Below are 72,089 nucleotides of genomic sequence, written 5' to 3'. Positions count from 1 at the left end.
ATCAACCAGTCCGTCAGTTAAGATCGGCTGAACAGAATCAACTTGCTGTGCCACGGACTAGGACAAAGATGTTTGGAGATAGCTCTTTTGGAAAAGCAGGTCCAGTCCTCTGGAACAGACTACTTCATCACCTGAGATCTGAACAAATGTTTTCCACTTTCAAGTCCCAGCTAATGACTCACTTATACAGAGAAGCATTGAATCAGTAACTGTTGCTGGGGGTGTTTTCCTGGAACTGATGCTCTTTTTAGCAGTTTCTGCTGGATTCTAGCGCTCTATGAATGTTTCTGTATATATATAAACGAACAACCGTTTTTGTCTGTAAAATATTTTAATATACATGACTAGCCCGAAATTTTCCATCAGCCACTCTGGGAAATTTATTGCTGATTTCATCTGTATAACCAGGAAGTGTCCTTATAGATGGTAGATACAGAGTCTCTGTTCATGTTTATGAATTAACGTTTTACGCTCGACGAAACCGTTTTGTCATATTTTAACTAGTTTTGTTGTAACATGTGTATAAATTACCATTTCCCCTTATCCAAGTTAGTTTTCGTCTTCAAGGATTTGTTTTTATCTTGTTTTGACCCAACGTATATATTTTTAACCTTACAGTGACGCCAGGTGTTTTGTACTCATATTCTATATATTGTACTGTATTGTATTGTATTGTATTGCCACTTTATGCTGACGAGGATTATACCAGCCACTGCTGAGCTCAAACGTGATTCATTTCACATCACCTGATCACACCCGTCAGTCTATCTTGTCTGCAGTGAAATCGACAAGGGTGTCTTATGACAGTCTCGGATGAGCGATCAACGTTCACAAATCTGCCCCGGTTTCGCTATCTGTGGACAATAGTCGTTTTAATATGCAAGTAAATCTAGAAGCTTGTTTGTGTTGAAACACATAAAAACAGAGCCACAACGCGCCGAAACACATTATCGGAAACGTTTTCGTGGCAAAGTTATGGGAAGGCGGTGAAATCTGATAGCCATCGTTCACGGGGGCTTGACGGATGTTCATTTCAGAAGTTTGTACATTTCAAAGTAGTTAATAGCGTCATCACCGCCCTGAATGGGTTTATGTACAAAGGTACAAGAAGTACCTGCGTTAACATTTTGGAGCCATAACCGTATAAAGGACAATCGTCTTTAGCTGTTAAAGGACACTTTAACAAATAGTTTATCAACACACACCTTAGTCATTAGCTTTTGGCCCCAACGTATTCCATTTGCAGGGCTCGGGAGAATGTCTGCACCTGTTTTTGCATGTTGTCATTCACATATATTGCATGTGTACTTATCGTTGGGTGCTCATTTTAGTTGTATGTAGGTCCAGACTAATGGGTGAGTATTGGTTGTTTATTTTCGCGTATTCAACATGAATTCACTCTCTAGGGTCCATTTTACCGGATATTGGTGGTTTTCGTTGGGTATTGAACATATTCGCACACATTGGGGTCCGGTCTACTGGGTATTGACAGTTGTCTTTGGGTATTCAACATATTCGCACTCCCTGGGGTCCGGTCTACTGGGTATTGACAGTTGTATTTGGGTATTCAACATATTCGCACTCTCTTGGGTCCGGTCTACTGGGTATTGACAGTTGTATTTGGGTATTCAACATATTCGCACTCTCTTAGGTGCGGTCTACTGGGTATTGACAGTTGTCTTTGGGTATTCAACATATATTCGCACTCTCTCTGAGGTCCGGTCTACTGGGTATTGACAGTTGTCTTTGGGTATTGAACATATTCGCACTCTCTTGGGTCCGGTCTACTGGGTATTGACAGTTGTCTTTGGGTATTGAACATATTCGCACTCTCTTGGGTCCGGTCTACTGGGTATTGACAGTTGTATTTGGGGTATCAACATATTCGCACTCTCTTGGGTCCGGTCTACTGGTATTGACAGTTGTGTTTGGGTATTGAACATATTCGCACTCTCTTGGGTGCGGTCTACTGGGTATTGACAGTTGTCTTTGGGTATTGAACATATTCGCACTCTCTTGGGTCTACGGTCTACTGGGTATTGACAGTTGTCTTTGGGTATTCAACATATTCGCACTCTGAACCTTGGGTCCGGTCTACTGGGTATTGACAGTTGTATTTGGGTATTTTGGGTATTCTACTGGGTATTGACCATATTCAACATATTCGCTCTCTTGGGTCCGGTCTACTGGGTATTGACAGTTGTCTTTGGGTATTGAACATATTCGCACTCTCTTGGGTCCGGTCTACTGGGTATTGACAGTTGTATTTGGGTATTCAACATATTCGCACTCTCTTGGGTCCGGCACTCAGTTCTTTGGGTCGCACTCTCTTTGGGTCGGTCTACTGGGTATTGACAGTTGTCTTTGGGTATTGAACATATTCGCACTCTCTTGGGTCCGGTCTACTGGGTATTGACAGTTGTCTTTGGGTATTCACCATATTCGCACTCTCTTGGGTCCGGTCTACTGGGTATTGACAGTTGTCTTTGGGTATTGAACATATTCGCACTCTCTTGGGTCCGGTCTACTGGGTATTGACAGTTGTATTTGGGTATTCAACATATTCGCACTCTCTTGGGTGCGGTCTACTGGGTATTGACAGTTGTCTTTGGGTATTGAACATATTCGCACTCTCTGAGGTCCGGTCTACTGGGTATTGACAGTTGTCTTTGGGTATTCAACATATTCGCACTCTCTTGGGTCCGGTCTACTGGGTATTGACAGTTGTATTTGGGTATTCAACATATTAGCATTGTCTTGGGTCCTGTCTACTGGGTATTGACAGCTTTCATTTGGATATTCAATATATATGTACGCTCTTGGATCCAATCTTTTAGGTGTTGGCATGGCCATGGATAATGTTTGCACATGTTGTACATATATTGCATGTATACATTTTGGGTATTCAATATAACTATGTAGGTCCAGTCTGGGTATTGGTAGTTGTCTTTGAATATTCAACACATATGCACTCTCTAGGTCCTGTCCATTGAGCTTTGTAAGCGTACGATTACATACAATTCTTCTTACATATGGTCTCAGGTAACTTGCAATTACAATGTACCTTATATTCGCAGCCTCCAGTGAGTCACATATCGCATTATATACAGTGGTACATGCCCCAGTTACAGTAAGCAAGAGGTAGCACATCTGTTCATTATCCGCTGCAGCGGGGTCTTGTATACACGTGATGCATGCTGTTTGCCAGTAAAACAGATACGAAAGCTGTAACAGCTACGTTGGGTAAATACGCCAAATGGTGTTAAATTATCGAATTTCTTCGTGCGTATTTTCCGCTAGCAACACAAAATATATTCGTTTGTGTTTAATGGGGTAATTTAGTTTGGGTATTCCTTTTTGGAGACCGATGTATCTCGATGTAATGTGTGCTAAAACGAAAAAGTTTATTTCTAAAGGAACAAAATATATCTTATTGGATATTTAAAGCTAAGGAAACGATAAGGAACGGAACTAAAATTAACATGTGTGAGTGAGTGTGTAGTTTTACGTCTCCATCTTCCAGCAGCCATAGGGGCCGTGGGGTAGCGTGTGGTTAAAGCGTTGGCTCGTCACGCCGAAGACCCGGGTTCGATCCCCACATGGGCACAATGTGTTAAGCCCATTTCTGGTGTCCCCCGCCGTGATATTGCTGGAACATTGCTAAAAGCGGCGTAAAACTAAACTCAGTCAGTTAGTCAGTCAGTCCAGCAGCCGTAGCATATGTGAACACTGTGAATGGTTTGTCTTGTTCAAATAGATTTAGCTACAAAGCCTAAGGATCAAACGATTTGGGACTAGCCTTGGAAACAACGAATTTCTAAGGATGTTGTTGTATACGAACACAATTAAGGAGTGGGGCTAAAAGTTGTTTTGGATGTAGTTATTAAGGAAGAGTCATATTAATTACTTTCCTTACAGCATCCACGGAACATGGGCCATCAGGAAGACCCAGAATCATCGAATCTAGATGCATACATGCCCTCGAATGAACGTTTAGCTGATTGAAATGTTGGAAAACTACGAAAAGCGCTGTTTATAAACTTACATACCGACTAATTATAACATCATGCACTTATTTGAATGAAAGTCCAGAGTAAGGCTGCAGATATAAATTTTAGTTTATATCAATTCCTAGTTTACACAAATAATCATGCAAATTGCATCTTGGAATGGCTGACGTCCGTGTACAATTCACAAATCTGGATATGGAGTTGACTGTTACAAGGATAAACTTTTCATACATGATAGAGTTAACATTAAGTACAGGAAGGCTTGGCTAGGATGTACAGCCACTTTGACCATACTGACTGTGCACCATCGGTCACAGGGTTGGCGGTATATTTACAGATCCCCACCCTCCTCACTCCACTCCACTCCACCCCACCCCACCCCACCCTAACACACACTACCGTTTAACTGACTTGAGTCTTACGTAAGTCTCCAAGTTTACATCGCTATATAAATACAATAACATTAAATGCACTGATTATGTCAAGGTTGTTACACCATGTCCAAATTCCACCGTCAACTGTAGTTGACCATCCGATAATCATGAATTGGGGAGGATCTAACAAGCTATCAAGCTGACAATTTTTGTCTCGCAACATCACTTATATGTAATAAAATAGTTATTAAGATACCGTTATGGTATTATTCTTCATTGTATTGTAAGCGTGGTGAAGTAGCATCAGCTTTATAAAAAAAATCATTAATGTTTTCATTCAGATCATCTCCCCTTGTGTATAAATCCTTGAAACCAAACGCAGACTGAGTGTCGGGCATATTTTCGTTCATTATGATAAACTTATATAATGAAGAACGTCAATTTTTCAATCAAATATATGACCATGTTCAAGTCGACAACAGCATCGCTACAAAACAGGACCATTGTCATGGCAGAATTTACAAATTGTAAAATTAAATGCTGCTCACAAAGCCCTAATTTAGACGACATGATTGTAAAACTGAAATCGAGTAAGATTACGTTTCAGATAAATATTTCTTTCCAGCTCAGGGTATTGCTAGCACATTTCATCATCCGTCATGCGCAGCTTCAAGGCTCCTGTTACCACTCCACAGTGCTGAAATATAACCTCGTTGAGCGCCAAGGGAGCAAAAACCTCGAAAAATTCTGCAAAATTTAAAGCTTATCAATAATTCATCGTTGAATCACTCGCTCGGAACGCAAGCCTTTGTGTTTATTTTGTCCCAACGGCGAAAGACAACCTTCTCGGCAGCGATATTGGGCGTAGGAAGATACCCGATACACGCTCATGGCTCATGTGCCCAGTTTATAGTCACGAAACAAAACCTTAGGACTTTTAGGTGACTAGTTTATACACGAAAGGTTGGCTTGAGGTAGTTTTAACTCCAGTATTGGTAGACGAAGCACATTGTCTTGTAGCGCTCTCGGGAGGTATGTATGTCTTGGTGAACTGGCTCGTTGTATGGTTGAACTTGTTCCTTAATAGGTTCTTACTTGATCGTTACGTTGTTTTGCTTCGATTAAGACGGACTATGGAAATATTTCGTGTTCGGACAGGCTGTATCTGAATAAGCTATAATTACAATGTCTGTACCCCTTTTACTGATTATTTTGGAAAGACAAAATTGACCCATTTTAGCACAATGACGGACATCTAAAGTATTCAATTTGTTTTTATTGTCAGAGATAGTTTTATAGGTTAAGGTGTTTTAAATGTTTGAAATCTACGAAAAGCCCTGTTCATAAACTTTCAAATTGACTCATTATAACACCATGTACTTATTTGAGGTTTCTCATTCATTTTTCACTTATACAAGTACTGTACATGTGAAACCTCACTAACTTATTTTGTACATGTTTCGAGACTTTTTAAGATAACGAGGCTTAAATTCATTCAAGTTAACGAGGTTTCCCTGTATTCGACATAACGAGCCCATTATCTTGATAGAACTTTCTAGAAAATTACCTTTGACTCCCCGTAGAATAATTCATAAACTGTGGCTTTAACTCGACACTATCTTTGTCTCGAACTGCTGATTACTCGACATGCAGTTAACGCGTATCGTGCATGCATATATAATTGTATTGTCTCGATATTAATGGCGTCCTTGGGTTCTTAAGTATGCTGGCTTTTTGTATAATGCATACCAAATGATGATAGCAATTAATATTTTGGGCGTTGGACATGTTCAGACTTGTCAAGCTCTTCATATTATTTCCGTTTAGCGTTAATGGATCATGCCAAGAACCTCCTTTACGTCTTCTGAAGATATAGTGTACATATTTCCTTAATGATCTTGCTAAGTTCCTGTTTGTTTTAGTTCGCAATTGTATTATTATTGATTATTATGATTTCATGCAAATATCAGTTTGTATAATGGCGGATAACATTAGAGGATGCCCTCTGTGACATATGTCTCAACATTGGGAGGTGTTTTAATCTCTAAACCATGCATGTTGGGAAAATGCGTTCAAAGAGGTCCCATTGAGTACATTTCGATGTTTCTTATGTTCAAACGTTGAAACTCCGAGCACAAACGCCCGATAAATCATGTCCTCGTGTAAAGGTTTTATAGCTGTGTTGGCCTTTTTATAGATTTCGTCCCGAAAAACACGCGACATATTTACACGGGTTCCATGTCACAAACTTTTATAGCGTAGAATTCGTTCTCCTTTGGAACAAAACACGAACCCTACAACCCCTTATCGCGAATATCTCACGACCAACAGCCAGCTCGGTCCTACTGGCAATCCTAAAAGCCTTGAAGACGAATTAACTCGAAATGTCAAAACCGCCCATTCGAATTTCAAAAGCACCTTAATACTCGAATCTCACATCTAGTCCAAGAAATAAAGTCATGCCTTTGAGAAATACAATAAACTACGTTTATATCGAACACTCTTATATTAAACACGCTTATATCGAACACTGATAATACGAACTGTTTTTCCTACCACTTGTATATTTTAGACGAAGTGCGTGCAACGAAGTACGGTTAAATCGAACTAAAATTATGGACCTTTGAGTTCGTTACAACCGAAGTTTACTGTAAATGGTGACAAGGTTAATTGAACAATCCCCAAGAACTGACGCAATCTAGACTTGCCGATTCTCTCAAGACTTGATAAGTTGAATATATTCTCCAATGGGTGGGAGATAGACAAGGACGTGTGAACTCCAGACCACTCCTGTTGCAAATCATAGAATTGCAACCGAGAAGCCTCAATACCCGTTCTTCATGCACCAGCTTAAGTCGCACAGGTTGCCGTGCCAGTTTGTGTTGCTTCCGTGTGTCAGGTTTCAATGTCGTGATTTATTTGTGTCTGGCACAAAAACCAACCTCCCCTCCATTGTAACTCCCCGTCTGTGTTCTATAGGCCCGGATCAGCTAGCAGACTCAAGTCAAGCGCGGTATACCTAGAGTTACAAATGGCTAAAAGATAGCCTCTCGTTTGGAGCTTATCAGAGAGATTAGAGCTACGACCTCGCAGGGAGATATTTTCTCTGGCGTGTGTTTTTTTCCACGCGTGAGTCGAAATTAATTCAGTAGGGGAACGTATGAATAGGCCTGCCTTTCAGGCCACATTGCGAAGGGGTCAAACTGGAATCTGGAAATAAAGTTTAGGAGTGTACATATAAGCTTCGAGTAGCGATGGTTTATACAGCATTTATGACGCGCGGCCTGGATAAGTGGAAGCCAGTCTCAGTTTTATCAGCCGCGTCAAGTTATTATCGTTATAAATTATATAGCCTTCTCCCTGGCCGATGTTACTTGTCAGAGTATTCGTCCGAAGGCTGTCAGTTGGCCATTCTGCTCCGGACGTATATAAGGTAGGCCGCTTCCTGATTTTCTACGCTCTGTCAAATTTGCACTTGTTTCCGTCCCCTTCAACCAAATGGCTCACTGAATACGATGTTCAGACAAGGAACCTGTCCAATGACATTTCTAGGAATTTGTGGCCCTTACACAAATATCTTCCTCTGTGAATTACACGCGTTGGCAGTCATATGCTAATATACTGAATACTGTCTTGGGGCAGAACCTTTAACCTTTATTTCAGTAGCGGTGTCTCTAAAAATAGTTCGCGATTACTCTTGGTAGTGTAGTTTTAACCCTGACCTAGATGTGTATTCAAGTATTTGAACAAATACATGGACTTCAACGATTCTTGATTTGTGTTATAAACAGCTTCAAGAAGTAAAAGCAGTAATACAGGAATGTGTATGCCTACAGCATGTAGCGGGACTCCTCTCGTCCCAGCTGTCTAACGGGAACTTGGCATCTTTGATTTACGCAGTTTTCCTAATGGGTCCTGAATTATATGTCCTTAGCGTTGATGGCGGTTGATACGGGCCGTTGTGACAAACCGTATGTCACTAACATTCACATTTATATATCGGTCCATAATCTTTGCACTTATGCTATGTGCTTAAATAACTGCGGACAAAAGAATCGATGAGAAGTCGCCATGATACGGCAGCAGTGGTCGTGCTTTCTGCATCCGTATTTATTACATAGTCTGGACCGACGGCGAACAATTAGGCCGTGTAATTTTAGAAGGGTTCTAATATTTCAATATGCGCATCCCATGTATTGTTGGCGCTGCAGTTGCCCACAAAAGACTGTGACAGTCCGCTGTTACTTCCCGCCATTTGGGCAGGCAGACGACAATTTAGATGATGCCGCTTGTCGGAAATAGCTGCTCATGTAGACTAGAGTTGGAGGAGAATGCCAGTAGGTAAACATACACACTAACTCCGCTTCTCTACTTTGCAGAAGGAGCTGAAAATAGGCCTCAACACGTTGCAATATCGTTCATAACCAGCCCTGGCCGCCATTTTGCCGTAATGGCGGACAAGTGTTGCTGGGGCTATTGCTGGACGAAGGAAGTGTTAATTGATGAGGGAGTAGACTCGGTGAGCAGTTCACTTTGTTCACCTTTACACCTACCCTGTAGATCCGAATTTGTGTGATATTCGATTGACGAATTCGTACCTGCGGTGTACAGTGTATTGGCGGAACGCTCGGCGATGGAGCCATGGTTCGCGGGATGCACAGATACATTGGCTCGTTACATGGATGGCTGATCATTAACTTTGCATGACCGAGAAGAATTGTGACACATATTTTTGTGCATTTGAACGAGGCTTGCCGACTTATGTGTCCATCGATCTAGGCATGTCAAGACGTCTTGACAGGTTTATTGGCTGACTTTCTTTCCAACTTTCATTCGTTTCCACGCCATAACTTTCAGGTATTATGTGTGTATATATAACCTAACCAATTAATTCATTAATGACTATGTTCTTGGCTGTTTTCTGTCACTCATGTAATCTGTACCACCATATAACAGAATATTTATCCACACTATATCAAATAATTCGTTATTGACAAATTTATTTGTTGTCATTCTAACTTTGACAGTTTTCGTAAAGATAACTGGTGGTATGGAATCCTCACCCTAACCAGTTTATTCATTTGTGGAAAGACAATTTAGAGTCTAGTTTTCTTTCAAACGTAGATTGATTGGAACATCACCAAAACCAATTAATACATGAATAACACGTCTTTTTCCTGTTTTCTATCCAACTGTAATTGCTTTTCACGATGTATTTTTCTGATAGCAGGTATATCCTCATCCTAACGAAATCCCCTTTTTTACATTTTCGTCTCTATTTATTTGACACAAGTAGAGTGTAGTATCTACCACCTACATCTAACCCAAACTGCTCCACCAACTTTTTTCCATCTAATAGTTGTATTACAATTATATTCTTGTCTAGTCTTTGTTAACTGTGTAGACATGTGTCGATACTTATATTCCTAACGACTTCTAACTCAACCTGTTGCTCTCCGTGTTTTTTCGTACCAAAATAAACTAATCATTTCATTACGAACATTAAGTTGCTGCTTTGGCTGTACAGTGTTATACATGTATATGTACATATCATGCACGTGTAAATGCTATGTACACGTGTAAATACTATACATATATGTACTACTTTTTTAGACTGACGATTCTCTCTTCATAATGAGGCTAATCCGCCATGGAATGGCAGCATAACTATTGTAATTTGAAATAATCGTGTTGTCCTTATTTCTTTAAATAATATGCAAGACTCGTTACATGCAACACGCTGCATTCTATGACAATATTTCCCGACCATCGCAAACAAATTACATGGGTACCATTACATGTATTACAAACCTCCCTTGTAAAATATGCAATACCACGTTGAATTTAAGTAACTAATTAAACCGTTATGACGTTTAGTGTTTAAAATGTGAAATTATTATTTTTATGCATCACATCACATGTGTACATGATTTTCCTCCTAATGTCATAATAAGATAATAATAAAGTCACAAATGTTGCGTGGAGTTAGTGCAAACAAAATAACCAGAATAGAAAACAACATTTGACAGATATTACAGTCATTGGGAGCATAGACATAAAGATTTGTACCGTAATAATTCAGGACATGTGTTTTGATGTGTGTTTTTTCATATTCATGACTTGAAAGGGAAGTTGGGGTATTTAAGAGAGGGATGTTATTTTTGTTTTACTGAGCGTGGATGATATTGCCCAGACCACATTAAAGCATGTAAGACGAATGTTGGTGATCGTTTAAATATATATGATGCTGCACATGTAACTCATTTTCGTCACTGTGAAGTTTGCGGCCAATAAACCCAGTGTAATGCTTATCACGATAGTAACATAACTGAGGTAGACTCCGAGATAACTGATTATATTCCTGGAAATAGCTCAAGAAAATTATTAAGGACGCGACTGAAGACAGCAGACAGATCATGCACCGAATCAGCATCAAGTGAAATTCACAGTCTCTGATACAGACAATTATATAGGAACGCTTGAAAACAAAACTTCAAAACTTGACAATTATACCCACAAATGATTAAAATGTTGCTATTTCAGCGTCTAAGTGTCACGGTATCTTTCGAGGCATGTCTTCTTTTTAGGAACACAAGCACCAGAAATAGGATAGTGATTACCTCCCTTGCAGTCACTTTATTCATTGATATTTTTAAGCTGGCCACTCTCGTTTGCATGGAAACACACCGTGAGTAAAAGATCTCGGATTTGCTGAGGCTAGGAGCACGAAAATCGCCAATTTAACTCAGCGTGTGTGTGTGTGCGTGTGTGTGTGAGTGTGAGTGCGCGCGTTGGCGAAGTGGTGTTGTTGGTGTTGGGGAGATGGGTGGGACGTCCATGCATGTATATGGTTACCTTAGAAACGATGGACAGGTGAGGCAATGTGCGAAATAGTTTCCAGTCGGGCTAGCTCTGCCTGAAAGTTACTAGCCCACAGAATAATTCGATAGTCCGAAATTTTAATGTAGACACGGGTTTCGTCATTAAGCTGCTAATATGATGTCATTTTTATCAGGCCGTAATCATGCACGAAAGTGAAAGTGTATTATAACTTGACAAGTCGGAGAGAGTGCTATATATTCACTAGCCACTCGGGCCAGTGACTGTGGAAATGTACTGGCCCGACTGGATTTTTACTAGCCACGGGCTATTTCGCACTCTGAGGTGAGGTGTTTCTTAGACCATACCCCCAAACCCTGACGAAGTTCTTCCGTGAGCGTGAGTTTAAAAAAACGCAGAACATCCGGTTTGTACGTATATAAGCACACGCAGATATCAACTAATCTAAATCCAGCATGACTTATGAACCAGATTCGAAAATCCTATTTCTGCTGCGCCATTGACGACAACGTCCAGGAGGACACGTTTCAAACCCTCATGACGCTCAGTTACCTCCCTTGTGGCGTTTAATAGGGCCGATCTCCTGTTCAAGGTCATTGCTTGGGAGCCTTGGCAAGTCTAGACCCACAGTGCTGATCATCCGTGTATGGGTGGCTGCACATATACAATGCCTGTTGTGCTGGAAACACTAGGATTTCCACCTGTCGTGCCTCTTTTATTTCGCTTGGACATACAATCAGGCTTAGAAATCTATACGCTCCAGAACAGGGAAAAGATAGCACGGCGGTGATATTCCAGGTCATCTTAAAAGGCTTTGTCATACTGATCCACTACATGTATTCAGTATTGAAAGTTTTATCCATGAAATTATATTTCAAATTTTGCTATGTGTATATTTAACAGAACCAAAACATCCCAGACTGTTTTAGAAGGTTTAGATTGAAGTATATGCAGGTATTTAAGCCATGGTTCTAGGTTAAGTTTAGTGCTGAGATTATTCAGATTTACAGGCATTTGGAATAGTGTTATCGACTATTTAACGCTTCGCATTCAATTTTGTGAATCTTGAAGCATTCTCGAAGTTACAGGCGTTATCGAGTTATGTATGGTTTGAAACAAACGAATTACCGACATTTAAATCTTTTTTCAATAAGGATTGTGACTGGACGCCATCGTTAACCATATATCGAAATTAAAAACAACGTCTCGTTTTGTTGTATATTGACTAAACATTTTCATTATATGAGTGTATTGTATATGATATTTTGTGCTGTCATAAGTGCCAAAATATACCCCTGAACATATCCATGACCGGCAGGGGTGGAAATAACTTTACAATTGCTAGTGTACTCCAGTACAGTGGCACATGTAAAATCACTTGCCCTGATAAGTTTTCCACTATACTGGCCGTTTTCTTGTTGATTTTTAAAATAAACAACATGATTAATATTGAAAAGTCAATTGGACACCGGTACAGCATGATATACAAATTTGCTTGCCCGACAGAAAAAAACACTGGACTCGGACGTCGGGCAATGGGTTATTTCCACCCCTGATATTGACCCCCAATATATTTTTAACTGTATGGTCACCGTAAATATGGATGAGCTGATTTCGAATTCTCGGTTTGAAGAAATTGATTTTAATGTAACAGCTACCATAGACTTGCACAAGTCTATTAGGTAATAATTAATAGTTTAAATGATAATTCTAAAAATTATAAAATATACCTCTAAACGTATTCTGCCCTTATCTACACTTGCATCTTTAAAGAATAGAACTACTATACATGTACATCCATGGGCTTAGCATTCAGTACAGCCTTGGAACAAGGCTATAACTACCACTATTTTCTGTGATATTCAAAGATGTTATACTATTTGAAAAGCGTTTTGTTGGACAAACTCCGTATCCCACTCTTTGTTATCTATCTGACGTGATGGCGTTGCTGTAACCAGTATCTCCATGGACGTTGCAACATCCCGCCTGTGTAAGTTGAAATGTTGCAGATGGGGAGGAAATGACATAGAGCAGTTCCTTGTCCCATGGCTAACTTCTCCACCGCCAAGTTTGAGACAGGCAGAAAACACGATTTGACTGCATAGCAATGTGCATTCTGCGATTTATCATAATCAACATCATCCAATGAAGATAGATAGCACTTTGAGCCTCACCCCGTCCCTACCTTTTGTGAGTGCAAATCAAATTTTTTAACCATTTGTCATGCTGTAACCGGTAATCACAAACGGGATGGAGTCATTTCCAAACAAAACCTGTGATAAAACCATTAATATCTGACAAAATGATGTGATACTATTAACTTCGGCTTGCTGCACAAGGCGGTCGGGGTTCATGCGGGCAGTGTTAGAATTTGACTGGTTACGATTGAAACAGTGTAGTACCGGCGATTTTACTGTCTAAAATCAAAGTCCCGTGCTGGATCATTGTTAAGTTGATGGACTCAGTACGCCTGCTTTCTAACCAAGAAATTATTCTCTTAAAAATAACAGCCCCCTTCTAAAGCCAGACTTACATTTGACAGGAGTTGATGATAAACGAGGCGCATGCGTGCGTGGTCACGTGGCTGGCCTTCACGTGCAAGCCGTGCAAGGTTGGAGGTCAGGCTTTTGACGAAAGTAATTAAAACGACTTCAGTTCCCTATAATTAGCTAGGCAGATTTGGTGTTCTTTCACCTTAGGAGGCGACCTTCTCTTTAAACAAGCATCTTTACATGAGTGCTTGGAAATGAGGCGGAAAGAGTTCATATCTTGGGAAGAGGGTGACGTCAGAAGGTTTTTCCAGATCTCGCGGGGGTTCTCGAGACTTGCTCCGAAAGCAACCGCAGGCTCGTTCAGAACGTACTGCCTTCTGCAACCCTGACCTTTGAGTTTTGGATAAATGTGTTGATAGCAGATAACTGTAGCTTTCATATATCCTTTTGAAACATCCCTAGTCTAGCTTGTCTGAGAGTGTTTATCAAGCAGACTTTTAGCAGCTTAACACGCAATAAACAAGTGATATTATGCGTGTTTACTGTGGAGGAAATTAAAACAACGATTAATTTCTTATCCATGACAGATGTGATCAGAAAATGATTATTTGTTATGATTGATTGTTATTTGTGATATCGATGCTTGGGGTTGATTTATCACTGTAATGATGAAACTGTTTCTATCAAACCTATGTATCAGTTCTTTTTTAACTTACATTTTCAACACTCGTATCAGAATATCAATTTGAATATACAGGGCTTTATCAACATGTTTGCTGAAAAGGAAAGAACAAAATACGCTGGGCATGAAATGAGATGTCACAAAGTCAGATGGTGTCCCTCGATATTGCTGGAATATTGCTAAAAGCGGCGTAAAACTAAACTCACTCATTCACGTCAGACGCATGTGGTGAAGCCCAGTCTATTTGCACATATCTGATTCAGATGCGCTCGATGAGGCCTACATTTGTCAAAATGATATGTTATTGTTGATTAGATGCACCAATCTCATTATCATGTTATTATTGCACGGCTATCATATTGCTTTTCCAATGTATATAAACTTCAAACGTTCATGCATTAACAATGCATTCGCAGGCAATATGGACCATCTATATGCAGGTAATTACAAAATCCTGAATGCCAAAGGGGTTAAAAACATATCACGTATTGCTTTAAAAATATCATCGGTCCCAGATGGTTAACTGAACGCTGTCAAGCGATCCCTCGGGGCATTGTAGGCTCAACAGTGGATAATTCGTCGCAGGTATGAGTGTGTTTGTGTCATCAACACCCGGTGTCATTTTCAGCTATCCGGTCACATGACTTTAACAGCTATTTTGTCTTACACTTCAGTTGAATTTGTTTTGGCGACAGTCGAAACTAGTTATTCCAACCGCGTGAATTTTATATACTGGACAAAAATAGTTAGGGATATATGTAAATTTTGAAATTATGAGTAATGATCTATTTATTCATTGACACACTGATAAAATATAAATCATAAAAATACCAATATCCCTAACTTATTTTGTCCAGTATATTTACGCTACTTTTAGCGATACTCTTTCCAAAATTTGTCCTCATACTTAAAATAAATAATAAGCATTTACTCATAGGAGTAGACTAACAACCAGTCTCTGAAATGAACCTATTTTACAGAAAAAAAGCTCATACTGAAAAAAGTAAAATATAATGGAAAGGAGCCCTGGGATTTTTCTTCATTTCCTGAAGCTGTGGAAATCTAGACTTGCCACGTTTTCTAGACTTGTGTGGGCTTTCTTGGATATATTTGCTTCAGGGTCTGTATGACAGGCTATCATATGAGAATCGAACCCGCTTTTTGTCCTGATGATAGAACCCGTTAACCCTTCGACTAAGAATCAACTCGATGTTTGGAAGGAACAGGCTTAAGCACGTTTCATACAAAAAATTGTGTTATTGTGTTACCTGATGTATTACATACTCAACTAATAACAGACACTTTGGATTGTTAATTTACAGATTGTTTCGTGATGTTCTGGGTTGTTTACTCAAGCAATGCAACAATCAGTAAAATTATACACAGGCACATGATATTGACATGCACGTGATATTTTAAACGAAATTGAATACAACACGCCACAATGTGTTACACGCAGAAACATGCATCAGCTGTTAAGAGTTCCGGAATAGAATTCCTACAAGGGAATTGAACATTATCCCAACTGAAGGTAACACGATGACAGTTAGGCGGGAATTGGAAGTACACTTAATCTTGTATTATTCAAAACTGCTCCGGATATAACGAAATTGGATTCCACGAAATATCGGTTTTAACGAACACAATTGGATTCAATCATGAGATATTTAAATGACGTAAATATGGAAATAAGAGTTATGATATTACGAAACGTTGGTTATAACGAAATTGATAATAATCCTTGGATTGTTCATGAGCGTTATTAGGCATGTGAATATATCGAGCCATCGAATACATTCCAATATTTTATTCACAATTTGATTAAGATATATTGTTCACATTATTAAGAAAATTCCGTTGTTTAAAAGGGATATGGGGCAATCACCTGAATGTATATAATTATATTGTTTGCGTTTTAATAACTCATTTCGCTACACATATTTAGGACTGTTCTAGCTTATTTTAATTTAGAATTATTTACTTTATATGATCATTTATATTCTTTCAAAATTTTGGCTAAAAAGACAAACTTCCAATTACAATGTACACTTCTGACAGTAAGATTGAACAATGATAGCTGAAATAGATAGATACCGAATGTCGTCGTCACGTGACAGTAAGAGGGATCCAGTTTAAACCAAAGTGTTTCGGGAGATGTGACATTGGAGAAGGCTACTTTGACAGGACATTAGAGCAGAGGAAATGACATAAGAACCCTTCCTTATTCAGTTGTCAACGTGATCTAGACGACTCACATGCGTGATACAATTACACAATGTACCACACCCTTATGCGGTGGGCCTATTGATGTAAAAACACAATTGTGTGTTGCCTTCGCTTGTAACTGTGCATGCGTGCGTGCGTGCGTGCACGTACGTGCGTGCATATGTGCATTTGTATTTCACTTGATTTTCTAAAACCGTATGTTGGCAGTTGGGTTTGTTACAGGTGTTACAAAAAATAAATTCTCACAAAATGAGAGATAACTTGAATTTGAAGAATGTAAATACAAGTACGTGTTCTGTTAAATATTCTACAATTTATCTGAATATTCCCACACCTTATCCCTCGTCTCACTCCTGACCAACACATCCACATCCCCCAAGAACTTATATTTCCCCCCGACAAGTGTTTTAAACATAAGTTGAATTAAGTGTATTCGCTATTTCCTTGAACAGAGCAGTTCCAATGCAAATATTGCTCAAAGTCATGCAAACGTTTATTACAGTCAAAAGTGGTAAACTACCGTACATATTAATAAGTTGTTATCAGGCCATGTTAATTCAGCCATTTTAAAATCTTGGAAATGCAAAAATAAAGTTGTTTTGATGAATACACCCGAATTTTCTCAAAAGCTTTGGTCGGATGTAAAATAAAATCATATTCTATATCGTTGTTGTGTCGTACTTTTTATAGCGTTTAGAAATAATAACGTTTAATCTTATCTTAAAGTTGGCATTTCAGTGAAGTGCCGATGTCATATTAATGCAAACAATCCTGTGCCCTTCTCGTGGGGGGAGAGAGATATACAGTGTGGAGTGCCGGTGAAGCTAGGAATGGAGTTAGAACCACGTTCACGTTGCCTCGGCGGGCAGGGAAGGTATTTGCGATTGTTAATTAGCTGTGGTGATTGTCAGGAAATAAAGGAACGTTTTGAACTTTAATGTTTTCTCTATTCCTGATTTCGGGGTCGGTTATTAAGTCCTGAAATATAAGACCTAATTAGATTCGAACATGGGTAAAACGTATGTAAACTGTTCCTTAATCGTTCGAATATCCATCCGTCTAATTTATACCACTCACAAGAAGTGACGGACACCCAATTCTGTCCAAATATTTTCCGATTAACACCATTTCTGCTGATATTATTGGAATATTGCTTAAAGCGGTGGAAACCCATACTCACGCCCTCACTCACTCACTCACTCACTCACTCACCCACCCACTCACTCACTCACTCACCCACTCACGAACCACAGTAATAGGGATGTTCTTTAACGTATTCTGAGTAGTATATCCAAGGACATGTAATCAGAACATGTGAATCTGTCAATATTATCTTCGTGTCAAACGGAGCGGTGGGGTAGCGTAGTGGTTAAAGCGTTGGCTCGTCACGCCGAAGACCCGGGTTCGATTCCCCACATGGGTACAATATGTGAAGCCCATTTCTGGTGTCCCCCGCCGTGATATAGCTGGAATATTGCTAAAAGCGGCGTAAAACTAAACTCACTCACTCACTCGTGTCAAACAGTCAAACGGGACAGCCAGCAGCACGTTCCCCTACACACAACACATGTGATTTTGATGAATATTGAACGCAACAGAAAGGGATTGCGTTTAACAGTAAATAAGGAGATTTATGTTTTGAGACTCCGCAAAGAATGTGGGAATCGAATCATGTCGCTGGTGTCCCGGGCTGGAGCCATAACCGCCCAGTCAAGACTAACGCTTAGTCTTTGAATACATATCATTTTCACAGGAACAAATACACACATTTAAACTGAAAAGGAGCCCCAGTGAGATGGGATACCCTGAACCTAAGGGAATCTAGACTTGCTTCATTTAGGGCTTCAGCACTGCAGGGAGGGTTAGGCAGTAGGGAAAATAATGTGGTTCAGGGACTGTGAGACTAAGTCAAACCGTGATCGTGAGTTATAGGCGTGAGTACCGCTGTGTGATCTTTGACATCAAACTAACAGTAAATTTTTAACAAATTATTTCAGTGGGTGATATATTCACGTGCACCATTTTAGCGAACACCTGGTGTCATCATTTTAATTTGCAGTTATGTAGTCAAATACTTTTCCTAACTATTTTGCATTTTAAGCACAATGGAATCTGTTCCAGCAGATTAACGGGACAGCTGTTTCTGGCGTTGAGTTACCGGTAGAATCGGAACGTTTAAACCACAGGGGTTTGTAACGCTAAAACCTGCCACCAAGGCATACACTAGACTAACAACTAGCTGAGGAAATCTAGACTTGCCACATTTTCTAGACTTGCGTGGGCTTTCTTGGATATATTTGCTTCAGGGTCTGTACGAGAGACTAGGCATACACTAGCACTTTATCTAAGACCCCATTAGTGACAGTATATACCCAGATGGCAGTTTGTAGCGTTACAAGCCCTTGTGGTTTAATCGTCATGCATGACCAGACCAGATAATCTAGTGATTGATACTGTAAACATCACGGTATGGCGTCACGCATTCAAGGCATGGACATAGTCCTCCTCCAAGACTGGACACGGTCAGTTCAGTCACCTCGTACGACCAGCACAACTTACAGAGGAAGACGTTTTACCCCGAGTCCCCCCGGGCTTGTTTGGAAATGGAAATGATATTTATCCTGAAGTTCCTGATCCTATAAAGGCATGACAGACTGGTTTCGAAAATGATCTGGGTTTATTTCAGACTACAGACACAAATACATTACAGATACATCTACCCAGACTAACGCTTAGTCTCTGAATATATATCATTTTGATAGTAACAAATAATCCCGTGTTGATTGGAAAGGGGCCCAAATGAGATCATTCTCTTCCCGCAGAGGTTGCTTGTCATATCTTCCTACGAACCTCTGTTGGGAGATTCATAGTCTGTCTCACAGTCCCTGAACCACATTATTTTCCCTACAGCCTAGCCTTCCCTGTAGTGCTAAAGCCCTAAACGAAGCAAGTCTAGATTTCCCCAGGTTCTCTGGTCTCCCTAGGGCTCCTTTTCAATTTAAATGGGCTTGTTTGTTACTATCAAAATTATATATATTCAGAGACTAAGCCTTAGTCTAGGTGATTCAGAACCTGAGGAAATATAGACTAAATTCATTTAAGCTTTAGCATTGGGAGGGCCGGCCAGGCAGTAGGGAAAATATGTGGATCAGGGACTGGGAGACAGATTAACAACATCTCTCCCCCGCTGCTTCAAGCAAATGCGTTAACAACATAATCAGCAGAGGCATTAGCGCTTAAGCACCGAATGTGCAAATGTGCATGGATATTTATATGCAGTACAGGATGCACACATGCACCTGCACATATGAATTGTCAACAGGTATTTCCTCCGTACCAAAAACAAGGGGCAGTGAGTATCTGCTTGTAGGTTAAGCGGCTATTAAGGAGCAGTGATGGAATATCAAGAGACGCTGATGGGGATGTTGTTTTGAGAAGGGCATGTGCCATCGACGAGGCGTGCTGTTAATTGGCATGCATCATCGCTGCTGTGATCTTGAGTGCAATGTCTTAATTATAACCATCATAAAAGTCCTCGTAAACGTTTCATTGAGACTTTATGTTGACGGAAATAGAGGTAGTTGTCTGCACAAATCTTTTATATGTTGAAGATTGGTGATGTCGAATGAAGGAATTGTATCATCAGCACTTCTTACTCTGTGAATGTGGTTGTGTTTGATATTAGTCATCGTCGTCGTCATCGTCATCATCATCATCATCACCATCATCATCATCACCATCACCATCATCGTCATCGTCGTCGTCGTCGTCATAACAGCACGGTTATCAACACCACCGTCAGAAAGGACAAATATATAAACTAGAATGTCATCAGAAGTTACAGCCTGCAGATTATCAGAAAAATACGAAATGTCATTATTGGCTCAAATATTAATTTTGGATGCACAGGGGTTCGAATCCCTGTTTGGACAATAAGTTTTAAAAATATAAATCGAGACTTTTGCAATCGTTTATTGTTTTCATATTTTATCCATATATTTCAAATTTGAAATCGAATGAATATTTTACGAAATTATACCGCAACACTCGTTACAATAAAATACACAAGGGGTGACATTCGCGAAGCTGAAAACCTGATCGAAAATCGGACAGCCCGAATATTTAACGTGCGGTTCAATCAAACCTTACGTTTTTAACATAAAATTGTGTTGAGCTTGTAGGTTCTTTTACCTTTCTGCTCATCGTATTCAATTTGTCTAACTGCATGTCATATTTGACCACTGGCCCTCGCATTAGCACTACCCTCTGCTTTGAACAAACGCCTGGCTTCTCTTCGGTAAACATCGGCAGTTTTCGTAAATCTTTCAGTGTACGTAAACGTTATTTATGCAGTTTCTAGACACGAAAATCGTTATACATGGGCGTAATATAAACAATAACACAGACCCCATATTCAACACCGACATATGCGTTGATATTTCGTGTCAGCTCGCTATTGTCTCGAAATCGTACACATAAAACATGGATCTGAACGACCAAACTGATTGAATACAGAACATCTTTATTTTAGCAAAAGTGATGACGTATAATTCGATGATTTGGTCCCATTTTCTCCTGTTGTATGCTGGAAATGAACTGAACGCCCAGTAATAGTAACTAGAAAATGGTTGTTTACAATATTATATAATTAATAATAAATAGATCTAATACATTTGAAACATAACTGATGAATTCAACCATGTACTTTCAACAATGTATGTGTTTTCAAAAAAGTAATAATGATAGAGAAGAATATTTATTATTTTTATTAATTTGGCATATATCATTTCAATATAACATCCATATTTTTTCTTCCATTTTGCATGGGGTTGATCATGGTGATGCAATATAGGCATTGAGCTAAAACGTGTAACAATAGTCATGGTATGGCAACACCTGTGTGATGCTACCGAGAAATTGATTACACATCGGACCTCTGGCGTGTTATCTACTGGATATGGACAATAACATGACTATGATATATGTAAAACTAAATGTACTCCATTCCCCACCCCCTCCCCACCCACTCCAACCCCAGATACAGCTACAGTTTTTTATGTAACAGGAAAACGGACACATTATGAAATATTAATAGAAGGAATCCGATAAACTGTTGTCAGAACTACACCATGATTGTTGTAGGTTGTCAGATAATCATGGTTTAAAAAGGTGAATAAATATCTTCACATTTCCCACATCTTGTGTTAACGACACGTATTCAAATCCAAGTCTAAACAGAATATTTTTAATATGCGTAGCCCATGTGGTACAGCCAGAGTCATCCATTAGGTAGTATTGGCAGTCTGTGTTCATCCAAATACAGTAGCCTGCACCAATACTTAATAATCCTTGTGTTGACAAGTTGGAAAGGTGCTCTGGCACATTCTCCCCAAGCCTTCAGCATTAGTTGATGCTTTACACTTTGAAAAAACATGTATACAGTTTATGCAGTACATCTTCAATAATGATACACTATGAGGTCCCATATACTTCTGCACCATAACACACTATAGGAACAATCATAGCATCAAATATTTTAAATAAATATTGACATGGTCTATTTCCAACTTTCTTTTAATACCTGTACAATGTCATAATAGCCTTGGTGTAGTGGTTTTTTACTCTGTTCACCAAGAGTAGTTAGTGCTTTAGTCCAAATAAGTTTAGTTGTTAACACAATACCCAGATATCTATAAAAAGGCACAATGTCGAGATACACACAGTGACTATACAATTTTAATTCAATAGTGAACTGGTCAACAAATTCAGAGCACATTCTCAAAATTCAAAGCAAAATCACTGATTGTGTGTAGAACTATGTATGTATGCACTGCTGTAAAGTGTAATAAAGTAAAGCAAAAAGAGTCCATTGGAGCATTTAATCAAACTTGTTTACTGCTATCTGTCTGAATAATTGCTGATATCAAATTATATGATTACTGACATGCATCAGATCTATTCTAATATCACCAGGGTTATCATGCTCAAAATGATCAATATATAGCAAATGTATACTCTGATACTGGCTTCAAGCCATAAAAACTATAGTTTTCAGGACAGGTTTTATAAGTAAATATCACAAATAGTAGAATGCACATCAGTCTAAAATGTTCATCATCAAATATATGTACTTTTATGGCAATATGTGTATTTAACTGAGAGTTGACAATTTTACAAGCGCACCCACAGTTAATAAATAATGGATTGAACTTTATCATCGTGCATTAGAAACAAATAGATAAAACATGGCATTTCATATTAATAACGAAAATACAGAGGCGACATATGTTGACATATTAACATCATTCATATGGATCTAAACGCTTTCCCTAGCTATTTCACCAGGCGATCGAAACATATATTGGCTAAACCTACCCTGTAACGATGGAAGGAAGATACGGGACATTAACGGCGATATTTTCGTCATCAAATTTGCTAAAATGAAGATGCGAGCGCGAACTATATTCAATCAGTGAGGTCTTTCAGATCGAACCGTTAGCGCAGCAGACCCCGGGAACCAGGCTGAGCCGTTTTTTGTTTCCAAGTCACTAAAATATCTGCGGAAACTGTCGCTGTTTACCGAAGAGAGGCCAGAGGCCAGAGGCCAGGGTAGTGTTAATGCGAGGGTCAGTGGTCAACTATGAAATGCATTTAGACAAATTGAATACGATCAGCAGAAAGGTAAAAGAATGACCTACAAGCTCAACACAATTTTCTGTGAAAAACGTAAGGTTTGATTGAATCGCACGTTCAAATATTCGGGCTGTCCGGTTTTCGATCAGGTTTTCAGCATCGCGAGTGTCACCCCTTGTGTATTTTATGTAACAGTGTAGTGGTATAATTTCTTAAAATATTAATTTCTTCACCGATTTCGTTCCAATTTGAAATATATGGATAACATATAAAACAATATACGATTACAAAATTCTTATTTTTATTTAAATTTTTTTATTGTCCAAACAGGGAATCGAACCCCTGTGGTTGAATGCATATTAGTCCACAACTCTCATGATCAATCCATGTTAACCCCTGCTGTACCGACCCGTGAAGATCCGGGTTAGATTTGGTCTTCAGCAACACATACTTGTCGTAAGAGACGACTAACGGGATCGGGTAGTCAGGCTCGCTAACTTGGTTGACACACGTCATCGTATCCCAATTCGATGGTCAAGCTGTTGATCACTGGATTGTCGGACACAGACTCGATTATTTACCGCCGCCGCCATATAGCTGGAATATTGCTGAGTGCGGCGTTAAACAACAACCAACAAACCAACCCTGTTGTACCTGTAGTATGTGGGATGCTTTTCACCCCAAGCATGCGGCGCGGGACGCATAAACAAAGGGAGACAATTGCATTAACCAGAGGAGGTACTATCAAGGAGAATAAGTAAATTCCGTTGAACATCGTTGTTTAAGTGAACATAGTGTTATGAACAAAGTAAATGATCATTATAAGTCATTTATTCTTTTAAAATTGTTTTTTATACAAAACGTAAGAAAAACTGTACCTCCATCCCCAACATGCATTAAAATTTAGTACTGCAAGGATTTTACACACCGGCACTCAAAAGGAATTATTTTAAATTTCAATAAACTGAAATTGCATTACAAGTATATTACATATTGAAATCTGTGATCATTTGGGGTATGCTATCACAGGTAACCCTCCATATACGGTACAACTCGTTAATCCGAATCCTGCGTATCTGGATATCAGTCCTCCCAGACGTGCTGTGCACTTAGTTCTGAAATGAAGGGGCCATTCCCACATAGGCTTTGGTCAATTTCACTACGAACGGTAATGCTAGGATTTGCAGGGTTTCACAAATAGTGCTACGATCTGTTCACTGTTTAACGCTGCACTTAATAATATGCCTGCTTTTTGACAGCGCTCCCTTGAGTATGGGTCAGATAAGTGACCAGCTGACCACCTGATCCAGCACGGATTGCTGAAGACCAGTGCTGACCAGTATCTTCAACTTTGATTGCGGTGTGAAATAAATAAAATACTCTCAGACGTATTTCTATTTGAAATTTTAAGATGTTTCGGAATGAGTGAGTGAGTATGGTTTTACGCCGCTTTTAGCAATATTCCAGCAATATATATCACGGCGGGGGACACCAGAAATGGGCTTCACATTGTACCCATGTGTGGAATCGAACCCGGGTCTTCGGCGTGACGAGCGAACGCTTTAACCGCTAGGCTACCCCACCGCCCCGTTTCGGAATGAAAAGCAATCAGATGATAAAACAAGTTGAAACTGAGAATTAAAGCTGTCGATCTATTCACTTCTATTATAAAATGTCTGAATACATCTTGAGACAAAATACATAAATAATGTTTTAAACAGCTTGTGGAATTACAAATATTTAAAAAAGGTTGATTGGAAAAGGGATTGAAGTTGGTTACTATTATCTAGCTTTTTAGACATACATATACGCATCACGACCATCCCACGAGAAAAACATTCCTTGGCTTGTTGACATTTTTCTGAATCACCGGTCAAAGATGAAGATGCTATTGTTTTTGGCACGAGGTGTGAACCCGTCAACAAGTTCCTACGTCACATTACGTCGCAATCAACCACAGAAGTCAATTCCATTGTTGTTTCTATTAATCATAATCAGATTTCCCCATCCCCCGGGATTCCGCACGGGGGATAAAGGTCATGTGACACACGACCCCAAACAAGAGTCAAGTGTACACATTACGTCATTCATTGTCCTCCCTGACCGAGTCGTATATCATAAGTTACGGATTAGCGAACCAGATTTGTTGATCGAAGAACAATTCGTCCTTAAGACAAGCTTAAGTCAGAAAGATCAAATCATATTCTGTTTGAACCTTTTCAAGATTTGAACTCATCTCGAGAGAGAGTTGCCCCAAGGCGAGACTTATCCCCAGCTATGTTATGACGTCACAAAGGTCAGCCATGGACAGTGTTGTCCGCCAAGAGCACGTTTGCTTGACGTGTGACGAGGTTTAATGCGACACCCGAGACGTCATGTCTGCGTTCTACTGGCGGATGTACCAATAAAAATAGAATCGTTTTGATACACTTTAAGATGCGTGAACTGACCTTTCATGTTTTTTGTTTCATGCAATTGTTTTTTAAAACAGCTGTGTACCATTTCATGAATTATATTTCAGAACAATGTTTTTAAACACATTTGGACGCTGAGAAACTTTCCTCGCTGTATTGATAAGTTATTGTATTTCAAGAGATGATCTTGTTTCAAAATACAAATATATACTTACATGTTACCCCACAACTCCCCAAAACACACAAATGTTTTAAATGGATCAAATTTTCTGAGTATCAGCTTTTCAACATAAAAATAAATATATGCTAGTGTTAGGTATTAGTGCAACAAATGTACCGACATGAGAAACTAACATTTTGAGATTTATTTTTTTTTAAATTACACACATTTTCGATTAGTACTTGGTAAATTGTGAAAGTGAAGGTATCTCGTTTTGTATTGTTCTAATTACGGGATTGAAGCAAATTAGTGACATACAAGAACTACTTGATGTCAACTGTGTTAATCTTTGTCATACTGTATCTCACACCGTATCGTCCCTTAATCACAAATTTATCATTTTATAAAATGAACTAAAGATGGATTTTTAGGTAAATATACTCATGCCAATAATGGTTGTCACCCCCCTCCCCAACCCAACCCCACGCACACCTCACACCCCTACCCCACACCCCCTCTCCAATTAAAAAATTGAAGGGGGTGACAACCATTATTGGCATGAGTATATTAAATTGTGAAGAGGCTAAAAGTATAAAAAGTTTAAACTTAATACCCTCCACAGTAAATGTACGATTCAAAACAAAAAATAGGCTCAATTTGCTTTTTGTTTCAAGTTCATTCATTTAATATTTGCGAAGGAAACATCAGTTTTAATTTAAGTTTTATACACACTAACCAACATAATATATGGAAACCGAAATCGTCATGACAAGTGATGTGATCTTTACACAGAGGATAGACAAAAGCAAAGGCCATGTTACCATGTTTGGTTCAAGTTATATTCTACATGCATATTCAATTGTCCATCCAATTATTTAAGCGAAATTCCATTTTATACTTGTATAGCTGACACAAACCATATCACCATTCTTCTAATACCAATAGGCACTTAGGGGAATGTCTCTGTTTGTTGCTTGTAGAAATGGTTTCTATTTATGAAAGGTCAGGAGGCATGTTGAAAATAGGCCCACATACATATCCGTTTGCGTAATTAACGTATCGCGTTACGAGTAGTATGTTAATGAAATTCTCCTTAAATGTCAAATGTCCTGAATCTTGAACACTGAAAATGAACAGATACACTGATGCAAATGCTTGCGTCTTGTAAACAAGGCTTACCATGAACACTAATTCAACGTGAACAGTGTTATGATAATAACGATAATAGTAATAATGATAATAGTATTAATAATAAAAGATGTGTTTTTTAGTCTGTAGCATTAAACTTAGTCTTGAACGTTGTCAGTGTTGTTATGATTGTTATATTATTATCTTTGTTATCGTTATTATTATTATAATTACTTTAGTGGATTGGGTGGTCAGATTTAGTGATTTTGTCAGTACACAACCTGGAGATGCATCACTATATAGTGGATGTTTATGATTCAATCACTGTATTGTCTGGTCCAGGCTCGCCTGTTTACAGCTCGCAATAGTGAGTGAGTGAGTGAGTTTAGTTTTACGCCGCTTTTAGCAATATTCCAGCAATATCACGGCGGGGCACCAGATATGGGCTTCATACATTGTGCCCATGTGGGGAGTCGAACCCGGGTCTTCAGCGTGACGAGCGAACGCTTGACCACTTGGCCGCCCCAGCTCGCAATAGAGTTGCATAGTGTGACGTCAGGCAACAGACAAACACTTAATGTTTACATGAAAATTTGAGTGGCAAGGTGCTACCAATACAGAGGACATGCTTTCCAGTTTCAATAACACCTGGTGTCAGACCTTATTTTCAGTGATCCGTTCATAAAATGTTATCATTAATTACCTTTAACGCAGTGAGTGAGTGAGTTGGGTGTTATGCCGCTTTTAGCAATTTTCCAGCATTATCACGGTAGGGGAAACTAGAAATGAACACATTGTACCCATGTGGGGAATAGAACCCGGGCCTTCGGCATGACGAGCGAACGCTTTAACCACAAGGCTACCCCACCGCCCCTCTTTATCGCAATGGAATGTGTTTCGGAGACATTCGAGAAACGCTTTTGGATTAACGTTATAATTTAAAAACAGTCACCATTATCACTATCATTAAAATTATCGTCACAATAATCACTATTGGCAGCTTATCAAATTCCGATAAAATTTGAATAATTATTATGAAGTACATAAAATGGCGATTGTAGCTGAATTCGTTACACCCACCAATAACATTATAGCCTGTAAAACCGTTTTCATGACATTGTTTAACAGGTTACTTTCGCGATGATCTTGGCTGTAACCAATGAAAACCAAGACATCTCTGCCACGCGCTGACCAAATCCATCCTCTCGGATCTGTCTCAAGTTGTCTAACACGCAATTAATATAAGTATCGTTCCCAGAAGCCCACACATTAATCAAACTGGATAATACATATTCATATACGCCTAATCCCGGCTAAGGCGATGCCACACGCCCGCCGCACGCTGGAACTATAATAGACATAACAATTATCGCACGGTACAAGGGAAGTAATTATGTAGCACTTACCGTGTCAATACGAGGGAGGTGGGACTTTGGCCGATCAACAAGGAAGAATTTACAATACCGCATGTAGTAGCCGTATTGAAAACAATCCTTACTTGATGTATGTATTGTGAATAGCGTATTCGTGTCAGCGTATTCGTAGTTGAAGATACAAATCTAAAGTTGTTTACTTTTACGTTTAATGGATTACAAAAACGTGGTGCATACATGCTTGATCTCTTTACAGCAAAAAATAAATTAATATTTTAACATTATTCCTGCTTGAACAAAACAATTGTAAATTGTTTAGCCTTTAATGATCTTAATGACGAATAATCTGATTGTGGTTATAGGATATTACTGTTCATTAAACACATCCTATACTTTTGACTTAGAAATTAAAGTTGTATCAAAATTATTTTAAAACTGAAGTATTTTTTTAAAAATTGTCTGGTGTTCTGAATAGTTTTGAAATCTGACTATAAATAACACTTTTATTGATACATCTTAGCTACAATGATTAAAGTCTGAAAATAAGAAAAAAATGTACCATGCAAAGATTTACGACATGGACTGGATACAAAGTGCATGTTTTATGTTTACCATAAATGTCTTCCACAACAAAACGTGAAATGAAACAGGATTATAACAGCTATGTGAAATACGAAACAAAATACTCTTTTAAACGGTTGTGGGTTTTTACAAAGGCTTGGCGCAGTAAGTATCGTTTTGACACATAGCCAAAAGAAAACACAACAGTCGAAATGCTACTCCGGTGTTGATTTGTATAAGGATATTCAATTTATTATTTTTGTAATTGAGCATATTCCAGAGCTGGCAGGGGTAAGGGATCCAGTTCTTGGAATGACTGACGGAACAGGCGCCAGTGTAGGAATATAACTTCCTCTTTTTTCTTTGTCCGTTTTTGACATAACCCGAGCAAGCGCCAATCTTATCCTAGAGTTCTGGCAGTTGTCAAACAGCGAGATAGGCCAATTTGTACATTTCATTCTGATGTCCAAAACAAATGTATTTCCGACTAACGCGATTCCACCACATCTTGCAAATTTGACTTTCCCATTTAAATCATTTGACGCGTGTCCCCACGAGAGTTATGGCAACTGGTAGTCGCCTCTTCCTATCTAAGATAAACTCGTAAATTCATTAATAATAACGACAGCCTTCCGATCGGATTCTCGATTCAACAGTTTCAGAAGGACGGTGTCTCCTTTTACGTAACAGTTTGTCTGTTGGGTCTGAAATCCATTTCGCTTGACCTGTGGTCATCGTTGAGTTGACAACGCGAGTGCGCGTTCAATAAATCACTTGGACGTAAATCTGTTTAACAAAACTAAATCCTGTCCGTGTGGGAGTGATTCTCAACACCTGCTTTGATTGAGGAAAATTTATTGCACTGTGAAAGAGACGGCCGCTGCCCTAACTATCGAAAAGAAATTTAGGGCCCCCCCGAACTGTTTGGCGATGAATCCCGGCGAAAGTGTCCCACAATGCCAGGCAATCGCCAATCATTCAAGTTTACAAACAATAGAAATATCGTTTTCCAATTTGATGTGTTTATCAGCCTCAGTAGCCGCATGGCAATTATCCCGTGAACGATTTCAATTGCTAAAGGGATACAGTAAATTTCGTGCTCTTTGGCTGTCAACAGTGATTCATAACTCGACGGCGCTGCAAATTGATTGGTCGCTGCTATCACGTGACCTGCCGTGGTAGAGTAGGGGAGGGACTTTATGACTCGAATACAAGAGAAACTCGCTGGGCGAATTATTTACTGCCGATTCGGCCAAAATTAATGGCCATGAGTTCGTTTTTGATGAACCCTAGCTCGTACACAGAGCCGAAATTTCCCCCAACCGAAGAATATACACAATCAAGTTATATACCTACACACGGAGCAGACTTTTACCGTGCCAGTTTCTCGAATTTCGGATACAGTACAAACGGTGAGTCCCATCGGCGTTACGATGAAGGGAAATCACCTAACGGCTCTCCGTTCGCTTGTAACAGCGTACCCCAGGGACCTGCCAACGTCGGGTCGTGTGTTAACGGCTACAGCCAGCCCTCCATGTCCCCCAGCCCTCCGTCCGTTGCCACACACTGCCACCCCCCACCCTCCTCGATATCGACCGGGGGGTCAGGCTCTAGTCCGCCGAATACTTGTGCGCAGGAGAAGAACGGAGGACAGCCTATCATTTACCCATGGATGAGGAAATCACAAACAACCGCAGGTGAGAAATATGTTGCATATTGAAAAAAGTGTCCCAAACAGTTTGGGGAGTCTTATAACTTTCACAAAATGCCATGCTGAGTTGTAACCATAACTTAAAAAGTCCCAGTCTGTTTTGGGAATCAAATACCGTTTATGAATCCCAATGTTTCATTAAACCCCTCACCTGGAAATACCAAAAACATTTCAGATCGATTATGTGTTACAATGTAAAAGTTAAATTGCCTCTCTGTGTCATAAATATTTTTTTTTAAAAAACCCAAATTCTGTAGGCCCTGCGTGAAAAAAAAGCCATAACTAAAATGTCCCAAACATATTAGCGAGTTCAACACCTGATTTAAGATCCTCTGCTTGATGTTATCCCATATGTGAAGAAAGTTTCAAACAGTTTGGTAAATCCAATACCTATTTTGAGACCCAACTCTCAGTCTCACATATCTGAAAATGTCCCAAGATGAGACTGAGATCCCCTGCACAGTGTTGTCCCATACCTGGGAATCTGATATTTCAGTCCCATGTCAGACACAGCATATATCCAAACACAAAAAATCAAATAGTTATAAATATCCTATATGAATACCACTAACATTACTCCATACTCGTGAAGACTAGTACCCATTCACTGTTTAATCTCTATGTTAGACCAATTATTTTTATCAAACAAAGTTAGCTTGTACAAATGCCAAAGAGACCGGTGTGTCTATTCGAGATGTGGTCATTTTGACACGATATCAGTGCAAAAACTATACCTGTCACATATATCTCTAATGATATATAGACGATCATATATCTTCTCATGTTATGAATGCACTGTATATAATTCATGACTCTGTGAGGGACTCACAAACAACATAAGATTGTGTTTCACATTTCATATTTCGTAACTAACTCGCAATACAAAATTACCATAACTGTACAGTACTCCCTGAAGATTCAATGACCAAGTGATCTGCAGTTCCCCCAGACATCCTTCAGTCATATTTTTATATTTCATATTGTAATATATATAATCCATAGTGAACAGTCATTTAATTTAATATTTGAGACAACTGTGAAAACATATATGCTTACTTCAGTTAAAACAGTCAAGGTATTCACTACCGATCTCTAAATATCGATCTCCAGATGTCGATCCATCATAGTGTATAAACTAGCCAGGGCCTCCTTTCACAAAACACTAAGGTGATCGTAAGTCACTAAGGTAACCCTAGTGCAGTGTTAAAGAATGGGAGTTAAGGTTAACCTTAGTAAAGATTGCTTCGTGAAAGGAGACCCAGGAGTGTAGATGACCACCAACACGACCAGGTATGATTGTAAAAACCATGTAGGTAGAATATATATGTCATCAACAGATCATTCCGTCGACACGACCAGGAAAAAACACAACTTTCCTCTCATACCTCTCCAATTTCATTCAAAATCACCCAAATAGGAATGTTTGAAAGGAAAAGCTCAACCACCCTTGAGGTTATACAGAAAGGAAGGCAATTGAAGCCTAGTGTTAAATTTCATTTGTTATCAATGAGAGCACAAGCTCTTTTGTGTCATGTACGCTCTAATGATTATTACTATTGTCTTGTAACAATTAAAACTATTTTCCTAACACATCCCCTCTCACGTGAAACCGATAACCGGATTCCACGTTGTCAGGGATAGACGTGTCCTTGTTATGAAATGTACATCAGCTGATAGAAATTCATGACCATCCCTCAGCCCATCTGTTGTCAGTACACCGTGTTCATTCGTTCTACAATATCACATCCTGTTGCAACGTCAGGTGAGGAATACTTAACGGCTCGATGTCGTCGCGATTACCGACGTTTCCTTGTTTTAGGTAGTTCCGGCATCGTCACCACACCTTGTTCACCTGGCATGTAGTAGCAGTGAATCTACATTACATGCGATATAACATCCTCGTGTGAATGGATGATGATAAATCACTGTGCCTATACACTGTAAACCATAAATGTCAAATCTAATGCTCATTATTATAAACAGGTGACGATGTGTAGTTAAAGCAGACAAATGTGTAACTGTAACTTTTCCATTGTAACATATTATTTGTAAATACAGAATAGAGCATTTGATACCTAAGTAATTATTGTATGTCATCTTTAAAAAAATGTAATTTGATATTATGCAAAATATGTAAAGTAATACACATATTTGACGAAGTTATGATAAAACAAAACGTAATAGCTTAGATCAACATGTGAAATAAACATTGGTTATCTAAATACAGCGATACGTCCTGAGTAAACGTGACTTTGTGTACATTTCACCCTGTTGTTCAACAATAGATTTCCGTAAACAATCGACCTCGTTATATGGAACAGCGATTTGTTTTTCAGCAATAATTGAAAGTGTACATATATGATAACACATTTTATTCTAACCATATAAATATGCACAATATTTGTGAATCAAGTTGAATATGTAGAAGTTAGTAATTTATTATGCAAAATGCTTGTGTGTACAGTAATGTTGATGCAAGATAGGTTTAAAAACGGTTGACAAATCACAAAATGATTATGTTTCCTTCTTTGAAAATAGTGATAATATCGACACGAAGGATTATATTTACATGTACACAGGTTCATCAGTGGTACACAATCATTTAAGTATCAAACCTGTGTCTATGCCCAACCTATTCGTAGTCCAACCTATTCGTAAGCCAAACTACCATAAGTCCAACAACCTATCCTAAGTCTAACCAGTTCACTGTTCTCCCAACCAAATCCCAAACATATACCACAAACCATAAACACAGCAAAAGCGAACGTACTCCCTACACGACAAACAGCTAAGCACTTTGGCACGCGTCGTGGTCTAGCTGCCGTCTTATTATCGCCGCTAACGGTGTATTCACGGATATAGTGCCGAGGAATCTATTCATGAGCGTTATAGAAGCCTTAGCGTATCCAACTCAATATAAACATACACACCCAAGCGTAACACATCACGGTTTCATAGCACAGATTAACCGATCTGATAATTAACTGACATCGGACCCGAAAGACGTAGCTACACTTGTTCCTCAAGCTTTATATAGAGCCTCCCAATGCAGGGTCTTATGCCATCTTGTTTTTTTTTTCTTGCCCTACTTAATTTGCAGTCACAATAACGAGCTGTTTCTAACAGGTTACACTGTCTGGGCGATTAGACGTCGCTAATTCCTCATCTCAGGCTGTTTCAACGGATAAACGAGAACTGCTTGATGGATAGTTCCAATCGCTGGCATTACGGCTCTCGCTGTTATTGCGAGTCGATAGTTAGGCGAGGTTATGAATTAGTAATAAAATCAATACACAAGGAGTTAGTAATGAAAAAAGGATTGATGGAATCTGCACGACTGTTTTTTTAAGTGTTGCATCTGCCACCTGGAGAATGGGAATGTGCTAATTTGATAGGATTGTCAACGAGAGCCGCGACAACGGTAAATATTAATGACACGTCGGTTTATTTTATAAGTTATTGCTTTCGTTAGCGAACTACTTCTCCATTACTCAACAGGTGAAAAACACGTGACATAAATCACACAATGCTATATTCATCATGTTGATTTTTAAGTTTCCTATTTTCGATTAACATTTACATTCATTGTTATTTTACTTCTATTTAAATTACGGGGATATTCTTGAGGCACGGATTAGGAATAATCAAGAGCTACGGCTGAAGAGCGAGCAGTTTTAGCCTTAGGCTAATCACACACTATAAAGCGAGACATATATCATGTAGCTGTTCCCGTCTAAGGCTTCATTTCCAGACTATTTAATGGTTTTTGCGGTCTCGTTTCCGACCGAGAAACATGCGAGAGTTTAATTTAAATCAACAGTTGAATTGTAAGCATCGTAAAACTAACTCTGTTATCTCTTAACCAGGAATCGCTGATAAATACATGGTCCAAAATTAATTTTGTTCCAAGGTTTAAACAATAGCCAATTCAAGCGCGATATCTAAACCCACATTTTACTGATATTGGATTTTGTTTGGAAAATGGAATCGGCATCAAAGTTCACCCAAAGTTCACGTAAATTCAAGTATGGCGCTGTTGCAAACTATGAATAAAATATTTCAATACAATTGTCAATAGTTTTCAGGTTATGTTCATTTGAAATGTACAAGCGTATATTGTGAAATGTCACACTCTCCCCGCCGTGAAATCAACACTGTGTTTCCGCTGTGGACGTTTAAATGTATTCGACAGATACACATTTTGAAATGTGTTACACGTTATTACTCCCACCGTGAAGCAGCTCAATCAAACGTAAGTTGTAAAATTAATCTCTTTATTTGATTAATGGCTTTATATTTTGTAACCGGGGATGACAACACGCTGCCTGTTGTTTGAAATAAACATTCATGAGCTAGAGCACGCTTATATTCATATTAGGCCTAAATATTTCAGATTTATGACATCTGATGAAAAATGACTTCATCCAATAAAACCTGCGAATGTTAATAGTGTGTAAAGTAGGGGATACGAAAAGTATAATCATGAAAAGAATAGAAATGAATCGGTCGAAATGATTTATTGTGGGCTGAAGTCGAGACAATGAATTTGTCATTTTGGGGTGAGAAATGTTCATTGTTAAATGTGTATGATGTACTAAGATCGGCTTGTATTCTACAAATGAAACAGTTAATGGTCATGTGCTATTAGTAGACATACTTTTTCAGACCTCTCTGCTTGTTAATATTCCTTTGTCCCTTCTCCAAACGTATCGATATCTTATTGAAATCATCTGCTTCTCTCCTCAGATATATCCGATATATCCTCTCTCTTATAGGACACATGTGCTTTTCTTTTCCTTCTTTCTAAGAATACATCCTCTTTCCTCTCACACAATACATCACCTTCTCCTTTTCCTTTGTCACAGGATACATCCTGGCATCTCTTTCCTCTCTCAAAGAATACATCCCCGTCTATCTTTCCTCTCACACAATACACCACCTTCTCCTTTCCTTTGTCACAGGATACATCCTGACATCTCTTTCCTCTCTCAAAGAATACATCCCCGTCTATCTTTCCTCTCACACAATACATACATCACCTTCTCCTTTCCTTTGTCACAGGATACATCCTGGCATCTCTTTCCTCTCTCAAAGAATACATCCCCGTCTATCTTTCCTCTCACACAATACACACAATACACCACCTTCTCCTTTTACTTTGTCACGGGATACATCCTGGCATCTCTTTCCTCTCTCAAAGAATACATCCCCGTCTATCTTTCCTCTCACACAATACACACAATACACCACCTTCTCCTTTTCCTTTGTCACAGGATACATCCTGGCATCTCTTTTCCTCTCTCAAAGAATACATCCCCGTCTATCTTTCCTCTCACACAATACACCACCTTCTCCTTTCCTTTGTCACAGGATACATCCTGGCATCTCTTTCCTCTCTCAAAGAATACATCCCCGTCTATCTTTCCTCTCACACAATACATCACCTTCTCCTTTTCCTTTGTCACAAGATACATCCTGACATCTCTTTCCTCTCTCAAAGAATACATCCTCGTCTGTCTTTCCTCTCACACAATACACACAATACATCACCTTCTCCTTTTCCTTTGTCACAGAATACATCCTGGCATCCCTTTCCTCTCTCAAAGAAAAAATCCCCGTCTATCTTTCCTCTTACACAATACACCACCTTCTCCCTATCCTTTGTCACAGAATACATCCTGGCATCTCTTTCAACGCTTACAGAATACACTCCTGTCTCATAGACTACATCACCGTCCCTCTACACTCTCTCACAGAATACATCCCCCGTCTACCTTTCCTCTCTCACAGAATACATCCCCTCTGTACACTGTATCTGCCACAGTACATCCATTCCCGTAGCTTTTCTCTATCACAGAATACATCACTGTATCTCTACACTCTCTCCCATAATGCATTCCCGTCACTTTTCCCTCTCTCACAGAAGACATCACCGTCTATCTTTCTTCACTCACAAAATATAGCGCTGTCTCTTTTTCATCTCTGAGCCATCATATTTGACCATACATGCATCTTCCCCTATAATATAGTACCTCCCCGTCTCTCTTCCATGACTTCTTACCCGTGAAGGTCCGGGTTAGAATATTGATCTTCAGTAACCCATGCTTGTCGTAAGTGCGACTAACGGGATCGGGTGGTCAGTCTCGCTGACGACTTGGTTGACACATGTCATCGGTTCCCAACTGCGCAGATCAATGCTCATGCTGTTGATCACTGAATTGTCTGGTCCAGACTCAGTTATTTACAGACCGCCGCCATATAGATGGAATTTTGCTGAGTGCGCTGTAAAACTACACTCACTCACTCCATGACTTCTACATAAATACCCTTCTTCATCTTACATGTTCATATCTCTTACCATGGACGACACCGTAGTTGTATCTTCCTGTTACATCAACAACACCTCCGTCTGTCTAGTCTGTTGTCCAGGGGACACAGTTGCCTTTACGTCTAGTCATCTAACGCCCAGTTACAAGTTCAAAAGAGTCGTATCACATTAGTTGACTAAATGAGAACTGGAACTAGTTTGGACTGAAGCTTGCACGTGTTGAGAATGATGCAATGTGAAGATAACGGATCTTTTGACTGTTACTCTGTGTTATATGTAGATGGGAGCCTGCTACATCTACTGGTGGGGTGGTGGGGTAGCCAAGTGGTTAAAGCGTTCGTTCGTCACGCCGAAGACCCGGATTCGATTCCCCACATGGGGATGTGTGAAGCCCATTTCCGGTGTCCTCTGTCGTAATATTGCTGGAATATTGCTAAAAGTTGCGTAAACCTAAACTCACCCACAGGTATTGGTCAAGACGGGTCAAGTGCATTTTTGCATCATTTACAGGAATTCCGGTGTTGTACCATTATGGTCCCATTATTTCTCAGGCCACCCCGCCTCCCTTGGTCTTATTCACATGCCTCCTCTTTCAGACCGGGCAAGCTGTCCTTTGAAAGGAAGGATTATATCTCTCAACTTCCATGGAAACATATCTCTTCCTTTCATCTTCCTCTTCCTAAGATGCCTTCTCTTCATCTATCATTTATACACAGCCTTCGCTCATGACCTTCATCTTCCCTACCATACTCCCTCATTCACGGGCATCCATACGCCATACGCTACAACTAAAAACACACTATAAGTGTTCTGTCAATCCTGGTAAAAGTTACCTGACCATGCATCTACGAATGACACATATCATCACCATAAACGTAAGTACCACAAAGAAACATACCCATCCTCCTCCCTGACCACCAATCAGCTGAGACCATTGACACTCAACCTTAATGCACAAGCCATGAAATATGACACTGAAACTGACAACGCCAATCAAGATGTATATATCACCAATCAGTCCGGCCGTCAACGTCACCTGACTCTATTTAACATGTCACCTGAAATGTACAAGGTAAAAAGCACAGCATTCACAGATAACCATCCGCATCTAATGGGCAATCAACATTGTTGTCCTAAGGCCAGGATCATCTTACAAGAAGGTATGGTTATATTTGTGGCATGTACCTCCGACACACATAGCATACACATAGCATACACACGCATAACAATCGCACTCTCCTCACATTACCGTTATGGCGATTGCAAAGTAGATAGGCATTCTCATGGGCAGAAGGAAGGCTCGAGTGAGTGAGTGAGTTTAGTTTTACGCCGCACTCAGCAATATTCCAGCTATCTGTAAATAATCGAGTCTGGACCAGACAATCCAGTGATCAACAGCATGAGCATCGATCTACGCAATTGGGAACCGATGACATGTGACAACCAAGCCAGCGAGCCTGACCACCCGTTAATCGCCTCTTACGACAAGCATGGGTTACTGAAGGTTCATTCTAACCCGGACCTTCACGGGTCAGGAAGGCTCGAAGTTGTGGTCCAATTTCATTCGAAATTACCTTCGACCTAAGTAAACGTGTCATCATTTACCGTTATGACAATGTGCGCTGTTCGCTGAATGGCAAGAAACTGTCTGTTGGGAACATTGTCTGGAGGGTTGAGGATATATTTGATCGTAGTGTTGTGGTACTGATTATTATCGCTATAGGTATAGTTTGTTTGTTTGTTTGTTTGTTTGTTAACGTCACATCCAGCAATATTCCACTTAAGCGACGGTGGTATAGAAATTCGAGTTGATAATCCAGTGATCATCATATTTCTAACCTAGACGCGAGCACGATCGAGCAATCCTGTAAGTCTCCTCATATGACAAGCATTATTTACTGATCATTGCATACTAGGATCTGAATGGGGGGATAACATTTTGTAATCTGATCTATAACAAAATCGATGCAAACACAAATCCTCTTCGAACAGGAGTCGCATTGGAATCCGAACCCCAAAATTCGTTGAGACGAGCTAACCTTTATCTGCTGTGCTACGAAACAGGCTTAATGGTCAATATAATGTCAGGGTGGAGTCTGAGCTCTTAAGATGACATATTCATACAGATAGAAAAATATACTCATAATAGAAGACAGTCGGGACCAGAGAGAAAAAAATGGGAAAAAACAGGTTTGACCACTTGGAAAGTTTCTACTTGGTGAGACATCGCTGTACATACAAAGTTCGAACGAAAACGAAAACTGTATGACTTCAACATTTACTCCGTTGAAATTGACCACAGTAACTGCAATGTACAACTGGTTGTCACTGACATCTGTCGATCATATTAGTGTTGAAACTGGCAATCAAATGAGTACATGTTAATGTCAGATATACCTAATATGCCTAACCGGACATAACACATGCTTGGCAGTTTACCTAACGACAAGGAAGTAGAATCATTGTCATCATCATAATAATACCTTACTGGTGACATGTGCGTATTGATGATGGTCGTATTCACGTAATGAGCCAACCAGGAAATAACAACACACGCAACAATTACCTAGAAAAAAACCCGGTTTACTTACGCAAGATGAATTGGAGGACAACAACGACCAACTCCGTGCAGCGATTCAGTGCAGCCTGAACTATTTGCGAGCTGAACTATTAGCATTGTCAGGGGTTATTGTCTGGCCTCACGGTTACTCTTCGCCATAGAAAGACAATGAAAGGTGGTACTTGTTTGTACCCTGCCTGGATCTCAGTATTGCTGGGGTAGAGCAGAGACTGCCTCGGTGTCTGTGTTAAACTGTGGTATGTCAGTGGGTCGGGACTATCAAAGTGCCCTTAGTCATGAAAAGTAGTAACACAAACAGATACACGCACTCACGCACGTTGAGTATAGATGCAATAATCCTTAATGCGATGTTCAACCCCACCTCACCTCAGCTCTTAAGCAATATATAACCATTTGTATTTCTTTTAAAACAAAATGTCAGCGTTGTTGATTAATAACTACTTATTTTTTTACATTTTGGACATAACTGCTATGAATTGACGCGTTTTTGTTTAAGTGTGAAATAGGTTTTCATTTCTGGCGTAAAAGCTAAGATTGTTCTTTCCCCTTTTGTCAATGAATGTCAGGAAGTTAGGAAAAATGTGTTAGTTGTTGAATTCCTGAAGAAAAGAAATAGTCGACAGCAACATTCTCTATTCTCTCCATATTCCGTTTGAAGGAATTTGAACTTAGATCTTGAACAGTAGATGTGGCAGGTTTATTACTTACACTAGTCATGTGATAGATAACCGTACAGCAACTGGTTGAGGCATTGGCGTGGCATTTACATAGCATTTGAGTCTCTGCTACCTATTTCTCTATTAGTCGAGTTCTTGCAAATTGATATATATATCTTCAAGAATACCTAAAATGATGTGTACTTCGAGACGAACGATCTCAGAACTAACTGACTGACTGAGTTTGGTTTTACGCCGCTTTTAGCAATATTCCAGCAACATCACGGCGGGGGACACCAGAAATGGGCTTCACACATTGTACCCATGTGGGGATTCGAACCCGGGTCTTCGGCGTCACGAGCGAACGCTTTAACCACTAGGCTACCCCACCGCCCCCAGAACTAACAATAATCCAAAGGAATCTTACAGTTACATAATGTAAAACATAATGTAAAGTTCGAGTTAACCAGGTGATCCGACAGGAAAAAGGTTTTAAAGTGTATATATGAAATTGTAGCCATTATGAAGTGATGTTTGCCTGATACCGCCGCCATATAGCAGGAATATTGCTGAGTGCGGCGTAAAACTCAACTCACTCACTGTTTGCCTGATATTACCATTGATGACGAGTATGTAGGTTTGGTGAAGGGGAATGAATGAATATTGCTTTGCGCCGTTACAGCAATTTTCCAGCTATTCGCGACAGGTTTCATGTAAGGTTGCTTTGAACGGTTTTCCAGATACATCACGGCGTGTCTGTCTTATGTGGGAGGGAAACCCGAAGTAATGCAGGTCTAGTTTCAAAATGCCAATAATATAAGAACGCACACAACTAGTACCCGTAGTTCGATGTCGTCTTTAGATGCCGATTGCTTCTCAAATAATCTGTCAGATGTCTACGATCTGTAATCAGCAATCAGTATTTATTACATGTGCTCATTTTGATAGCATTTACAATATATTGACAAGCAACTAACATTTGAAGTCTTCTTGCTACAAACTGTTACTCCCTCTTATCAATGAACATATTCACAAAACCCAACGGTTGAAATAACGACCAGCTGATAAATATTCACGCCGTGTATATAAACACCTCTCCTTTGGAATGATCCGCTTAAGATAGCTTTAATAATATCCGACATTTAAAAACAATATTTTAATTCACAAATATATTGTTAATAACATGATTAATCCTGCTTAATTATCCTACGTCCCCAACGAAAACCCCCTGGTGTATTACACATGAAATTGATACGACTTCATAAAAGAATAATATGATATTCACCATGAGATTAAATTGTGATGCCAAGCGTGATACACGCCGGGGTGTTGTAATAATAAATACCCCTGCAGGCTTGTCGGAACTGATAAAAGCCTTGGCGGCCATGTAATGAATTAGCAATACCATCTCCAGCACTCGCTGATGGTGACACTAACATGTTGAAAAAAGTCTTTGTTTCGAGATGGCGTTTCAGATAATCAACGAATATTGTCGTGTATAGATAAAGTCGGTCACAATAACTCATGAATATATTTCAACATTTTATAAAGCATGTGTTATGGTTTGTTTTTTTATTTAAAGTCAGAGGTTGATCTTTATAAAAGTTGATATTTTGATTCCGAACGAAATATGAGTAACCTGTTACCCGACTTGTAAAAGGGTAGTAGGTATCAGTATGCAACTTAATTTTGACTCAAGGTTGTGAGGCAGACTTTGAGGATGTTTCTGAAAATATGACTTTATATTTATAGGTATATATCGTCTGTCCCTCTATAAGCCAAACACAACGTATCGAACGATCAACAGGCGGTTTTATGATATCCCCAAATATCGATACTTAAGTGTGCGATTGCAACGCTGATATCAGTGACAGATTACTGTAGCGACACGTTTATTTAAAACAAACATTAAATAGATATTTTATACACATTCTGTAACAAAAAACACATCCGAAAAATCCTCAGCAAATCGAAAATACCGCAAGGCTGTGAAAAATAGACAGATTCTCTGAAAAGATGATCTATTAAATATTTTTGTTTTAAATTATTCATTTCATTGACTAAATGTCTCTTTTGAACGTTCATTAATACACGATTGTCTAGTATAATCAAATTTCATAAAATGCACAGTTCATATAGCGATTGAACTCAACCAGATAAATCGTCCAGACGGTTGGTGTGTCAATGTGTGTGGGGCTGCGTAGTCAGCAATATTACAGCCATATCACGATGTCCTGTAAATAATCACAAGACATTTCAATTGTTGATGTCATGAGCAACGACTAACAATCCACTGATCAACATAATGAGCATCGATCTAAGCAATGTGTTGACAAAAACATGCATTAACCAAGTCAGCGAGCCTGACCAAAGGGTCTCCTTTGTCGCCTCTTACGACAAGCATGGGTTGCTGAAGACCAATTCTAACCCGAATCTTCACGGGTCAGACTTGTAAGGAGTGAGTGAGTGAGTTGGGTTTTACACCGCTTTTAGCAATATTCCAGCAATATCACGGCGGGGGACACCATAAATGGGCTTCACACATTGTACCCATGACTTGTAAGGAGATCATATATATATTTGTTCTTATGGAGTAGAAACCTATGTTCTAAACAATACCTCCATGGTTTGCTGAAGACAAATTCTAACCCCGCTTTTTGTCTGTGCTTGCTTGTACAATAGAAGGGCCCTGGTAGTTACCCCAACTATTCATTGGTATCCCTTTTTGAAATATGTTTGAACTTTCTTCCCTTGAAGCACTATTAGACACAACATGAATAATTCAACAAACCCAACAAAATTAAATCTAAACCTTATTTTAAAGCTGATATGCCTTAATTGCATTTACTTTTCTTTTTTATCAATAGACCGTAAGACAGCACCGTAGAACAGGTCATCATGTTTCGTTAAGTGGGGGAATATTATGCGACGCGGCTGACTGGAAATTATTGACTCCAACGGTTAAATCATGTTCGAAAGTAATTTTTCCTAATGGTGAACGCCATTCTGGAGGTCCTATAATTCTATAGTGTTTGGAAGTGGATATACGTCCGGTGTTTGGCAACATGTGCATAAAGTAGATTGATTTCACATAAAACACAATGCAGCTTTTTATCTACAACGTAAGTTAATAACTTTGACATTGATTCAATGCACTTGATCGCAAGTACACATAGCATCAAATGTCTCGTATGCATGAGAAATATCAATGATATATACCACACAACATGCCAGCTCAAATATACACGGGTGCTCAATTACAAACAGGGTTTGAAATCTATTGATGTTTATTTCAATACGCCGCTAAGATTACACCCTCCAGTGTTTAACTAAACATGTTTAAACGCCATCAGCTGTGACGTGTCAATATCACAAGGACTATATCCGAACCAGGATATCAAACACATTTATCAAAGTTTCCCCAGCTTATTGCGATGTAGATATTGTCTAAACCGACAGTGAGGTTGAAATCCAAACTCGCTGTCAATGATGACAATGATGTCAATATGAAATCGACAACAGATCTTAGCTTACAAGAGCATGAATCTTTTATTGGTTGAGTTTCGCGTCTGTGAAATTCTATTAGATTCAATTCTCCCCCGTGGAGATCTAAAAGTGCTGGGTGTTCACGAGAAACAAAAATCATCAGTTAGCGTTGTCTGTGAACTCATGCGTATTATTTAGGGAATTAAGGGCATATCAAATTTGGATAATTGATTTCAGATGTCCAGGGGGTGTTACTTCAAAAGAATATGATCATAAATATACAGTTTTGGTAAAAGGAAATTTTTCATCCGTTTTTAATATCGTTTAAAGCTTTATAAAATGAAGTAATATTTTTATATGATTCGGCATTCATTACACAATTGGGTGTGCGAAATAACGAATATCGTGAAACGACTCGACATTTCTATCATCATGTTTTGAAATATATCTGTCAAGTACAACAGCGACAGGCTCATTTTGATAATACGGTAATAATTACGAATTCTTTTTCAAATTGATATCATGTTATTTAAGAAATTTTGCAACAATAAATCACCTCCAGGACGCCGGTAAAGGAATATTCAATTAATGTTAAGCATAACTAAATATGTCGTTTTGTCATAATTATAAGGATGTAAGGAAATATGGCCACTGGTCACTTTAGGGGTGACTGATGGCGGATAGCAGTTATATAATTAAAGAAGTATTCTACTCAAGAGTTAAAGAACTACATATTTCTTCTTGCGACTACAGTTAATCTGTCGTGTCATAAATAGCAGTCGTGTTCTTTAACTTCTAATGAGGAGTATAGTTCTTTCCTTCATGACGCGCTGTCTACATCGGATGCTTTCTCAACCATGTGATATGAACCATAGGCCCAAGTTACAAAACCATCATCATCATCCTCATCATCATAATCATCCTCATCATCCTCATCATCATAATCACCATCATGATGAATGAGGAAATGTTACATCATAATGGAATTCACTTATTATCATTGCTTGATATACCCGTTATGACAATTCATTAACATTCCATTTTCAGCTCTGTACAATGAAATGACATTATGTGTTGTTGGAAAGTTAGATTTAGACATATATGCAAATATGTTCATGAATTACACATATTCCAAACAAGTACAAACTGTTTTATACTGTGTTTTATAAAAAGAATACACAGCCTATCGTTTCTATTTCCCCTTATTTCTACCGTTACGTTTTGTATATGTGATATAAAGTGCGAGCGATAAAACGGTATTCTGCCATGCTTGATGGTTACTGAAAACAAAGCAAGGATGGTAAGGTAGTGATGTTGTTGTGAGCTGTCATGATTGTGAGCTATATCTCAAGTTTGATGTATCGAGTAAATTTTTCGTCAAATCCAATTCCAAAATGAACACTTACTTCTGACGGTCAGTATACATCTTTACTGGGAGGACCCTAGACTAACAACTAGTCTCTGAAATGAACATATTTTACTGAAAAAAGTTCATAGTAAAAAAAAAATATAATGAAAAGGAGCCCTGAGACTTTCTTCATTTTCAGGCTCCCCATGAGTTAATATTAAACACTAGTGACAGCTAGAGATCAACTGATAATTACAAGCCATATTCTGGCTTGTGAATTCAGCAGATTGGTACAGACCCTGAAGCTGAGGAAATCTAGACTTGCCACATTTTCTAGACTTGTGTGGGCTTTCTTGGATATATTTGCTTCAGGGTCTGTACGACAGACTAGGAGGACCCGTCTATGATTATTTCCAAAAATGTAGATATAGAGTTCAGCCACAAGAAGATGCTCTCACTTCGCGAAGCCAAATGTTTTTTGTGTGTATTTTTTAAATGAATCAGTGTCTCTTTTATTACTTAATAACTACATTGATTCCGAACTATAAAAGTCAGACGTTTACAGTACTGTCCACATTCAGCTATATTGCATAATAATAATAATAATAATAATAATAATGATAATAATAATAAATATACTTTGCATAGAATACATAGATTCAAGTATGTCAATAAGTACTTCAAAATATGTTTATAATATTCAGCGCATGTTTCCTGCGTTAATTAAACTTTTCATACTTTAATAAATAACTTCATTATTTTTAATTTTGATTTTAGATCATAAGATAAGTCGGGCGAATTCAAGCTGTTTACATCACTGGTAGTCAGTATTAACATGTATTGGGTATCGCCAAAGGGTGGAAGATGGGCTCAAACGCGAACCGCACGTAAGAAAAGCGACACCCCCAGCCCCGTGGCCACCCATGTTGCGCAGTCCAGTGTTTCCGTATTTCCGATTTAAGTAATTTTTTTATTTGCATAAATAAAATTCAGAACGTGAAATTTATGAAGACAGCTATGTATCTGCTTGGCATGTGATGATTTGCATAAGACGCCCGCAGGTGTAGGAATTCTGCCTCAAGAACAATGGGCAAGCGTTGAAACCTGTCACAGATATGCATTGTCATTGACGCAGCGAGGCAAACATCCTAATGTGAAGTAAATGAGGTAGGGAATATAATATAATATAATATAATATAATATAATATAATATAATATAATATAATATAATATAATATAATATAATATAATATAATATAATATAATATAATATAATATAATATAATATAATAAATATAATAATATAAATACAATACAATACAATATAATACAATACAATACAATATAATATAATATATGCACCCGTTTCAATTCACCAACTCATGATGTTGATCACTGGGTTGTCTGGTCCAGACACGATTATTTACAGACCGCTGCCATATAGCTGGAATACTGCTGAGAGCGGCGTTAAACAACATACCAACTAACAAGATTCACCAAATGAATGCACATGGCGCTGCTTTATTATTTTACCTTGGTCAGTTTGCCCTAGAATTGTATTCTGAACTCCCTTGGGAGCCCAGAAACTCTATTACTTATCTCATATGCATCCTACCGGGTACCCAGCAGATATAACAGCTGTGGGAAAGTCACTAAGGAGACACTAAGCGTGTTACACAGGCTTCAATTAGTGTATTTACTATGTATATTTGATCACTTGTGAATGGTGTTTTCGGAGGTGTTATTGTGAGATAGCGAATAATGGTTTCTCCACTTTTCTCAACAATAGTTCAGGAATATCACAGCGGTAGACACGATCAATGGGCTTCACGTGTTGTTCTCATGTTGGAACTCAAGCCCTGGTCTTCTTTGTTAACAGTCAGGAATTCACCACTTGGTCAGCGTTAGCGTTGAAATCAATAAACTAAATTGTTTATCGACACGTGGTGTTTAGCACGCTACATTATATCGACACAGGCACTTTCGTCAAGCGCTGTTAAGGTACTTCAGTGGGAAGCTCACATCTTTCTAGAAAGCGATCCTATCGCCAAGTCTGGATCTGTCACAGAAAGCGGACTTACAGCTCCACTGTCCCCGAGCCATTGTACTATAGGGTATAGGTACAGAAAGCGATCTCAGTGCTACGTCAGTTGTAACTCCTTACAATAGGGCAATGTTACAGAGAGCGATCTCAGTGCTACGTCAGTTGTAACTCCATACAATAGGGCAACGTTACAGAGAGCGATCTCAGTGCTACGTCAGTTGTAACTCCATACAATAGGGCAACGTTACAGAAAGCGATCTCAGTGCTACGTCAGTTGTAACTCCATACAATAGGGCAACGTTACAGAGAGCAATCTCAGTGCTACGTCAGTTGTAACTCCATACAATAGGGCAACGTTACAGAGAGCAATCTCAGTGCTACGTCAGTTGTAACTCCATACAATAGGGCAACGTTACAGAGAGCGATCTCAGTGCTACGTCAGTTGTAATTCCATACCATAGGGCAACGTTACAGAAATCGACCGCTACTTTGCTCCGCCAGTTTCAATACCATCTAAAAACTTTTCACACAACTGACACAAATTAAAAGTATGATCTTGAATCATTTCATCGTAAGGTGGACCAGTTTGTATTATTGCAATTGTGTGTAGAACTCCACCATTACCCATAGTACGTAGTTGCTTTATTCCGCGCCAGTGTTTAACTGTGATCTATGGCCTCGAATAGAGCTATGTCATCATACAGTAACATTAACTTGACACAACGCAGACAATCATCATAAAAGAAGACAGATTAGAGTATATTTTCATTGTTTCTTTATTAAAATGTACTTGGAGTTTGAGTGACGGGTGTGTATGACAGTTTTAATGATGGTGTCAGAGTTAGTCAACACCGGGTTTGTCAACGTCACCGCAGAACGAGGGCCAAGTGTAATAAACACTTTCATTGATAGCTTCACAGATGAACTGAGTTTTTTTTCCAAAAGAAAGGAAATCTCGACATGACGCCGCGTCGGAACATAAAATATTAAAATTTATGTAAAGAAATTATGATTTTATTCTGATTCAAGATCGTAAAAAATTAGGTCTTATTTTAGCCGTTTTTATATGACATGTTTATTTGTATCAGCTGCTGCATTTTGATAAATATGATTTTTATATCATATGATTTATGAAGTCAAAGTATCTTTGCCAGGATAATCTGTTTATTAATAAATCAATAAAGTTATTTAGTATTTAAACACAAGTCAGTGATCGATAGAATGAGCAAAACAAGTCGATAGTTATTGTAATGTGTCCAAAAATGTATTTTTTTATTTACTAATCAATCTCAAATTGTATATAATAATTCATTATTTATTTATTTCACTGTACACCCGTGAAGATCCGGGACTTCAGTAACCCATGTTTGTCGTAAGAGGCAACTAACGGGATCGGGTGGTCAGGCTCGCTGACTTGGATGACACATGTCATCGTATCCCAGTTGCGTAGATTGATGCTCATGCTGTTGATCACTGGGTTGTCTGGTCCAGACTCGATTATTTACAGACCGCCGCCATATAGTTGAAATATTGCTGAGTGCGGCGTTAAACAACAAACAAACAAACAAACAAACCTTTCACTGTACACAACACTGGCACGGTGTTGACAAACATTGTGTGTAAAAATCAATGTTTTTCAGTACATAAAAATTATATTTCGGTTTAAAAATATTATCGAAAAGAGATTCCAATAACCAAACGACATATCCGCTATAAGAACAATCCATTGTACGATTCCGACTATATCATAAGTATGTGTTGATGACTATCGAATAGTGATGTTATAAAGTGAGTTAAGATTTAAAGTCACATCGGCAATATGTTATAAAGTGGATCCTGGTGGCTCACAAACACATTCACACCTATATTGTAAAATAAACACAGACGTGGGATAGACTACTTATGCAACATGTAATATCTAAAGACATTTTTTAAGTTACTTTTAATATTTAACACAGTTTCAAACAACTGAAACAAACGTAGTTACAAAATCAAAGCAATTCCACACTAACAGTTTCAGAGTCTCATAAAATGAGGACATTATTAATAATCCTTTCCATTTTATTTCGGAAATGAAAATATTTTTCATTTGGTTAAAGGATAACAGAGAGCAAATTTTCTTCCACTTCACAGACTTAATTTTAGTTTCTGCAAAACCGGAATTCAGAATCCTTCTAGCTTTCTGGGAAAAATGTGCGGAACCATGTCGAATTGCACATTAAATATTTATGAAGTGTTTTCAAGATTTCAATTTCATTTCAGGCTCGGGAACAGTGTCTTTGATGCCAGAGTCGAAACGGAACCGAACTGCCTACACGCGCCACCAAATCCTGGAACTTGAGAAGGAATTCCATTTCAACAGATACCTGACAAGGCGGAGACGAATTGAGATCGCTCACACGCTGTGTTTATCCGAAAGACAAATCAAAATCTGGTTCCAGAATAGGAGAATGAAATGGAAGAAAGAGCACAAGCTCCCCAACACTAAAACCAGAATGTTGGACAATGGTCTTGATTCAAAGGGAAACACAATAGACTTATCCCACACGGATTTGACGGCTATCTGACATCATTTCGATCATATTGCATGTCTAATTCATGACCTCTAGTGCTCATTGCATTTCCCAAAGAGATATCATTCACACCACACCGTGTCTCATTTCATGTTATTTATGTTATTTCACATGTATATTTCTTCAGATGTTTTTTTCACGTCCATGAGAATATGAATATATGATTATTACTCTGATACATTTTACGTGTGATTTGTGCGCCATTCACGAATTCGGTTGATAGTTGGACGAGTGAGTGAGTGAAAGGGTGAGTTGATGGACAAGTGGGTGGGCGAGTGGATACATGTATATTATTCGCACTTTGCTAAAGATCAAATCATGGATTCAACAGAAAACAATCATGTGGGGTCAAATTTGGTTTAAATATCTAAACTTATTGTAAACATGGATGCTAGGGTTCAGTATGTCATTGCATCTTGTGGATCCCATACCTGCTATAGACAGGTGTTGTATACTTGTCAATGACTCGTTCCATGATTTTCAAAATGGTTTATTGGTGCCATGAAAACCATTTTTATGGCTACTCATGTATCAAGTGCATAAGGTTAGATTAAAGTGGCTGTTTGCCTAAAGAGGGGTTACCATATTATTATTTATCCACTTTTAAATGGGTACAATTTCAAATTACGTTTAAGTAAAGTTGTGAATTTTTGTGATCCTTAGCAAAGTGTGAGTAGTATATATGCCTTTGGAAGAGCATTATAAGGCATCAGAGCATAGTCCTTGTTTGACTTTTTCGAAACTCTGCCAAGATTTGCTCCTAATATGACACTCTGTCGTCACCACACCATATTAAAGGAAACAACTGGGCGATGCCCAAGGGGTGGGAAATCTGAGGTGAGGTGAGGTGAAATTGGGTTTAACGTCGTACTTGAGAATCTTTCGCTCATATGACGACGTGCATGCGTGTGTATGTGTATGTGCGGCTGCTTGTACTAGCCCAGACTGAAGCTGGTTTTATAGTGTTAGCCCACTGAGATACCATGCCGCAGTGAAGCAGGAATACCCCACTCAGACACAGTATACCTACTCCGAGCCGACCAGTCCTTGTTGTACCAATTAATGCCGAGCGCCAGGCAGGGACCAACAAGTACCATATTTTAACGTCTTTTGGTATGACGCGGTTTGGGATCGAACCCGCGACTTCCGCTCTCCGGGCGGACGCTCTAACCACTACACCACGGAGGCGGTCGGAAGATCTGAAGTAACACGTGGCAAAAATACGCCACAATGGGCTCGTCACAGGTGAGACTATTGTGTGAAAAAAAAATACGCCACAATGGGCTCCCTTCGGCACACGTCACAAGTGAGACTTTTGTGTGAAAAAACCTCAAATAACACAATAAATACCACTGCCATATAAGCCTCGTTTTGGGTTGCGCAGCCATTGGAATGAGCGCTCAATGATTACCTTTAAGCTGACAAGCCATGACATAATAAACAGTATAACGATTTGAGGACAATAAAATATTTGCTTGGGGTTAGCAATTTCAAAATGAACTTTTAATCGCTACGAATGCCTGTGCTGGACAATTGTCAAAACAGAATTATGTGAATGTCACCCCGCCTCTCAAATTGTATTTCTAATATGTGAACTAAATGATGCGGGACAGTGTTAATCATGAAACATAATATTGATCAGATCCTTTATTCGAAGGAATGAATCATATTGCTTTAGAACGCGTTAGTAGTTGTACACCTTTCTGACCACACTAGCTGTCATCCGAGCACCGATGAATAATTCACATTGAACGTCATTCAGCTGTATTGCAATTATTAATATTTAATGTGTTCATGGGTAAAACATATCTCATTAAAGCCACGTTTAAATGTGATGCACAATAAATCGTATCAGATAATGCACGGTGTTACTGATACAAGAAACCGATCCGATAATTGATAAACATAGTATCACGATTGACATGCAAATGTGGTCTTAAAACTGGAATTACTAACTTTTAAGCTTAGCGAATCAATGTACCTATTATTTGATTTACCAAACAGAAGTGTGAGTGAGTTTAGTTTTACGCCGCACTCAGCAATATTCCAGTTATATGGTAGCAGTCTGTAAGTAATCGAGTCTGGATCAGACAATCCAGTGATCAACAGCATGAGCATCGATCTGCGCAATCGGGATACGATGACATGTGTCAACGAAGTCAGCGTGCCTGACCACCCGATCCCGTTAGTCGCCTCTTACAACAAGCATGGGGTACTGAAGATCACTTCCAACCCGGATCTTCACGGCAATACCAACTAGAGGACTCTGTTTGTATGTGTTTCAGTAGACAAATATGGCTAATCAGATTGGCTCTATATGACGAATGGGCGGTTTATGAAACAGTATTAATATGTCCAAAGTTACTTCGTTGAGTAAATACGTTGGGTATTAAGAATGGCATTATATACGATAGAGACTGGCATGGAATACATTTTTCCTAACATAAAATATTAACGACAAGGAAATACGCTTTGTTAATAATCTTCATCAACGACACAAACACGACCAGATAAAGTTCTTCGCGCACACAACCTCACAGAGTTAACGATATACACCAGATACCGCTCACCAGGTACTACTCACACGATGATATACACCAGATACCGCGGTACTACTCACACGATGATATACAGCAGATATAACACTGGCATTACTCAAGCAATTATACACGGATTCTTGGTATATTTAGCAGCACCATCTAATTACGGACACAACACACCACTCAATGAACTACATAGATGCGCCATTAGCACAAAGTCGGGCTATCTCCACTGACATGGAGCTACAAGTGAAAGTGCGTGTAATCACCTTGTACTAGTATGTGGCTGATTTGAGGTGAGGTGAGGTGAAATTGGGTTTTACGTCGTGCTTGAGAATATTTCGTTCATATGACGACGTGCATGCGTGTGTATGTGTATGTGCGGCTGCTTGTACTAGCCCAGACTTAAGCTGGTTGTATAGTGCTAGCCAACTGAGATACCATGCCGCAGTGAAGCATGAATACCCCACTCAGGCACATTATACTGACTCCGAGCCGACCAGTCCTTGTTGTACCCATTAATGCCGAGCTCCAGGTGGTTGATTTGAACGAGAACTTGCAGCATACATACAACCGCATTTACACAGATGTAGTGTTAAACGAGATAAGAAACAAATAATGTAATGTTATCTCTATGTACATTGTATCTTTATGACCATGGTCACTAAGTAATCGAATGTGGGCCAGACAATCCAGTGATTGATAGCGTGAGCATCGGTCCATGCGCTAGTCCTGCTTGGGGGACGGTAATAATAAATAATAATAATGTGTCCATTTATATAGCGCCAAACTCCACACTAGGTATGCTCATAGCGCTAACAATCAAGGCACAGCACATTATTACCCCGGATAACCCAAGCTGCCTGTTAGGCGCTAGAAGGTTATAGTCATATCACTTTTTCCACCGGGTACCCCTTTTCCTGCTGGGTGAACAGAGACAATTTTGAACAAACTCACTTGCCTAAGGTGAGACCACATGTGTCACATGTGCTTCGTTATGGGTCAGGACTCAAGTCCTAGAAACTCTCAGGAGTCAAGCTGCCAAACACGGTCACCCATCCAAGGACTCTCCGAGCTCGACGCTGCTTAACTTCACCGATTTGTGACCTGAGCTTTGAGCACAGGACCACGCGCCACCACTTTAGGGTAGACCTAGTGTTTTAAGACCCGGGTTCGATTCCCGACATGAGTACAATGTGTGAAGAACAATTCTGGTGTGCCCCGCCGTGATATTCTGGAATGTTGCTAAAAGCGGCAAAAAACTAAACTCCCTCACTCACTCGTTAGTCCTGCTAGGATCCGCTGTTCGTTGATTTCGTATCACATGAGGTGACCTGTACGGCAGACTCCGTAAAATTACGTCCCGAAGACACCGGACGCCAGAAAGCTATGAACGTGAGTTTGAATCCCATATTGGTCCTGATTATCTTTCCCACCTTTGTGAGCACCATACCCGTGCTCGTGGCTTTTACTTAATGTACCCAACAAGATCTGCATAACCTCTTGCTAGGCTCCCATTAGACTCACATTTAGTCCCTGAAATTTAGTTCAACTTAATTAAAAGTAAATATGTACCACCAAACAGAAATAAAATCCAAAAGTAACCCAGAACAATTAGTATTAGAACTGATGAAATCTAGACTTGACCGATCATCCTTGTCTTTAGCGAAATTCTTTTGGGATTTATTTTCATATATTTAAATATGTCCTTTGGAAGATATGTATTTATAAGTCTTTGGTCTTTGAGGATCTCACCTCAAAGGAAAACACCGTGAAATGTTTAAAGAGTCTAAATATCATCCCATTGACCGAATATAAACATGACAACATTCCTCCCTCCCATAAATTATATTCCAAAGTATACTATTCACACTTTGCTTAGGATCAAATCATTGATTCAACAGAACACTATGATATGGGGTCTAATTTGGTTTAAATATCTAAGCTTGGATCCAAGTTTTCAGTATGTCACTTCATCTTGTGGATCCCATACCTGCTATTGACAGGTGTTGTGTACTTGTCAATGAATCGTTCCATGATTTGCAAAATGGTTGATTGGTGCCATGAAAACCATTTTTATGGCTACACATGTATCAAGTGCATAAGGTTAGATTAAAGTGGCTGTTTGCCTCAAGAGGGGTTACCATATCATTATTTATCTAGTTTTAAATGGATACAATTTCAAATTATAAATCTATGTTTAAGTAAAGTTGAGAATTTTTGTGATCCTTAGCAAAGTGTGAGTAGTATGTATGACACTATGTGCATCAAACTCTCAGACTAACTCGACCTGACTTTCCAGGCTCTAAAACAGACTGTCAACAGATTGCAGACAGATAGAGAAGGTGTACGACCCTTGAACACATTTTCGCCGATTAGGCTGCAACAAGCAAAAGGGCATTTTCTGATCATATCAATCATTAATGATACCACCGTCACATGATTTATGTCTGTGTTGGCAGGTCTTGTCAATTGCAAAATTTGAATGTCAATTGCAAGTTAAAACCACTGCACTTATTACCCCTGGAAATTGTCACAGCGGTGATAACCAGCCTACCACAACTGGCGACATTGTGACGCTGGGGAAACGGTGGTGCTGTGTGGTTGTAATAATAGAGAGCCTGTTCCCCGCGAGCAAAGATCACTTTGGAAAATAGTGTCGATGATAGCGTTTGTTTATAAAATGGACCGAAGACATTTTTGTTTATAAACCGATTTCTGAGTGCATTTCTTGAAATATGTACACTCTTCGTCCATTAGTCCCCGAAAGGGTATTACTTCTTAAATGGCATTTAAGAAGCTGGTATGGTGAAGGGGAGCATTTTGTTATGGATAGACAGCTTTTTTTATAGAAATAGATCGACGTTTCGGTGTAGATCCTAACACCGTTATCAAGCAAATGAACGGTGTTAGGTTCTACACTGAAACGTCGGATCTATTGCAATACTGACTGACTGACTGACTGAGTTTGGTTTTACGCCGCTTTTAGCAATATTCCAGCAACATCACGGCGGGGGACACTAGAAAAATGGGCTTCACACATTGTACCCATGTGGGGATTCGAACCCGGGTCTTCGGCGTGACGAACCAACGCTTTGACCACTAGGCTACCCAACCGCCCCTGCAATAAAGAAGTTATCTATCCATTAAGTGTTCCTCTCCAAATGATATTGATGAATATTGAATTGCGTAAAACCCTACCGTACTCTCATCCTGTACATTATGAATAGGCTGCGGTGTGTACAATGCATTTGCTTTCAAAAGATTTAGAAGGCCACGTTCATTCTTTTGTTTTGCGAAAGAAATTTGAACACTGACCCCACATTCGTCATCCCCTCTTCTCAATACAGAGTCACAGCAACCAAGCGTTAGTCTAGCCTCTGATCACGTTTCACATTCAACTCTTCTTGCAGAACCTGACCCAGTTCGTTCAGATCTTGACTTGGGGTGTCTCTTGCCCTCAAGTGACGGCCAAAGAAATCCTTTAGATGTTCCCTTAGGTTCGGGTCATTGTTTCTCATAATTTTTAAATCCAATTAATTTTGAATATGTGGTGCTTAATTAATGGTTATATGTATATTATATTTTGTACAACGTTGGTTATATCTTGCACAATCAAGAGGGAAAGCCTTAGTTAGTTTGCCTGTATAATGTTGACAGTTAACACACTGGACATGGATAACATTGTTGACTGAATGTGTGTTTTTTTATCTACCAAAAATAATACTATTATACTACTACTAATAATAATAGTTCATTTATAAAGAGCATATTTCCATGCACAATGCATGCTCAAAGCGCTGATGTCAGGACGAAAAGGCTTTTTCTGTCTAGTGTTTTAGACTGATAAATAAACCTTGGTTGTATAAGAGACGACTTAATTTGTCACTATTTAATGAATATACTTAGTATAGTGAGGTAAGAATAGTTACGCCTGTATCTAATAGATCCTAGGAATTCTATCAATTAAATAGCTGTTCGATTCTCGATAAAAGTTCGATTCTTACTGCTGTTGTATAGATAGACCAGTTGTCTCCATGTACAGACATTTGCAAAACTTGTACATTTCATCAATTCAAAAACCACCTACAACAACACAAAGGAAATATCGTTAAAATAACTGACGTATAAATTCAAATAAATATTTACATAGATTACAATTTCAGACGAATCAAAGACAACACAAGCGCAGTGTACATAACGAACAAAGGCGTCTGGACATTACGGGGTATGAACACAGGTGACATGTACATTTCTGATATGTTTGAAATGCAAACCATTCTTTGTAGACGGCATTGAGATAACGAAATATACATCCAACATGGTGCATAAAGTAATTGGTTGTGAGTGGTGATATTGAAAACACAAAGGGTTATCGTTACACGTGAATGAGTTTGAAGCGCAAATTGTGCTGACACAGCAGGAGTTTTAAACGACGTTTTAAAAACACAACCGCTGCTCGTGAACCTCTTTGTGGTCGAGTTGTAATCAAAACAGGAACAAGGATCAAGTTATATTTTTTTTAGCCCGCATGGATGGGCACAAAAAAATTGTCAAGTATATCATATGAACGTTTGGGTATGGATACAAATTAGAATCCGAGTCAGGTGTTTGCTCACATAATTGTATCGCCATACACCAGGAAGCAAAGAGAGTTCGATCAGCGCGTTTGCCAATGAACGCATTATGAAATCATTGTTTTCCGGATGCACACGTGGAGATGTATGTTTCAGGCGCCTCGTGGAAGTCACAGATGCGATAGCTTGTCAATTGCATGTCAGTAGCACATGTTGCTGACAGTGGTTTCAAGTTCGGCAACGACATTATATGTCGCCGTGAAGGTAACCGTACCTTGTGATTATCGATGTTGGGCGATATTCTTACGCAACACCTTGTAGAGGGGTGTGACGTTTGTATGTGACCCACGTGGTGTTGTCGGTTTCAGCACAAAAGCAAGGCATTTGAAATGTACATGGTTCAAGGTGGGACCTGTAACAAGACGATTCAGATACGAACACAATCATTGCTCATAGAATGGACTTACATATCACCATGTAAACTCATGACACAACAGGCATACATATATTTTCCGCTTGGCCGAGTGTATATGGTTTGCTGTTGGATTTCAGTATCAGTGCGCGAGACAATCTTGATTAATGGTTTCACGGTTCAAGATAATCTGTCCCCAAACAGAATAAATTATATGAGTCCTGCTCAAGTCTAGAATGGTTTGACGAGTGTAGATTGCCCCACGCTATAAGGATTGTTATTGGCTCCATTTAAATTCGTTTTTGTAAATATTTTTAAAGTTTTTTGAAGTTCATATACCTTTTTGACATTTCATGAACCTAGACTGAAATATTGTCCAAGAAATAAATATAATTATTTAAACATATCTTTAAAAATATTTACTATGAAGGTTACTCAAAATCATCGGGGGGCGGTGGGGTAGCCACGTGGTTAAAGCGTTCGCTCGTCACGCCGAAGGCCCGGGTTCGATTCCCCACATGGGTACAAAATGTAAAGCCTATTTCAGGTGTCCCCGCCGTGATGTTGTTGAAATGTTACTAAAAGCGGCGTAAAACCACACTCACTCATAGACATCGGGTTCAGTCGCTCTTCAAATACAAAAGGGAGTATCTGGTTTCACGAGATGGGAACCGTTATCTCACAGCATGTCAAATCAATGTAAGAGGAACGGAAAGAGCGAATCCTTGCCGCTGTGTATGAGTGAGTCGGATTCAATGACATTTTCAGCAGTACTTTAGCCTCAGGAGTCAAGATAAATGCAGCTCCTACACGTTCACCAGAATGGGGAAAATCATGGAAGGAATATGGTGCCGACCAAAGGTAAAAACCAGGGCTTCAAATTCAATCCCACGATCGGATCCTAGCCCGGAAAAGGGACGTAACTCCTTACATCAAATGAAAACGAGATGCAGCTATTAATAAAGCAATACTTTGACTACAGGTGCGTTACTGTCAGCATAGGGGTTTTGAGGTAGTTCAGTTGACACAGCGTTCGTCCGTCAAGACAGGAAACGGGTTCGACTTCCCACATGAGTACAGTGTATGAAGCCCGTTTCTGTTGAACCCTGCCGCGATATTGCTTGTCCAATACTAAATGTGGGGTCAGCCACACACACTCACTCGGTTTGGTCACAGTTCTAATATTTTGTCATGTATGTTATGACAGAATACTATTAAGAAATAAATACTGGAACACAATGGGTATCCATACTCTTTGAAAATTGGGTTCGGTTTATGTTGTAATATTTGGTAATATTTATTTTTTTACAATATTATTAAGCACACAGGGGCGGAAAAATCATACTTTAGCATAATTTTCATCACTGTGGGTTTTTTTCGAAGGCGAACATTCATAGCCTTCCAATTTGGCTAACCTGAAACTATCTTCAATTAATCGTTCATTGGTCACGCTGAAGACCCGCGTCCGTCTCCCACATTGGTGCAAACCTATTAAACTTTTATTAGCCAATTTACGACAGGATAAAAAGAAAATACAAGGAGAACAACCAAACGAACAAAGACAATTCGCACTGCAGTGGTGAGTTTCACTGCGTCGCTTATACGATCAGTGAGGATAAGGGACACGACAAGGTTTGATATTCACCCCTATATCCTTCTCCATATCGACTAAATTAAACCCACATGTTATTCACATCACACAGCAGGACGTTGTATCAGATGTGTTACATTAGGGTAGTGTTATATTTCCTAGGTATTGATTGTTAACGATAACACAACAACGAGACGAAGTTATGTTAATCGTGAAACACATACCCATCATTTTGGGTATTATTATCATATGCTATTATTATTATATGCTATTATTATCATATGCTATTATATGCCACATTTCTATAGTGCCCTATTTGAACTACCTCTGGATAAGAGGGTTTTTTCACAAGAAACAAGATGTGCGTTTTGTGAAAAACGAAAATGTGAAGTTAAAACAGCTATACTGTTTTTGAACAAATTATCCTTAATAACTTAGTCTGTCTCACAGTCCCTGAACCACATTATTTTCCCTACAGCCTAGCCCTCCCTGCAGTAGTAAAGCCCTAAATGAAGCAAGTCTAGATTTCCCCAGGTTCAGATCTGATTTTATTAAGGGACCTTGGTTTAAATACTTTTTGAAATGTAATTCAGTAGTGTCAATCTTATCGTTGTAATGAGTGCGGAAAGACCGGGGGATGAATGTATTCGACATTTACCAACTGGGCGAGGACAGCTGAAAACGGGTTTGACTCGTTCAAGATCATTAACGCAAAAGAATCGTCAATTTAGTTCGTTATAGTTGGATATAAGAATTTCGGCTAAAATATACAGTAAGCGGCTGGGACCCTCAAAAGAGTTCGTTATATCCGTCAGTTCGGTATAAGCGTGTTCGTTATAAACAACCCATGCTTGTCGAAAGAGGCGACTAACGGGATCGGGTGGTCAGGCTCGCTGACTTGCTTGACACATGTCATCGGTTCCCAATTACGCAGATCGATGCTCATGCTGTTGATCACGAGATTGTCTGGTCCAGACTCGATTATTTACAGACCGCCGCCATATAGCTGGACTATTGCTGAGTGCGGCGTAAAACTAAACTCACTCACTCACTCACTCACTCCTAATACAATAAATGCGTTTCCCATCGGTGCAGACCAATAGGGTCGATCAAACAAGGACTATAAATATCAAGGTATAAGAGGAAGTTATACGTGTATTTCAAGAGAAAAAAGTAATGGAACAAGGTTTAACGGTTTTAACAAGACAGTTTGGTTTAAATTAGAAGCGTACATCATCACAAGGCTTGTTTAACAGGTAAATGTAAAGATGCGTGGTCTAGTGTCTGAATACCAAACTGACGTGATACGGGAAGGGGAAGGGTTTAGGCATTACGTCTCATTCCGGTTTTAAAGCGCAAATCCACAAAGGCATCGAGCTGCAGTGTATAGTATAGGAAGTATAGCGGGTAAAGGTGGCCAAAATATTGACAAACCGGTGAAATACTTGGCGTAGCAGTGCCAGGAATAGAACTGCCATTAGTTGCTACCCGTGTACATGAAAGGTTCTCTGAAAGGTCTTTGAAAGACGGGGGCGGAGGGGTAGCCTAATGGTTTAAGCGTTGGCTCGTCACGCCGAAGATCCGGGTTTGAAACCCTAAATGGGCACAATGTGTGAAGCCCATTTATGGTGTCCCCCGCCGTGATGTTGCTGGAATATTGCTAAAAGCGGCGTAAAACCAAACTCAGTCAGTCAGTCTTTGAAAGACGGTACTTGTTACCCTGCCTGGTGTTCGTCACCAAGGGAATAAGACAAAGAATATCGGCTCAGTGCATATCATGATAAATCGCGACATGGCATTTCTGTGGGGTGGTCCTTTATGTACGCTGTTGTACTAGACTAACGCTTCGTCTCTGAATATATATAATTTTGAAATTAACAAATAAATCCTGTTTAGATTGAAAAGGGGCCACAGTGAGATGGCAGATTCAGAGTGAGTGAGTTTAGTTTTACGCCGCTTTTAGCAATATTCCAGAAATATCACGGCTGGGAACACCAGAAATGGGTTTTACACTTTGTACCCATGTGGGGAATCGAACCCGGGTCTTCGACGTGACGAGCGAACGCTTTAACCACTAGGCTACCCAACCGCCACTCCGGAGATTCAGAGGAAATCTAGACTTGCTTCATTGGGTGCTGTTGCAGGGAGGGCTAGTCAGAAGGGGAAATAATGTGGTTCGGGGTCTAGGACGGACTTCCGTTGTACTAGCAACCACACACACACACACGTGCATGCACGTCGCTGGGTACGCGTAATAATCCCGAAAGCGACGTTGAATTCAATTTCACCTCTCGTCATCTAATCAAGACACAATAGGTAAGGCGTCACCTGAAATCAACACATCAGTCAGTTCTGTGTGATGGTTCCTGAATTCGACTTTAAATAGATAAGTGTTTAAACATGTTGGTTGAAACAGTATTGTCATATAGCAAAAGTGAAAAAAACAACACTTTCTAACCTATGACCAAATAAATATTGCCTTTTGCAAATTTTGATGAAAAGGCCACACTGACATGATCGGTGTGACGGATGTGATGACAGGTGATATCAACAATACTATTCTATTTGTGAAAAAACAAGCAATGATTGTATAACGTGGGTATACAATGTGTCCCACTTGTTTGGGAATGTGAGTGAATTCATGGGACTGTGTAGGGCTGCGCAATATAACCGGTTTACCGGTATTGACCTGTAGAGACATGAAAACGATACGTATTGCGATACGCTGATCGAAAACCGGTATTTTGACATGCATTCGGAAAACTTCGTAACAGTCGGAAATCTTCGGATATTTCCGTTTTTTGAATTGTTCTTTTCCCTGTTTCATTAGTGCCAAATGTTACTTACATTTTTATTTTGTCATGATTAAAAGTTTTTATAAAAGGTTAATCAATCATAGTGATTTTGTTGTGTTTTTGCTTTATAATCAAGCATTAACTCGATTATAAGTAGTTTTTGTTAAAAAAATAATCCTTGCAATATATTGCAATACATATCGCAATATATGCTTCCGCATCGCAATATATCGCAATATGAAAATTCTCTGCAATACCCACCCCTAGGACTGTGGCAATGTGTTTGTTAGTGTCAAAGTATTTTAGGACGTAACTACAAAATCATCATATTTTGTTTATGGGTTTGTTGGTTAACGCCGGCTTGCTGAGGACGAGTTGCACCCAAGATCTTCACGAATGGATACAAACATGGATTGCCCAAATCTAACCGGATCTTCAAGGGTATCGAATTTTCAGAAGAGAGTTATATATGAACATATATCCTTTCCATTATATATAGTGTATTAAGATTGTATGTATGTGGCATCGTTTAATAAAACTGTGGGTATAGATCGGTATAATTCCAACATACTGGTTAACTGTAATCTAAAGTATCATTGACAATGGTATTTGTAAATACATAGAGAATCTCACCCTAGTGTCTTCTGATATCAGTTATATCAACACGAGTTGATAAAGTTACAAATATCCGAGGCTTGCCGATTTAACTTTCATCAACGAGTGTTGATATGTTTGATATCAGAAGACACGAGGGTGAGATTCTATTTATCATCCAAAATCACCCTTCATTAGTTTTCAATGAAAAATGTACATCTCTGAACACAGTACTGCCATTAGGCTTGCAGTGAAGCGATGTCATAGCATTGTGACGTCATCAAGTTTATGACGTCATAGCATTGTCAGGGCATTGTACAAAATCTACTGTCAAAGCGATATCAATATCGTTTGATCTCTGTGCAAACTGTGGAACACAGTTTTGGATGATAAATGCTCTTATACCACCGTTGGTGGATTTTAACTTTCATCAACGAGTGTTGATATATTTGATATCAGAAGAGATTCTATTTATCATCCAAAATCACCCTTCAATAGTTTTCAATGAAAATGTACTGCCATTAGGCTTGCAGTGAAGCGATATAAATCATGAATAGCATATGTTTATCAAACGTTGAAAATCCAAATGGTTTTGTAAGTTTGGTCTGAACCATGTAATGTGCATTGTTTATCAAAAATCCAAATGGTTGTGTAATTGTCTCATGTAACAATTGCACAAATGTGTGTTTTTTTCGTAACAAGTAAAAAGGAAGGGCCATACTCACAGGTACATACTCTACGTTCACAGTCAGCAGGTTTAACATGTCAAGCTAGTTCCCACACCTGAGTCATTTCTCTGACACATATATGACTGTCGCCAAATCCATAATCTGACAGAAATATTCATAAGATTGGCAGCTGGTAAAAACCCGAACGTCTCTTTCACAGTTTTCATGCTTTATAGCACGTGCTGCACGTGATTGTGGCATGGTGTAATATGTGTCCGGCTCGTCAGATACGACTTTCTTGTCGACTACAAAACGGAGGATCGGAATAATGATAATGTAAAAGACTAATCCCTACATGAGCCGAGTGGGTGTGAACAAGCCTTTATTCAAATACCCATTCTGGTCTTTCATAAATTGTCTTCACTGGCAAACCTCACAATGACATTACGAAGACTGGCTGGTTGGTTTGTTGTTTAACGCCGCATGTTGTTTATTCCAGCTTTGTAGTGGCGATCTGTAAATAATCGAGTCTGGACCAGACAACTAAAACTGTGTTATTTTTACATAAAAAATTAACGTGAGTCAGTGAGTTTTTAGCATCCCAGCAATACCACGGCGGGGACACCAGAAATGGGCTTCACACAATGTACCCATGTGGGGAATCGAACCTCACCGCCCATTTACATTTAACACAACAACAAAGCATGTCATCGTAAATTAAAAACATTTCTTTAATTTAAAACATCATTTGTATGCCTATCGTAAAAGCTGGTTGAGTGAGTGAGTTGAGACTTTGATGCGGCATAAAACAATCTGTAGTCTAGTGGTTTTACATGGGTGATGGGTACAAAGTGAAGCCCTTTTCTGGTGTCCCCGCCGTGATATTGCTGGAATATTGGTAGTCAGTCAGTTATATGTGGGTGATACGGTATTAGGCGTTCCACGGGACTCTAACCACTGTCACAGGATTCTGGCCCTCCCAAGGGACACAACTCTGCACAGCATATTGACGACTTGAGCACCCTTGCCCCCAAACAAAGGGAGGATTTGCGATACACATATATTACAATATCCAAAGCTCTCGACTCGAACCTACTGTCTCTGGATTCTGACCCGCCCAAGGGACACAACTCTACACAGAATATTGACGACTGGAGCACCCGTGCCCTCAAACAAAGGGAGGATTTACGATATACATATGTCACGATACACCAAGGGTCTGTAAATCATGTTTATTTCTTATATATACGCTACACAAGTATGCTTGTCTTGATGGTATGAATAGCCATGTCGCTCATCCCTAAGAAACCTCGCGGTATCTGCAAACAGTCTAAATATGTCTTCACAATGATTCCGTGTAGAACAAGCTGACTTTCTATCTTTTAACAATCAAACATTGCGCCGTGGGTAAGTTAATCTTAACTTTTGACATTCTGACAACGATTTTCAAGATTTCAACATTATGCGTGCAATGTTTCCTTAAACAAATAACTATTCGGTGTACGTGTTGATGGTGTGTAAATGTACACGACTTAATCTTCTCTGTTTCGCTCCAGGCGATGCGTCTTTCGCTAGAACGTATTTCATGTGCTAAGATACCGGTCGTTAGCATAAACAAACACGCCCTCTTTCAACGCCATTGTTAATTCCACGATCGCTCAGGGTCCTAATTGGAAAATTCTATCATGGCACGTAAAAAAATATCGTGTAAAGGTCCCGACCCTCGTATGCGTGAGGAAAACAGTCTCGTTCAACCACGTCAAAAGTAATATGTAGTACCGTCGTTTTTCTTGTTGAAAAACATCCCAGCTTTTCAACACCGCGCTGTATATCATATCCGCTTCCTGGCAAATCCCGTGACATAATTAGGTCATAGGTCCGTGACGTATGGCTGTGTCACAACGTGTCACTATTGCCACAAGTCAGCCTGGGTGTAGTCTGTCTCACAGTCCCTAAACCACATTATTTTCCCTACTACGTTGCCCCCTGCAATCCTAAAGCTCTAAATGAAGCAAGTCTAGATTTCCCAGGTTCTGAATCTCCTAACTCACTTGGGCTACTTTTCAATCTAAATGGGTTTATTTGTTATTATCAGTATTGTATATTCAGGGACTTATATTAGCGTCAGTCTAGCCTGGGTGATGCAGATACTGGTCTAGTTTAGCTAGAAAACGAAGTGTATCAAATCCAGCATTAGTCTGGCATGGAGATCCTGAAACATAGCCTAGAAAGCCCAGGCAAGTCTACAATATGTGGCAAATCTACATTTCTACATTTTCAGGCCTGAAGAAAGTCTCTGAGTTCATTTTCATTATATTTTACTATTATAATTTAAGAACTGTTTTTTTTCTGTAAATATGTTCATTTCAGAGACAAGATGTTAGTCAAATGCACCATCAGAAACCGTGGCTTGATATAATCTAGCCTGTCGTACAGACCCTGAAGCAAATATATCCAAGAAAGCCCACGCAAGTCCTCAGCTTCAAATGCAAATGAAGAGTCTCAGGGCTCCTTTTCATTATATTATATTTTTTTTTACTATGAACTTTTTTTCAGTAAAATATGTTCATTTCAGAGACTAGTTGTTAGTCTAGATATAATCGGTCATTCGGAGCTAGTTACACTAAATGTATTTTTTATATTTTTAAACCAACAACATTTCATACGTGTGTTGTTCGCTTGTTATGCCTATAATACAGGTTCGATGCCACCCATAAGTGAAACCTGGTGTGCCACGCAGTGGAGGAATATGATTAAAGCGGCGTAAAACCATACTCACTCACAAGCTTGCTAGCTGTAATTCCGGAATATAAGGGTACCCATGTCTCTTGCTTGAAGCGGGCGATGGGTTAGCTTAATGGTTAAAGCGTTCGCTCGTCACGCCGAAGACCTGAGTTCGATTCCCACATGGGTACATTATATACCGCTGTCTTATACTGACGAACTAAAGAAGGTATACAGCGATGTTTAATGGTGGCTTAGAAAGAGACAAACAAGAACGGTTCTTCGTTTGTGATGTACGTGAGAATTATCGTAGAGTCCCGATCCACAAAGCGTTCGTACCGGTACCACATTCGTAAACTTATGATAAACTATAAATTTACGACAGGTCGTATCGTTACGAAAGCTCTGTGGATCGGGACCCTGTGCCCTTATTCTCGAAACGTTCGTAGCCCTAAGAATTCGTAACTGTGATCGTAGTCAATGTGTTAAGAATGGGCTTAAGAAGTTCGTAGGGCTACGAACGTTTCGAGAATAGCTATCCTTGGCCTTAAGTCTGCAGTGTTTCCTGAGTGTTTTCCATTCAGTCAAGTAAAGTTTTGATAACGTTTGTATTTTTTTGGTAAAATCCAGTTTTAATTGTATGCTTTCTTTGCCCTGAACTTCAACGGGATTATTACTCAGCGCGGCTGTATACGACACACACGCACACACACACACACACTGTAGTTACGCTATCAAAGGTCTGTCTTCCTCTGTGTGAATGCAACAGTGTGGCTTTATCTAATTAGTGTCACTTAAGAAGATCTACGAAATTATCCGAGTTCCCCAAGCCAAAGTTGCCACCCATCTCTCCCCACCTCGCTATCGTCATCAACCCAGCTAGAGGTGGTGTCGTGGCATTGCGATGAAACAAAGTTTAAATGTACATTGCAGGAATGGCGACCCACAGATACACCGGTATTCTTTTCCAAGACGCGTTTATATAGCGATATGGTAATATGACACCAAATGTGCTCGAATGCAGCTTAGGGAAGGTCATTCTGACCCAGCTGTATGGAACTAGACCATTGCGTCTATCACGTCTGTCGGTTGTACATTTCGTTGTACACGTGTGCATTTCATCTGACAGGTAATGTATGACAGGTTTACATTGCAGATATACGGCTGACCTGAGAGGCGTGGTAAGTTGATGGTCGGGTCAAAAGGAGTCATCTTTGATGATGTACGACTTTCATCTGAGAGCCTTGGATAACAATACAGTGTATAGACCCATAACACTGTGGTTTACAAGGCCGTAACACTATAATTTACAAGGCCACGACACTACTTCTTTCAAGGCCATGACACAGCTATCAAACAGGCCTTGTTGCAGACTCGTGGAGGAGTGTTCCAAACTGGATCCATCACTGACATAAATGATGTTCGATGTGATACATGTACCAGTATGGCCCTGTATTTTCAGATGAACAATTTCATTGCCTTTGCATGTGTTTGTGACGGGTGAGAAAGGATTCGGTCCCATTTGCACGAACACCTGTATTATCACTATCTACGTGGTTTAGAAACACATGTTTAGACAATCCAGTGATCTAAAATGGACTCTGCTTTAAGAAACTACTTATGGATATGATTTGTGTTGCATCTGTTTGAAAGCTCCATCGGGTTATACATCCGAAGTACAAGCCCAAGGGACACGTGAAATTTTCAATGGCCATTGCGTCTTGGTACAAATACAGACACGTTCAACGATCAACACGTACAAAGTACAACGGTCAACACGTCGAAGGTACAACGGTCAACACGGCCAATGTACAACGGTCAACACGTCGAAGGTACAACGATTAACACGTCCAATGTACAACCGTCAACACGTCGAAGGTACAACGATCAACACGTCCAATGTACAACGGTCAGCACATCAAAGGTACAACGGTCAGCACGTCCAATGTACAACGGTCAACACGTCGACGGTACAGCGATCAACACGTCGAAGGTACAACGGTCAACACGTCGAAGGTACAACGATCAACACGTCGAAGGTACAACGGTCAGCACGTCGAAGGTACAACGATCAGCACGTCGAAGGTACAACGGTCAACACGCCTGTGGTACAATGATTTACATAATCATGATATAGTGATATACGGCAAATACTTTCTCACTGTCAAGGATGTTCATATACTGACACAGAGATATAGGAAACGTCCGCAGAAAAGATTCCATGTACATTCCTTGCTTTGCTAAATGATTTTCTAATTTTCTATTTTCGGCTGAAGCAGGAACAAAAACTATACATAGTTCTTTATATCTTTGCACATCAGCTGCCACGCAGTTTACAAGGTCCTGCTGTTTGCGATGATGAGGAATCGGATGTGACATGATTACGATGGTATTGGCGATGAGGATGACGATTAAGACGACAGGTAGTGGTAAACAAAAACAACTTAACTCTCTTTAGTTACCTTCCATCTTTTATCATTTGGACAACATTGTAAACATCTCTATACATAGCGGTCCAATGATGATAAAACGCACCACCTTTTACAGGGGAATTTTAGCATATGAGAAACGTCCAACACCATTTAATTCGAATTGAAAACGTCAACGTAATAATCAGGCTCGGTTAAACAGATGCCATGGAAAAAGTCAAAATATCGGTAAAATTATCACTAATTACTGACAGCAGGGATGACACGATGTGTTTGCAAAACGGATTAGCATGTCCTACTCATCCAGTACCACCTGTCACTCAGGCTAACAACATGTATATTGCGTAAAGACGCACCCAGCAATACGACGCTGGTTTCTTTGTTTGTTGCCGCACTCAGCAATATTGCAGCTAAACGGCGGATGTCTGTAAATAACCGAGTCTGGACACGACAATCCAGTGATCAACATCATGAGCATCGATCTATACAACTGGCATACGATGATATGTGTCAACCAAGTCAGCGAGCCTGACCACCTGATCCTGTTAGTCGCCTCTTACATGCAAGGGTTACTGTCAAAGACCAATTCTTACCGAGATCTTCATGGGTGCAAACTGTGATGCAACAAACGTTTTCTATCAGTAAGGCTAACAGACTATCGTAATCATCCAGATAGAGTGACAGATACCACAAATGTCATGGATTCAGAAAAGCTGAATATCACTTACAAAGTGGTATTAATGGCGATCGCGTTGGGAACTGGCTGCATAATTTCGGATCCAATTGTTTTAGTCAGGAATTTTTTTTCTATACACACGAGAGATGAAACATTTTGGTTCTATGGATAATTATTCCTATTGAGGCGAGTAGACTCCATGCATGAGCTGTTGTTTAATTCATGAAGTTAAATCAGCTGTGAAATATACAACACATCAAAGGAAAATGATGGAAGAAAGAACAAGGTCGAACAGAATTATATTACCCATAAGGGTTGAGAGATCGTTATTTGCGAAAAAACGTATTCCAACGATTTCCAAAATGTTTCGGTCATTTGAAGAACTTTTGTCACCTCGTGGCATTGTGGAGAACATACTTTGGTGTCAGGTATAGTTTATGACGTCACGACCATATTACATCATCAGAACAAACAGCTAATGGGCGGTGTTTCATATCTAATACAAATTTCTTCCTCATTCCCGACAGAATCAAGTGATAACATACAATGAGTTATGTGTACATAACCCACTATGAATTCTGTTTACCTGTCTCTTGACTAAAATTTGGCTTTGGCTCCGAGTGCCCATTAATTCAGAACATATAAATCGCATTTTATGGACGCACGATAATGAACAGCAATAATAATAACAATCATGAAAATAATATGATATTTAGGACCTGCATCATACTAATCCTACACAATATCATGCATATTGCTAAGATCCCTGGGTGTTTACAGAACGTTCTGCATTCACATGACCAATGTCGCCTAACATCACCATTCACCTACTCTCCGCCGCCAGCGTATTGTCACTTGATCGAATATACCCAGTTAGGAACAGAGTCACGTGCTACAGCCATCAGTAAACACACACCTACGAGTCGTAAAATCGAAGCGGGTCGTTCAACCGACAATTCTTAAGATAATGAAACGTTTGTGTCTATTTAACCAAATGTGACACACATATTTGGAAAATCATTTTCAGGAAGTCTTACCGACGTTAATTTACATGTTCACTTTCTTTGATTCTAGACTTCGATTGTTTGACCGTTTGATTTGATTTTATAAAATTATCCAGCGTTAACAACGTCACATATGTGCGATGTTCTTCAAACAATAGCTCGATTGTGCTCATGACTCCATTTGCCATCATTTAGCCCCAGTTGTCTTTCCTTGAGATAACGGGGAGTATTACTAATGGATCATGCCACTTTCAATTACTGCTTCAGAGAAGAGCATGTTCATTGTAAATCACCGGTGAAGATCCGGTTTAGAATTATTCTTCAGTAACCCATGCTTGTCATACAAGGGGACTAACGGGATCGGGTGGTCAGGCTCGCTGACTTGGTTGACACATGTCACCGTATCCCAACTGCGTAGATCGATGCTCATGCGGTTGACCACTGGATTGTCGTGTCCAGACTCGATTATTTACAGACCGCCGCCATATAGCTGGAATATTGCAAATATACCGTTAAACAACAATCAATCAATCGATCATAAACTAATTATTTATTCATATATCTATGACTATGTTATTATTCTATTCCTGGTATAAGTTCTTTCTTGTATCGGCAATGTCAATGCTAGTTGCCTTTCCATCAATAAATACACTCTACAAAAAAAATATAAAGAACAACAAAAACGTTGAAGGATGTTTAGCCATTAAAGATGAGAAACGTTCTCGGGTCAAACCATTAATTGTGATATTAACAATATGTATCAAACAAGATGATGATTTACCATCAAACCAACCCACAGAGACATGTCAATGCAACACCAATTCTCAAGAGCATTAATTGGGAATCGCCATGACAACGAATTCTTTTTTCCGGAGAATTGTCTAACACGTTTTATGGCTTTATTGATCGTACCTTATACACCTGCTGTTGTCACATATCCGGGTCATAATTAATCTAAGTTAATTGTACACCAACAATATAGCCATAAGCCGACGTTCAACGGTCCACCTTGCGTGGAGCTGCCTTGCTAATTAAATCTCGATATTGACTGATTTCCCTGGATTTACAGCTTTGAAACATATCATGAATTACCTTTGTCTCGAAATAGGTGGTGAAAGAAGATTATGTTATTGAATGAACCATGCTGCGTTCTGATGTTGATAATTTGATAACAAAGACACGAATACTTATAGTATCTATAGATGTATATATATAGCGCCATGAGCGGGTATTAGTACCTGGATGTAGCGCTATATAAATACCCACATTATTATTAGTAGTAGTAGTATTATTATTATTATTATTATTTGGCCTACCCATACAATAATTCTACTGTGAGGGACATCATTGTGAACCGTTAATCTTCTCAAACAATGCCTTCTCTACCACGAAATATGGATGTAAGTTCATTTCATTTCAACGCAAATAGGAAATAATTTGATAAAACGAAACAATTCGAATTTGACAACGAATAGCTATTTCTCCAGGATCAAACAATCATATAAATCTATAAAACTAAAAAGGACAATATCATATTTCATAGGGGTATAATATATATTTCGTTAAAAAGATACAATCAACCTTATGTAGATGGAAGAGTGTGTAACGTAAGGCTGTGTCAGTTAGGACTGCCACCGTTTTTCGATTTTAACACGTTTACAATTCAGCGAAACATGACACGTCTCGCTAAATTAAAATATAATCTATACATGCCACGATCGCAGACTAAATTGTCCTCCCATGTTTATTTGGGGTGTGTGTCAAATATTCATTTCAAACAAAGAATAAGCATGTATACATGCCAGAGCGTCACGTTGTTTAGAGACGGACAGTGGCATGTTCAACGATAAGACTCGTACGGATGTAATGTAAGTAGGGCTTTCACGAACACATTAACGATGTAACTAAGGACAAGACTTGCACAGGTTTCTATGACAATAATTTTCAGTTTCAATAATAATTTCTAGATTATATGAATAATAAAAACAAGCTTCTCAAACAGGACTGACATCCTGTTCTGTTAGCTTATGTAGATTTACCTATGTAAGGATAGAATTACCACCCATCCATTGACGCATCTTTCAGTGGAGACTTTGAGAAAGGCTAGGTAGAGACGTTGACAGTGTCTCTCGAGTCAGACCTAAACAAAATTAAAATAACTGGAGAAGGAAAGTATTTGAATTAGTTGACATCGCTTAAATTTTCTTAATTTTTTTTTTTTCATTCGAGTTGAGTCGTGTCGAACGCACAATTGTTTATCCCTGTCAAACTGATAGGGTTCATTTTTAAAATAATAAAATGCGATCGTTCCTTTTTCGAATATTATTAACATTTTGTTTTCATTTTGCGTGGCATCAAATCGGTTTTATCCGTTTTGGCTGTGGATGACTTTGTTGCATTAGAAGTTTGATAATTGTGTTTGAAACCCCTGAAAGTGATAGTACGAGATACATGTAGTA

At 39.2% G+C, this 72,089-nt stretch overlaps 1 protein-coding gene across 1 annotated transcript; it reads left to right on the top strand.

Annotated features, from left to right (window-relative positions):
- The first annotated feature begins 30,066 nt into the window (after positions 1-30,066).
- On the top strand, positions 30,067-49,796 carry LOC124284998 (homeobox protein Hox-D4-like). The gene is made up of 2 exons (XM_046721138.1): positions 30,067-30,590; positions 49,310-49,796. The coding sequence occupies exons 1-2, from the start codon at positions 30,155-30,157 to the stop codon at positions 49,612-49,614; spliced, it is 741 nt and encodes a 246-aa protein (XP_046577094.1). The 5' UTR covers positions 30,067-30,154; the 3' UTR covers positions 49,615-49,796.
- Positions 49,797-72,089: the final 22,293 nt, after the last annotated feature.

Source organism: Haliotis rubra, unplaced genomic scaffold (genome assembly GCF_003918875.1).
Source record: "Haliotis rubra isolate DU_JTF1 unplaced genomic scaffold, ASM391887v1 Scf35, whole genome shotgun sequence".
NCBI lineage: Eukaryota > Metazoa > Mollusca > Gastropoda > Lepetellida > Haliotidae > Haliotis > Haliotis rubra.
The sequence above is the reverse complement of the archived record's forward strand: the minus strand, read 5'-3'. Positions and strand labels throughout refer to the sequence as shown.

Coding starts and splice junctions, on each gene's coding strand:
- LOC124284998 (XM_046721138.1), top strand. CDS start 30,155: ATGGCCATGAGTTCGTTTTTGATGAACCCTAGCTCGTACACAGAGCCG. Junction 30,591..49,309: donor GAAATCACAAACAACCGCAG/GTGAGAAATATG, acceptor ATTTCATTTCAG/GCTCGGGAACAGTGTCTTTG.